Source organism: Caloenas nicobarica, chromosome 3 (assembly GCF_036013445.1).
Source record: "Caloenas nicobarica isolate bCalNic1 chromosome 3, bCalNic1.hap1, whole genome shotgun sequence".
Lineage (NCBI taxonomy): Eukaryota > Metazoa > Chordata > Aves > Columbiformes > Columbidae > Caloenas > Caloenas nicobarica.
The window spans coordinates 71,471,082-71,540,917 of record NC_088247.1 but is presented as its reverse complement, the minus strand read 5'-3'; the positions used below and the strand labels follow the sequence as shown (position 1 = coordinate 71,540,917).

General features: G+C 43.7%; 5 protein-coding genes and 1 non-coding gene across 7 annotated transcripts; 2 read left to right on the top strand and 4 right to left on the bottom strand.

Moving 5' to 3' along the window:
- Positions 1–4,364: 4,364 nt before the first annotated feature.
- On the bottom strand, positions 4,365–5,354 carry MAS1 (MAS1 proto-oncogene, G protein-coupled receptor). Its single transcript, XM_065632697.1, has one exon. It carries the CDS (start codon positions 5,352–5,354, stop codon positions 4,365–4,367), a length of 990 nt encoding a protein of 329 aa, XP_065488769.1.
- Positions 5,355–27,669: 22,315 nt separating this feature from the next.
- Positions 27,670–39,597, bottom strand: PNLDC1 (PARN like ribonuclease domain containing exonuclease 1). Of its 2 annotated transcripts, XM_065631933.1 has the most exons (19): positions 39,522–39,597; positions 38,936–38,993; positions 38,749–38,822; positions 37,765–37,798; positions 37,512–37,635; positions 36,737–36,825; positions 36,351–36,451; positions 34,878–34,957; positions 33,739–33,876; positions 32,770–32,839; positions 32,434–32,519; positions 32,150–32,205; positions 31,023–31,090; positions 30,143–30,196; positions 29,887–29,929; positions 29,215–29,314; positions 28,559–28,734; positions 28,317–28,415; positions 27,670–27,750 (listed from the first exon to the last, which is right to left on the bottom strand). In XM_065631933.1, exons 1-19 carry the CDS (start codon positions 39,595–39,597, stop codon positions 27,678–27,680), a joined length of 1,599 nt encoding a protein of 532 aa, XP_065488005.1. In that variant the 3' UTR covers positions 27,670–27,677. The 2 variants fall into 2 exon arrangements, with proteins under 2 accessions (XP_065488005.1, XP_065488006.1); XM_065631934.1 differs by lacking the exon at positions 39,522–39,597 and having other exon boundaries at positions 31,023–31,087; positions 38,936–38,985.
- A 403-nt stretch (positions 39,598–40,000) lies between these two features.
- MRPL18 (mitochondrial ribosomal protein L18) lies at positions 40,001–42,818 on the bottom strand. The gene is made up of 4 exons (XM_065631991.1): positions 42,669–42,818; positions 41,773–41,953; positions 40,589–40,823; positions 40,001–40,331 (listed from the first exon to the last, which is right to left on the bottom strand). Exons 1-4 carry the CDS (start codon positions 42,724–42,726, stop codon positions 40,260–40,262), a joined length of 546 nt encoding a protein of 181 aa, XP_065488063.1. The 5' UTR covers positions 42,727–42,818; the 3' UTR covers positions 40,001–40,259.
- Positions 42,819–43,602: 784 nt separating this feature from the next.
- TCP1 (t-complex 1) lies at positions 43,603–52,255 on the top strand. The gene is made up of 12 exons (XM_065631430.1): positions 43,603–43,792; positions 44,845–44,930; positions 45,672–45,800; positions 46,391–46,488; positions 46,832–46,942; positions 47,567–47,748; positions 48,365–48,491; positions 48,831–49,006; positions 49,740–49,863; positions 51,028–51,220; positions 51,526–51,689; positions 51,933–52,255. The coding sequence occupies exons 1-12, from the start codon at positions 43,720–43,722 to the stop codon at positions 52,144–52,146; spliced, it is 1,677 nt and encodes a 558-aa protein (XP_065487502.1). The 5' UTR covers positions 43,603–43,719; the 3' UTR covers positions 52,147–52,255.
- On the top strand, positions 44,570–44,704 carry LOC135987842 (small nucleolar RNA SNORA29). The gene has a single exon (XR_010606077.1). It is a non-coding gene; the product is annotated as a small nucleolar RNA SNORA29 (small nucleolar RNA).
- On the bottom strand, positions 52,063–61,230 carry ACAT2 (acetyl-CoA acetyltransferase 2). Its single transcript, XM_065631432.1, has 9 exons — positions 61,061–61,230; positions 60,805–60,939; positions 59,416–59,597; positions 58,423–58,540; positions 57,487–57,630; positions 56,380–56,502; positions 55,537–55,691; positions 53,199–53,309; positions 52,063–52,626 (listed from the first exon to the last, which is right to left on the bottom strand). The coding sequence occupies exons 1-9, from the start codon at positions 61,107–61,109 to the stop codon at positions 52,459–52,461; spliced, it is 1,185 nt and encodes a 394-aa protein (XP_065487504.1). The 5' UTR covers positions 61,110–61,230; the 3' UTR covers positions 52,063–52,458.
- Between the last annotated feature and the right edge of the window lie 8,606 nt (positions 61,231–69,836).

Genomic DNA, 69,836 nt, shown 5'->3' with positions numbered 1-69,836 from the left:
GCCATGTCCACTCCCTCTCCTTTCCTACCCTCCATATTTCTGGAACAACTGAAGCAAGGATTCTAGAAATACTAACTATACCAGCAGCAGGTCCAGTCTGTGTATATAATAAGGCAAGAGTCCAGTTTGGAAAAAAAAAAAAGTTGTAGTCATATAATTAAAAATTGAATGATTACATGCAAAGCAGAAGTATTAGGATCATGCAGGCTACCTCACCTCAGTACCTCTTCTTTGAATTTTGCACCTACAATTCTTTTATTTCCATGTGGTCTCTGGTGTTCATCATTTAGGCTTGTAGGAGCCAACTGGAAAAGCAAAATAACTCTATGTAGACATCACATAAGCACCTGGGCAACCAAATGGAAAGCAAATTGGCCTTCCTGTTGCATAAGTAGCTAGAAGCCCCCAGTACTGGATCTTAACATGATTTCTGCATGCAGTTAGGAAAAGAAGCAGCAAAGTACAGACATGGCAGTCAGCATATTATGGCAGCTACACACAAGCTCACACCCATTTTTCACTTTCTCTTGATCTAGGTACCATCTTAGAATGGTACCTCTGCTGACCAGTATCATCACTACAGCATCAGCAAGCCAGGAATGCCACCGCTTGAACTAAAGGAGTAGCTGCAAGCCACAGGCAGCAGCTGTCCTTTCTGCTGGAAGCTGGGCAGTGCTGGGGAAGGAGAGGTGGGCACACAGCTAGGTTCCACCCTGATACTCACTGGGGCTACCAAAGGGGTGCACATCCCACCACCAGGACCAGAGTACACAGTCCAGGTCTAGCATAACAGGCTGAGGGCTGCGGGTATTTGCAGGTCCAGAAAGCAGTGTGGGGAAAGAACTGCAGAATGTGGAGGATGAAAGTCAGCTAAGGATTCAAACGGCCTCTCTGGGCACCATCTCGTCAGGCATCCATGATACGGGGAACTCAAGGAGTGATACGTGATCCCTGGTACTGAACCTCTCTGCTCACAAAACCCTACATCAGCACCCAGTACAACTGGGAAGTATTTCAGTTTCCCTTAGCGTGTTTCCCAGGCTAAGCTCCAGGCTAGAAGTAAACTGGACAGTATGTTCTTCCTCACTCCTGTGCCCTTGCTGTCGCAAGGATCATTCACAAAGTCTGTGAGTTACAGAAGAAAGCTGCTGCACAAACTGATTGCATCGTTTTGGACCTGAACCTGTACAGCAACCTGCCCCATGTTGTCCTCTCCAGCCAGGGAGTAGCTACCACAGCAAAAAACTGTGCAGTGCCAAGGGAAGTGCATTTCTGCATTTCTCTCTGCATTTCTGATGACACTTTTATATCCCACAACATTCAGTAGTATCAAGTAGAACAGAAGTTTGGTGAAGAGAGTTTTAATAAAGTAAGCACTATACTGGGCATTTCTTCCCTGAATAATTCTTTGTCTTACTGCACAGCAAAATTGAATCCTTATTACTCTGGACATTACAAGAGATAACCAAGAGATAGCTGCTGTTCTGAAGTGTCTATAGTTTAAATGTGAAGGCACAACACTGGAAGCAAAATAATATAATCCTCATTTTACAGGCAGGAAAGGAAAGAACAGAAAAATTATGTGCCAAGACTGCATTGAAACAGAACCCACATCTTTAAACTCCATGGCTAGTACTTTACTTATGAGACAATCTTTCCAGCTCTGCATCACTGCAAAGTGCTTATTAACACCACCTGATCTGCACAGGGTTATTTCACCCTTTCCCACAGACACAAATAATTTTTTTAAATGCAGGCTGCTGGAGAATCACATCCCTGTTGTGCAACAAATGAAGTGTCACATTTTCCCTGTGTTGTTGTTGTGGGTTTTTTTTTTAAATAATGGAATAATGTGCTGATAAGTTCCTCTTGCACTGCAGCCTGTCTGCCTGATGCAGAAGACAAGTCATCAGGTGCTGTGATAAAGGAGAAAGAACATTCCTAAGATATTTTTATCTGTGGACTGGGAAATATTAATCATTTTTCAGTTGTTAACTGTTCATTCTCATTCACCCTTCGAGATGTTCACCTTGTGCTGAATGTTAATTTTTTCTACTCTGTGAACTGATCTATCGGCAGCAGTCCAAATTCTGAAACATTTGAGGGCATGGCCAGGCACGAGTGAAAAGGGGTAAGAAGCTATAAGTCCTAAAGCACCTATTCAGCTCACAAGTACCCAGATTGCCCCGCTGCATATCATTGCCTCTTCAGATCTACTGCCCTGGCTGCATGCATAGTGATCCTCAACCCCAACCTGTTAAAAAAATCTGGGTATGTTTAAGCACTGTAGGTAATATGCCTTGTGTCACTTGAATCACTTTGAGAGAAGTAGGTTACATGCATGGTTACAGCAACTGCAACTCTGCCCCTCTCCATGTGATTATTATAAAGGGACTTGAGGTAAGGGTAGGGAATGGCTTTAGAGAAAAGAGTTGGTTTAGTTTGAGGTTTTTTTTTCTGGGCTAGATCTACCCTAGTATTCAAGTTTATGGCATTTGTCAGTGTTGACATTTTCCTCGACAGTTCCCCAACAGGTGCATGCACACAGATGCCACATGTATGTGGACATCACACACACCCTCTCCCTCTGACCCCCACAGGGTGCCCACAGACCTGCTTGCCATGTCCTGCACTCACCATCGGCAATGGGGAGTTGCTCTGCTCATTTGTCATTCCAGCAGTACAGTAGATCACTGCCCTTAGAGAGGAGCGGACTGCACTCATCTGCCACCATGCAGGTGGTAGATGAGGTGACAAGCCTGGGACTAGAGTTTCAAAGACAAAAACTGGGACAAGCAGAAGGGCTGTCACAGATAAAGGTTTTGATGGAGTGAGGAAATTGGGAAGATGCAAGGGTAACCTCTTCCTTTTCCTGAGTTTTCTGCAGTGACAAACTACAACACTTTAATGTAAGGAGAAAGTGGCACTTGCGTAGAAGGAATATTTCTCCCTCTGAGATCTCTTCTCTATGTGAATTCCCACCCAATCCGCAGTCTTAACCTACTGTCTTCCTTATTCCAGGACTGGCAATCTTTCAGCAAAGGAGGGGTAGGTTGTATTTTTCTTTCCCCAGTTAGCTATTAAGTGTGCCAATGGAAACTTGGCGGGAAGCTGAAGATGCTGCTTCTGCCTGTGGCAGGAGGTCTCAGTTCCTGCTGAATTTGGAGCTCTGTGGGGGCGAGAAGCAAATGCATCTCCCAGACATCTCTTTGAAAGTGCCACAGCTCTCTGCCCAGACCCCCCTCCTTGCTGTTGTCTTCCTCTGTGCTCTGCAGCTTGGCTATAGTTGGGCAAGTGGCCCTGGGAATTAAATGACACAAAATACCAGCCCTGGTACCCTGGCATTCAACAGCTGGAGGCAGTCAGCTGAAATGGTGTGGCTGGGCTGGAACCCCAGACATGCATTGTGTGAAGCACCTTTCTTTTTTTCTATTTATCTAAAACTGACTGTTCTAAAACAAGGAGACCACACAGCGAATATATATTCTCCAGGGAACTGCGAAATACTAGGTGGCTGGGACAGCAAGTGTTGGGACTGACTTTCTCATAGACTCTTTGAATAACTAAACCTAGAGGCACACTGACATTTTGGGGATAAGCCAGCCTCACCCTTCATAATTAGGGCAGAAGCCCTCTGTGGGTTGACAACATCTCTATGTTGCCAGCTGTCAGGTACCGAATTATCCAAGGACCCAGAGAAATGTTGATGTCACTGGAATTTACGCAACACGCACTTCAAAAACAGACTCTTAACAACAGAGGAACTTGACTATTTAATATCTACTTAAATATTTTGCTAGACAAAAACTACATCATATGTTTGTGGGTATGTATGGGGACTTACTCTCATACATGGTATTCTTCCTCTGTTTCCCCCAGGGAGCAACTCTTTTGCGCACTTAAGCAAGCTGGAAACAATTGAAACTAAATCCCAGTATGTAATGTGAATCCTGCATTTAGTGGGTTTGACTTTCAAAAATGCAAATACACACAGGCCCTGATGACTTCAATAGCATTTATGGGTGCTCAGTGCTTGTATAAATGTCACACTATTTATAACATATTTCTGTGTCCTTTTTTATATTCTCTATTGGCCCATTTGTTTTCCACTGTGGTATCTTTGATTGACATAGTCACATCAGGATGTAGCATGTGTTTGAATAATTAAGAAAATACAAATAAAAGTTATTGTTATTCTAGTCCATATTTTTCCATTGCTCAGCCACCAAAGATGACAGTACCATTTCACTACCGCTTTTTGCATTCTATGGGAGAAAAATACTTTTAGTTTTGCAGTGGTTTATTAAACCTTCGAAGTCCAATTATTTGCCCCTAGAGTTCCCCCCCCACACACACCCCAAGCTTTAAAAAATTGTTTCAGCTATATCCAAACTCATGCCAACTTCCTGGCTTCTTGGCCGCAACCCATCAGCGAGTGCTCGACTAAGAACCACTTTGAGACTCTCCTTGAATCTCTTCTTCTTGCTGCTTCCTACGAAGAAGTAAACAAGGGGGTTGATGCTACTATTAACAGTTGAGAGAACAATGGTGACATGGTTCTTCTGGCTGAGCAAAGATGACCAGTGGTGGTAATTCAGAAGATACAGCAGCCTCATAGGCATGGCAAAGATGAGGAAGACAATGACTGTGGCCACAATGATGATGTAGAGCTTTGACGAGTGAGGTCTCAGGGAGTTACGATGAATCCTGATAACCAAGATCAGGCTGGACAAAATCATTAGAGGAATAAAGATCATGAAGGTCAGGATCCATGTGAAGATGAGCAGTGCTTTGCAATGGTTGCCGTCGTCGAATTGTTCCTTTGCTGAATCATCTTTGCATGTTACGTATTCAGCTACCGTCATCAGAAAAGACAGAGTCCACAGAATTGCACACACAATTGCTGATTGGTGCTGTGACCGGTGGCATCGGTACCAGATGGGGTAAACAATAGACAGACACCTCTCAATACTGATGGCTGTCAGGAGATAGAGACCAGTATTATATCCGAGAAGGAAGACAATAGACAGTGTGGTGGTTATATAATAGTAAAAACCATACGCAAATCCAAATCCAGCAATGTACTCAATGGACAGAATAAATGTACAAAGCAGTAAGGAGATGTCAGCAATGGACAGGTGTGTGATGTACGCAGTGAATGGGTTTCTTTTGATCTGGAAGCAGAGGCACCAGAGGACAATTCCATTTTCACAAAAACCCAGGAAGGAGATGACCATAATTACCCAAAGTGGGGTCAATATCTCCCAGACTCTTTCCTGTGTTGAAAAGTTTCTGTGCATTGAGATGTTCTCTGTGCCTTCGCTGGGATGAAACGTTATGTTTGGCTCATCCATGGGGAAAGCTCAAGTTTGGATAGCACAGCTCTTCCTTCTGTAAATATGTATAAAAATATACTGTGAGCATTGCGTGCTCCTCCCCTCCCCCTTTTCTTTCTGTTCTGTGGACCCTCAATTTCTGGTCGTATCTGAAAGCCTTAGAAGAAAGAACATCAGCTTTGATATACTGACATTAGCTGAAACCCAGTTAGAACTACTCTTGGCAATGTTCAAGATCGCCAAGCCCATCATGCTACAAAAATCCTGAGCTTTCATCTCTGTGGGGTTCAGCATATGACTGCTAAACCACAGCTAAAGAGATACCCTCAAGGAGCTCTTGGACAAGCAAAGTCTCCATCACATTGCAAAGTTTAATGATCTACTGGCCACAGATAGCATCGGTGGTTCTTGTTAGAGCCCTAGATTGTTCTCAGACAAGTCTATTCAGCTCCTATTGAAGCTAATGACATTAAATTTAAGTTAAATGTATGTATTTCAAGTTAATTTGAGTCATAAATTTTTACTTTAAAAAAAAAATGATACCAGTGTCACTTTTCAAGGAAAGGCTTTAATTAAGTCAGTGAAAATGATATGTAGTTACTCAGCATTTTATTCTCTCCAAGTACAGAGGTGGAAGAAAGGTGAAATGCCACTATTTTGAGACAGTCATTTTTTTACCAGCTTTAAGAGTCATTTATCATAGCATAACATAATTTAACCATTTTTACACACTCAGAACACTTAGCACAACTGCAAATATGCTGCAAACATTACAAATCCAACCCATCACAAGGACAACTAGTTGTTTGGGTTTCTTGCCATTGTTATAATGGCTTTAACTGTTATTTTGCTGAGTTATAGAACAAGTTATCCTTTTGTATGTCTCTTTTTATCTCATAACAGAGAATTAGCAGCATTGACTTCAGCTGATTTTCAGACAAATACTTCATGCTTTCCTCCCTGTTAACTTCCCAGCTGCCCCTGTGATGATACAGAGTCGCATTCAGGACCTTTGCTAATTTACTGATGTTAACAGGGACTGACTATTGGCAATAAGCTTGCCCAGCTGACTTGTTTCATCCACATAAGCAGCTCTGTTCATTAACATGCCATAGTGAGAATTTACCCATACCCTCAAGCAGCTAAGAACATCAAATGCAAAGTAAAGAAATTTTACTGGGGCAACTTTTGCAATGATTATTTAAACAGAGCCATTGACCCCAGTCATAAATTTTCTCTCATGAGCCCTGTGTTTCTGGGGTTCACAACAGCCTCTTAAGACAGGATATCACAGTCTGAAAAAGAGCATTCAGTAAACAACCTGGGAAGCCTCAGGGCTTGCTGGCATTTAAACCTGCACAAAAATGCTAATGGTGATCCCACCTGCACATTGACCATGCCACCATCAGAGACACAGTCAGAGGGAACAAACAACATAGCTGGAAATGTGGTAGAGAAGAGTGTGAATGCACCAAATGAATGCAGTGACTGGAGTGAGCGGCAAGCTTCCCAAAAGCAGTGTTCTGCAAAAAGTGCAGAGGGAAGGTGCTCAAACACCGTGCTGCTGGATAGTGTAGTAAAGCGTCACAGGAGAAAAGGAGAAGCTATCTACTTCAAGAGTTAAAACAAATAGGAAAGGGAAAAAAATAATTAAAATACTCAAGTATGAAAGAAAGACTCAAAGTATGAAAAGACTCAATAAAGTTCTTGATTCGTATCTCTGTATAAATGGAGTATTTCTCTCTGGAGAGTAACACAAAGAGGAAAACGTTCTGGACTTACCAAGGTCATTCCCAAGTGAGAGCATTCAGAGATGAGAATGGAAAAAATCCTCTCCTTCCAGATACATCCATGGCCTGTTCAGATTTCCCAAAGTTGTTGAAGAACTTCTTGAAGAAGCTGCAGGTTACCTTTCCAACCATTTGCCTTTGGTAAGAGGGCGAACAAACAGTGCCATGGCTCCCTCAAAAAGAAGTGTGCAGTTCTCCCATTGCTCCAAATGTCTGAGGCATGCCAAGCAAAGGGCCCCAGGCTCATCCACTGAGGCTGTGCTTCAAATGGCATCACTCAGTAACTGGCAAGTCATCTCGCTGAGAGCCTGGGAGTTAACTCTTGTGGGAACTGAATGGCAATATATGGAAAGTCCTGAGCTGCTACAATACCAAGAGACATAGTTTAAACAAACAAATGTGAAGTGAGTAGGAAATCTATTTGGGGCTGATAAGATCTGAAGGAAAAATCTCAATTTAGAACTATGCCACCAAATGGCATCTAAAAAAATACAAGTTGATTCGTAAATTTGTCTTATATTTTTTAATATGAGAAAAGAAAGCAAGAAAGACAGGGAGAAAGAGAAAGAAAGAGAAAAAAGATAGAAGGTGAGAAAAAGAAATAGAAGGAAGGAAGGAAGGAAGGAAGGAAGGAAGGAAGGAAGGAAGGATGGATCACAGAATGAAGAAAGTAGAAAAAAAAGAAACCACAGAGCAAAGAAAATAGCCACATCATTGTGTTAGTCTCATACATCCCTTCCTCTTGGTAAAAACTGTATCTTGAGATTATTCTACCAAAAAAACCTTAGACATATGAAGTGAAAATCTGTTCTTGAGATTTAAACTGTCTCCCCTGAAAAGTTCAAACAGGCCTAGGAGCAGATAAACTCTTTGAAAAGTCCCATGAGGATGTCCCCTGCTTTTGCCCTAAGTATTAGGTTGTTTTTATATTCAGATATTAGCAGAACAAACATTCTTAGCCAAAAAAGGAGACAGTTTGCTTGGTCTTCTCCTTTATATGTTTCACTAGAACTATCAAATCCCCAAATGGGAGAAACTACTTACCAATGTGAGAAATAAATGACCTCAAAGGGAGGGTCAGAATAAAGTTAGGAAAGAAACAGAGTGAAATAAAAACAGCTTCTAATTGCTTTTCATTTGCTTAAGCTGTGATCCACCTTAGGTTCAACAGCTATGGGACCACAAATTTCAAGCTACCTTGGAAAAACAAAAAAACCTGTTCCTTTCCCATAAAATGAGGTGTGCATATGAGTAATGACAAGGGTCATTCTAGGAACATGTTAACATTTCAAGATTGACCAGGTACCTGGGTTGGTAGCCCACTCAGTCTGCTGTGCAAGCACAACCCAAAATTGGGGATGCCCTGGCCTCTGTGTCTCCATGGTGCAAGTGGCTTGTGACACCTCTCTCACATGTACACAGCATTTCCTTCATGGCTGCTCCCTGGGGCACCATCAGTCATCATCTACATGGCCTGGGCAGCAGCGTGAAACCTGGTCTTGAGGGGAATAGGTCATGGACACAGCTTGTCCTTGGTGACTTCAGGAATAACGGGAAAGTTGAATAGCACAGGGGGACCCCATGCCTGCTGACCCTTGTAGTGTTTACATCAGATGCTGCCAAGAGATGGAGTGGCTATTTCTGAATCAGTTTAACTATTCACAGATTGAACAAGGGGACTACGATAACAAAGCATAGAACCCCAATAGATCTTGGACTAGAAAACAGTATAGACAGTAAAGACATGACGGACAGTATAGACACTCTGTTAATTTCAATCTAAACTGAAAATGCAGCGAGATGTGACACAAATTACTTTTTATCCTAAAAAATTTCTGTCATACACTAACCTGGTGGGACAGCCTTGTCAATGTACATCCACTGCAAGAGCAACCTTGCAGTGGATGTAAATTGAACGTTCCAACGCTTTCAAGTATCTTGCAGGTATGAAGCTAGAAGTGTTACCTTTTTATCGTTTTGCTTTGAGCCGTTGAATAATAACATTTTCTTATATCTCCAGTTCCCGGAAGCAGAAGGGAACCTGAAAAGGACTCACAATCCATTCATTAAACAAAACTCAACAACCTAGGATTTATAAACCAAATTAGAGGGATTTATGTGGTTCATACAGGTGCCAGTATATAAAGAGTCTTTGTGTACCTGACAGTCAGATTTCGTAATTATACATTTACACGAGCCATGACAAAAATCCCTAAGACACGAGCATTGGCAGCACTTTCAGGCAGTGCAATTTTTCCTGCTGGTCATTCAGTCATTACCACTTTCCAGCTGAAAATAATTCCATAATTATTCAGCTCAAACAAAGGTTAGGAGTTGGGCTTAGGTTGAGGAGTGTGGATGGAGGAGCTGGATTCAAAAAACTGACAGAGGGCTGACGGGCACACTGGAGAACTAAGGAGTTGTAAAATGACCAAAGCCCAGAGTGCTCTGGGGTGCCAGGGAGAGCAAACAGAGGACTCTGGGGAACACTGGGAACAAATAAACAGGTCCTAACTTTCTTAAGATCCATCAAGACTAAGGGATACTAGAAGAGCCAGAATAACTTATGGTTGCTCCTCAACAGGTGATATTGGAATATTGTTAAAGTAGCAGTTAAGCTTAGGGTAAACCTTAGGGTTAAGGTAACTCTAATCCAAAACACACTATAGACCTTGCTAGACATCTTTTATCCCGCTTGTATTAGCCATCAACCTAGCATATGCCCAGTTCCCTGAAAAGGTGGTAGTTGGTGGGTTGTGTTTTATAGGCAACAGGCATGAGAGCTGGATTTATTGTTGGGTTCTGCAAAGCAAGGTGAAAGTAGGTGTCACCAGCTAGTTTTGAGGCCAGCAGGGATCCTCTCTTCATAGTTAAATGTGAGGTTATGGTACAAGTTAAGATTCAAGAAAACAGAAGATAAAAACTGGCAAGACTAAGTACAGAATCAGGGTTAGGACGGAGACTCCTTGGTGGTGCTCAGTTGTTATAATCCTGTTAGTGGTAATCATAGGATTGTGTTTTTAGGAGAATGGTATGGAATAGCAGGCTCCAAAAACAAGGATTACTGCTTAATCCTGAAGCCCTACTGAGAGATTTTGGCAACTGAAGTTGGTAGGGGTGAATTAAGCATATTTTTTTTCTGGGTGGTTAAGACCTGCTGCCTGTTTGTGAAAGTGGATTTAGGGCCTGTGGCAGGGGGCCTGAAAACTAGGTGTGCTCTGAGACCCTGTGAAGAACCTTATCTGAGGCAAGAATAAGGCAGCTAGTGAGAGATGGGCAGTTCATGGTTACAGTTGAGACCACGCAGGTCGCTAAAATAGTTTGGTAAAGCTGTTTACAGGTTACTTTTCTACTCTTTGCCAGAGTTGGTTTTGGATGATTAATGCATTTTAGGTTCTTCTCTGAAATGGCTGATGAGAAGAGAGTAGTTAATAGCAGATAGAAAGCTGGGGGATAGACGGGCCCAAAAATGGCGTGCAGGGCTCTGGAAATCTTTGGAAGCGAAGTGAGGTGTCTGTCCTGTTACTGCGTTGCCCAGACGTGTGGCAGGTTAGAGGAATTTTTCACATGTAACTTCATGGACTGACTGTCGTGCGAGTGTGGGAGGATTTGGAGATGTTCCTGCTCCCGACTTGAGTCGCCCCTTCCTTTTCCTTTCACAGCTCGGGTGGTGTGCCGGGGCCCCCAGCAGCCACGCCGTGCGGCTGGAGGGGCAGAGCTCCAGCTCCCAGGGCCAGCGGGAGGTGTGAGCCATCCCAGAGGGGAGGACAACCCCAGGCTGCCTCCACTCCTGCAGCCCCACAACCAGAGGGGAAATTGGCCAGTTCGGGTACAGAAGCTGTACAGATGCATCCATACCATACCAGGTGGCTGCGTTTACCAGCCTGGATGCAGCACACATGATGTTCTGCATCTGAGCTGGTACCTCTGTGTCCTGTCATGGTGCTGGTGAGGAAGCAGCCAGAGGGAAACTGCAGGGAGTTACCCAAATCGGAGAGGGGTGGAGAGCAGAGCGAGAGTACTGGGAAGCGAGGAGCTCTTAGTGATGCTGTGAGCTTGGGAGAAACAAATATAAAATAACAAGGTTTCCTGTTGCCCATCTTCCTCTGGTTTTTTTGGGAGGGAAATAGAAAAAAATAAATTTTTTTGAGTTATAAAAATAAATGGAAAAGGTATTCTTGGGCAAGGAAAAGAATATATGTATCTTTACTAAAACCCACAGGTGTTCACCTCTCAAAGAATTTCTATAACATATTTCTGTACCTATTGGTTTAGAAGAAGTATCCTTTGCAAGTGGAAATGTGCTCCCGCTCTCTGCCTGCCTCCCACCGTGTCATGCAGAGGGAGAACCTGGGCCTTAATAAAGTGCAGAGCAGCCGTCTCTTTCTTCACAAACCAGCCTCACAGCTTTCTGTACTCTGATCCACTCTTCGTCATGCATTGTCTGAGCCTTTGGTCGTCAGCAGTCAGTCTCCTGCAAAGCCTCACCAACGTTTTGTTCCCTATCTCCCTCTTCATGAAAAATCACAGTGCAACCTTCATAAAACATTGCTTATTGACACAGCTGCTATCTTCAGCCACACTGAATGTGAGGTCTCCTCTATCCTTGGGTTTCAGAGGCTCTTCAACTGTCTGTAGACCTACCCTTTAGTCCTAATGTGTAGCAGGTAGTAGTTGTTACCTTGCAATGGTGGGATTTGTCCCCAGTAGAAATCTACCCTTGCTAAAATCATTCTGTATCTTATTTCTCTCTTGGGCCGATCACTGATGGCACAAACGCTGGCACCAAACCAAGAATTATCACACATCAGAAGAGAAAATACGCGTTGCCTGCCTGCTGGCAGCCCCACCAGCTACCAAGCATCAGGGCCACCACTGCTATGCAGTGTAAGACAATACAGGAAGCAGTATTTTCATTCTACATTTTCATTTTACATGTGTAAGACAATACAAGAATCCCTTGGGTAGAGAATAGGATAAGAATGAAAGTAATAACTTGGCATATATTATTAACCGGTATAGACAGTTTAGACCATTTTACATTCAGTTGTGCAATGCAGAAGTTACAGGATTAGAAAATATGAGACTCGTGACAGCAATGAGTCAGACCTTTCCATCATAAAAGGTTGGAAGGAAAACTTTGAGTGCCAAGTAGGCAGTAAACTTAGCTTTTACTTTGTTTAGGTTGAGATAAGATGGTGTGGTTTTATCCAGTTACCTCATATTGTCTAAGAAATCTTGTATTACTGATAAAGAAAGAAGAGTCTGGTGCTGTGGTGCTCTGTCCTTCAACCTGTGTTGTTTCTGGAGGTTCCAATCAACAGATGTCCAAATCCTTCTCGAAACAGAGCTGCTGGTCAGACTATGTTACATGAAGTGCCTGCCCTAGTAAGAAAGACTGCCCTGAAATAATCTTTACTCCTGATTGCACAAGTCTGTCTGTCTTCTTTCTCTTACACCTCTTTTTATTTTTATTCTGTATCACATATTCATCATTTACATGCATTTCTAACCCATCACAGAAGTTAGCCATTATTCTTTATTTGCTCTCTGCACTGCAGGAATAGGTGGTTAAGTAAAATCTTTGATGTTTGTTACTGTGAAACCTTAGTTTCTTTGGTTGGATTCACTGAACATTCATGATTTTTCAGCTGCAGTTTGGTGGTCCACCTGTCTTTCTGCACTCTGCTACTACACACAAGAGAAGTAGCTACAGTGCTAAGAATGCCTTGTATTGGAAAATTATTTAAAAGGATGATAGCTGTTGTGCTTCAAAAAATCAAGGTAGATGACATTGGAATTGTTGACAGCCTTTTCTGAACACTCTTTGGACTCAGCCAGGTTAGGTCTGTGACTCCTCAGGGCAACACCTATACAAGTTATCCAATGGCATATTTGCAAATGTAATTACTGTGTATAGATGGAATTAGATAATAAGCAATAAACAGAAAGAGTTTTGTAGTGACATGACTGAAAGAGCTGTGTATTGTATGATGCTGGGATTTAAAAAAGGAATTTCCATCTGAACTGTGAAAGTGGTCTAAAACTCCATGGATTAATTCAGTATTTTAAAATCAAAATTTCATTGTGGATATCATGTTGTGGTTCTGCGGGGAAACTGTAGTCCAGTTTTCTCATGTCTCATTTCTCCTTTATTGGATTGAACCTCCCACAATGTACCATGGAATAGGACTTTGTAATACAATCCTCTTTTCTCTTGCCGTCCAGTTTGGGAGCCTGGCTGACAGAGATGAACCAGAGCACAGTGCATCAAAATGTCATTTCAGAAGGAAAATACTTCTTTCTGCTTTAGGATTTTTCCCAAATGTTGAATTTTTAAAATTAAGAATCTCAAGTAGCCAAACATTTTCCTACGAGTAAAGTTTTTCTGTTATTTTAAACTGCTTCTAATACTAGTCTCTTTTCGAAGACAAAATATAGACTCAGAGATAATTTGTATTTTTCAAGGTGATCCAACTTGAAAACAAGTGCAAAACAAACTCACGCAGTAGGTTTACTGCATAAAGCCAGAAGGTCACTGAATGAAAACACTGATCTGTCTCACTCTTCTATCAAGTGTATATGACTGGAGTAGATATAGAACCCTAACATATCAAAAACATGCCATTATATTTTATGCAAAAGGATAAATGTAGCAACAGTACAAACCAATGATTCCGAGGGTAGAACTCATAAGGCCTCTGTTTATTCTGTCTCAGACTTCCTCATCAAAATTCCTCCTCTGCAAAATCGGAGCACTGGGAGGATAACTTCAAATCTGTGAGATGCTTAACTAGCATACTAATATAAATATTAAAAATACAAGGAATTCACCTACTACTTCGACCCCACTAACACAATAAGAACAGAGTTTGATTCTATTACAGTAAAAACAAGTGCCTTGGCTTTTCTTATGTTTCCACCTTTTCTAGCTTTCCCCTTTGTACCTGTGACAGAAATGGGACAAGATGCTCAGCTGTCCTAAGTCTTCACCAAGTCATGGAAATAAGTATCAGTAAACCAGGGAGCAATTCAGCCCCTGCAAATGAAGAAAGGCTGCTCTTGAGGACTCCAGGTTCAGGATTTCTAGCTCCCATGGTGATGTGGTGCTACATCTTGCCAAAGATTCAGCATGAACATCTATATTGGCTATGCCATCACTTTGCTTCCAGAAGCAGTATTGACTTGTCCTCTTCTATTCATAGGTTGGTTTGATAACAGCATTTGCTCTGCAGAGTTGAGATAACATGAAATAAATTAAGTGCACTGAGGTCAGGTTGTGAACAACAAGCAACCAAACTGCAGCTGGAGAGAAAGAAACTGAAGTTCTGCATTTTTTAGGAATTCCACTTCTTCCTGCATGAAAACGTCAAGTTCCTTCTTCATCTGATGTACATAAGTTAAAGACACCACTGCATTCTCCCTCCTCTTAACAGGGACCTCCAACACTTGAAGTCTCAGTCTTTTGTTAATAAAAAATATTTTCCTCAGAATTTAGATGCTTCAGGGACTATTGCTGCCTCTATTTCCTGCTGAACACATTTTCTAGGACTGTACTTTTTCTTCTTTGTAATGCATTCCCTTTATCTTTTGATGTCAAGGACACATGATTTTTCTTGCCCTATTAGCAGCACACCAGCATCTCTGTGTGGCTCTTGGCCATGCAATAGCTGCTGCTGGCCACAGCGTAGGCAGCTGCAGGACGGGCCCCAGGGCATGTCCCAGGTGGGCAGTTGTGCCTGCTTGTGCACCCAGGGTGGGATGGAGTGGGGCTGGGCTGGCTGTGCAGAGGAGAGCCAGGGTAGCACAGAAATGCTGAGGTTACCACCAGCACCCTAGCTAACACACTCTCAGAAAAATCATGGGATATAGCCCTGGCAAGGAAGCGCTTAACTGCACTTTAACTGCTCAGAAGGCACTTAGGTTAAAAAGCTAGAAGGCTGGCAGCTCTGCTTCATCCATCCTGTTTCTCTGCCTCGCTGTCCTATATTTTTTCTCCTAGTTCCTGGCCTAATCTTTTAATACCTTGTTGTGGTTTACGCGCACCCACGTTCCCACTGATGGGAATGTACATTCTCATATAGGAGCAGAGTTTACACGCATGACTCAAGGCATGCTTAATACCCACAAAAGCTTGAGTTTCTCCGCCTACATTGTCATGTGGACCGTTCCACCATAGTACAAAGAAATGGGACTCTGATCTAAGATATATTCTCAGCAAAGCTATTTCCTTAGTAGTCCTCCAAATATGGATTGATGGAAGGAGATAACAGAGTGTCAGTCATAGAGCCAGACAGAGCCTCCTTGTCAGGCTGAATGTAACAATAGTCCTGATGACTGTATAGTATATAATAAGCATAGTATTTATACACATACACACATCTTGCCATAATTAAACTTATTACTCTCCGGGGTGAAGAAAGGCTTAGTTTCTGTTGTTGCTTTTTTGGGGACAGGGATGAGGGAAGGAAGAATCAGTAAGAGACTAGAATACGGTTGACTGTGTAGAAACCATATTGGTCAGAAGAAAAAAAAAGCAAGTAAATAGGTTAGTGAAATAACTAGATGGACTGTATCTCTTTCATGGGAAAGTTTTGGAGGCATTGTGATGGCTGCAGACCGAAACAAGAGCTGTCTTTTCACACTAGGTAGAAATCAAGGGCCATTCTTCAGAGCTGCCAGGTGACTCCAGGGACAGAGCCCTGAAACAGGCACTGGAGGGGTAATAGGCTGCCCTCTCCTTTTCAGATAAATTATATAGTAGAATTAATAGGGGAGGAGCAGAACTGCAAAATCACAGAGCAAGGAAATGGTCTCAAAGCTGCCAGTGGCTGGCAGGTCACCACTGTTCCGGACCAGCAGCAGCCCATGGGCCCTGCAGACAAGGTGCAGAGGTCCATCACCCACATAGAACCTCTGTGGCATCATCCCTGGTGTGCATAGCTGCCCTACTTGCTCCTGTCATGCTTTGCTGTGGTGCCAGAGACCATGCAGATGAATTAATTCCTGAAGCTGGTGCTAAAGGGTCTACCAGCAGTCATACCCCTGCAGAGTGGTGATGAGGGAGGTCATGGCACTCACGCTCTCCTGCCTTCATACACCAGCGACGATCTGTGCGTAAAGGGGATCTCCAGGAGAGCCGTGGAGACAGGAACTGGTTACCCCAAGAGCCACATGCAGCACGAGGTCAGAATGATGAGGCAGTGGGGTTCATCCCTCATGTAGCACACAAGTCACTGGAGTCCGTGTCTCTTGGATCACGACCACTGGTTTGATGACTGCACTGTGAAAAAGGAGGCAAAACAGGAGGATGCTGACCAGGACCTGTAAACATGCATTTTCTGTTCCTACAACCCGTGATAGTCTCCATGTGCATCTACTAATCCTGTTTTGGCAGAGTTAACAGTACAGAATTTGTGAGCCCAACAACAGGGAATGAGCCCCAGGCTATGGAGTGCTTCCCAGTCCCAGCTAACTAGTTTTACAGGGGTTTCTTGCATCTTCTCAGCTACTTAAGCAAGCTGGTATGTGTACCTGAGGATGGGATCAGGGTGGAGCCTCTGAATACAAAGGCTTTGTATGGTATACAAACCACTAACTCCTCTGAAAGGCAAGCTCAATTCAGCATGGTGTGAGCACATTACTTAAATCACATCACCAAAATTCAGGCCTGTGCTCAGGCACTTTTTTCAATCAAGGCTGAAATGCTTCAATCTTCACATTTTCATCAGCTGTGAAGAAACAGCTGAGGGGGTGGCACTGTCTGTCCCATAACTGCAATTGCAAATCTTTCTCATGATGATCATTAAACTGTAGGTGTGGGTTTCCTGAAGGTATGTCGTGCCAGGCAAAACAAGGCCGGGCTTTTTAAGCATCCATCCTCTTGTGTCAGTGGTGAAACAGACTTCCCTGGTGGAAATGCGATTGAGTAAGCCTAATTACACCTTCTGGCTTCCAAGAACAGCCCTTTATGTTAATGCAACAGGAGATACATTCTCTGCCCTAATTCACAGCTGAGAGCACTCCCCGACTGCAGTAACCAGCATGATCTTCCAGAGCAGCAATACTCGTATTTTCACTTGTTCCTCACATGTCTCAAATACACCCTTGTATCACAAGCTGATCAGGCCTTTGTGTCACTCTCAGACATGGCTGTTGTAACACCAAGGTGAACTATGTGTTTGTGCTTTGAAAAGCCTTTCTTTCCTTACAAAACGTTGCATAAGAGTCAAAAATCCTTCTGGAATGGGCACAGGTGGCCCCTCCCTTCTAGGGTCATTTCTTTCTCATACGCCAAAGCCAAGCTGTTTCTCTCAGATGAGGATTTGGAAACGCTACTGGGGAAAAGAGGGGATGCATTTCCTTTTTGGGCCTCTGCCCTGGTCCCTTTTACTCTTGGATAACTTTATAATCTGATAGATGTAGAAGCCAGAGATACCCTCCTGGGGCTAGGCAAAGCCCTGATCTGCCAAATCATCTATTTGACAACTGATCTGAAAACAAACAAACCTTAAAATAGTATTTCTGCCATTGCATTGGTTCCAAACTTTCAGCCCTGAGTTGATTTGGACCAAGCTGAATAAGCAGTGCTAAAATGATTGTTGTGTCCTCCATATCACTCCAATGTCCACAGCTTTTGTTTTTTGATTTCCTCTGTTCTTCCTTTATGCCTGTTTCTTGATTTTTTCTTTTTTGCTCTGCCCTTTCTCTCATCACCTACATGTTCTGCAGCTCTCCCTTGAGATGTTCACTTCCTTCTCGTGACCACTCAAAGTGCAGACAAGGCTTGACAGATTGCAAAAACAAAAGAGAAGAATGATTGAAAGGAAAAAAACTCTAAGGAAAAAAACCATGTGATATTTTACTTCAGTGCTGACAGAGCCCTCAAAGCACAAGTAAAACTAGTATGGAGAGCATGTACCTTCATTATCTCCCTGTGACATCCCATCATTGCATTTCTACCCAGCAGGTCTCATCTCACCCTGCTTCATGCCTTTCTCCTGTCACACCACCAGCAATAAAACCTCCTGTCTCTCTACACACTCATTCCAAAATAACCCCCACTTACAATGTGCTTCTTCTACCTCAGACAGATGGTTTATTTTTGTCCAATTGTTTATATGAAGTCTTTATTTGGTAGAGGTCTTCCAGGACACAGACATACACATGAAACAGGGAATATCAGAAGTTTCTTCGCTTTCCTAATTTAGGCAGAAACCCTTCTCTTTAACCTTAACCTTTGAGATGCACTGAGCACTGAGGAAATGCTACCTGCTTGGAAGCCTTGTGCTGTCCCTCCAGTTACGATGCCAACCCTGGAGCTGGTTCGAGCACACACGGTGACCTGCTTTGGCTTTGCCTTTTGCTTTTCCTCCCACACGGCTCATCTACTGACCATGGGACATCACTAACCACCTTGGCAAAGAAGTCGTGAGCTGCATTAGCTGGGGTCCCCTTTGCCATAAGTGTGGTGGCTGCCACTAAACGTGTGCAGTCCTTCACATGCACAACTACACATTTTCTACAAAAGTTAGAATGCTGGAATTATTCAAGACAAAAGTAATTCTTTTTAAGCATGTATCTTAAACATTTTAATTACCACAGCAACTCCCATCAAAACCTCCAGCAAAGCTCTCCCCTTGCCTTGACTGGGAACAGGCCCCAAGCCTGAAACTTGCTTGAACCCTGATTTATATTTTTGTTCTGAAAAACTGAGGAAAACTGTCTGTGAAGCACATTTTTTTCCCTCCAGTTAGGAAATTACATGGTTACTCATGTCAAACATTATCTAAAAGTGTCAGAGTGCCTTGGCCTGGCTGACAAGATTGTATCACCTCTAGCATGCTAGTGCATCTGGACTGGAAACAGATCTGGTCATCACAGGACTGCAGTTCCTGGCAAGCTGGGAGAAGAACAGGCAGAAAATCCTGAATACTTTTAGGAAGGAGTATGGTCAGCTTAAATATGGATTTTTTTTTCTTTTTTTTTTTTAATGTAATAACAAGAAATTGGGCTTTGGAAAGTAAGAGCTCTGGTCTACTCCGGCCTTCCCACTTACTTCGGCACATTAATTATCTTGCTTCAGTTTAGGGGGAAAAAAAAAAAATCAGTATATTTTCCTTTGCACGTTCTGCTCTTGGGAATTCTGTATTCAAGTGCTGTGTCTGCAGCAGTGGTACTAATAAAGTCTGCTTATTTAGCTTAATCTAGTTCATTGGTATGTCTGGGACTTCCTATTCCTGTATGACCAGTGGAACCTTCAGCATCCCATTTGCTTTGTTTAGCAAGTCTTGCAAGCAAGAGCTTTGTCTGACAAAGAAGGCGGCCATCTCCTACCATTCCCTGGAGACCAGAGTAGCCTTAAACAATTTCAATAGCCAGTGTACACCCTCGCACTCCCAGTTCCTTGTTCAAGGGAGCCAAAAAAGCATGTGAGGCTGCCACAAGGCCCACGTCCTGCCCCAGCAAGGAAGACATGGGGATGGTAGGTGTGGGCACAGCAAGCATAAAACAAGACTCTTATGGCACGTGCCTCCTGGACTACTTCGCTTACGAAAGAAGTAATTTGAATTGTAATACTGGTTGTCTTACTGTTTTAAATCAATGCCATCTAGTACTCAAATTTTTCTGACTCTTTTTAATTAATGGAGTATACAAATAAGTATTTAAACAGCCTGAAGGGGTTTGGCCATTTAATTCGAAACTGAGAGATCAAATGCATTAGAATAAAGATTTCATCCTGAACTTAAAGTCTCTTTTTTTTTTTTTCCCCCAGTTTTCATGGTCTTGGTTTTAAAGAGCGATGGTAGGATTTTATTCTTATTTATATACTTTTAAGATGTCCTGGGCATTCCCTGTTATCTCTCTAAAAGCAGACTGATGTGGTAGTGCTTTGCCTTTGTGGACGGGAGATAACCCAGGACTCTCTGGGGAAGGTCAGTGTGACAGCGCTGAGTACCCAGCCCTTCCTCACAACAGACATATCGAGGCCGTGTCTCAGAGCAAGGAGATGCAGCCTCAGGGAGCACAAGGCTACCAAAAAAAAACCCCCAAGCTCTCCCCTTTTCTATTGGACATAGAGAACAATAGAACTCAGCATACCAGAACTGGAGGGGTCAACATTGCATCCCCAGTTAGACACTGGGAGACAAATTACAATGAAGTTCATGACTCGTGGAAAACGTAGGCCCTGGTCCCACAAAGCACTGAACATCATCAGCTGTTACTAGCATAAATGGAGTAAAAGACGCTTGGTACTTTTACTTGGTACTTTTTTCCCAAGCCTATATAAATATGAGCAAACTACACTAGATAGCAAAAGGCAAATTATACCATGAGTTATGTATATATACTTATGTATATTTATGTATTAACACAATGCATTAATTGCCATTTTAACACAGAGGGACACAAATAATTTTGATCAATGACTTAGTATGCTCTAAAAAGTTACAAACTTTTCAGTTACATAAACAAGACTTGATCAAGCTGTGGTGATTTTTTTTCTTTCATTGTATTTATGATTTTATCAGATTAGTTTCCATGAAAAGGACTTAGTAGCTGATGAAGCGTATTCTAATACAGATAATTTGCTAACATAGTCACATTTGCTGGGTCTTTATCATAAGAGAAGCATCCTTCATTGCTTTGGAGCTCTGGATTCCTAATATCTGAAAAAGATCGATCAGTAGGCTCACGTTTTTTTTTTCCAGTTATTTCTTTGCATGCAGTGCTATTTAAGAGAGAATCTCTGCTGTGCCATCAGCTCAACACTGTCTGCTTAGATGTCTGCATAACTTGCAGAATTTTATTTCTAACCTTTGCAAAAGTCCTCACCAACAGGCAGCTTTGTCTCAGCAAGAAACTATTTTTACCTTCCCTTTTCCTTGCCTGAGCTGGGATCTTTGTAAACCTGCTGTAACAGGGAATTGGGAATCACTCAGTAAAACAGCTGGAGTAGAATATGCAGTACAAAATGTGTATCGGCTTTAACTCGGGGGTGTTTGATAAACCCAAAGTAATTTGTAAAAGTAATTTGTTTATTTAAGTAACATTCAGAGACTATACTGCTCCTAATACATTGGACTCATGACAAATTGAATTGTTTGCAATCTCTTTGAATTATAATACCTTTGAACTTTTCAACTATTTAATAATATGACGATTATATTTTTCAGTCAGCTCCAGTAATGCAAACTGATGGCAGAACATCTCCCACTTGTTGGAAGAGAAAACAGCTCAATTCAAGTGATGCCATGACAGAATCAAACACTGTGTTATCTCTCATTACAGACCCAGCAAAACCAAATGAGACTGAATCCAAGGGCTGAGAAGACAGTGTTTTATTTCTGAAGGCAGCTTTTGTCAGGTGAGTGCTTCGCATTGCCACTTTGGGGCTCAGTGAGAATGGTGTCACCCCCTGGTTTCTGCGCTCCAGGATGAAGAAGAGCAAAGTTACTGTGCGTGTCCTAAATGTGGCCATCGCCGAAGTGACCTCCATGCCAACACTAATGAACCTGCAGTCACCTGCAGTTTCAGAGAGCCTTCTCAGCTATCTCAGCTTGATGCTGAGTGTTGTTTTCTCCACTGAGTACAATGCCGGTCCCTTCTTTTTGACAGCTGCCAGTGCAGCACAGTGCCTGAGGGTCCTGTCCCCCACACATCACCGGCGCAGTCAGCCTGAGCCCCTCTCATCCCGCACGTATGCTCTTCTTCGACGCCTGTCCTGCCTGCTCACTCAGAGGAATGGAGGATTTCACCACATGAGGGACTCACAAGCTCTGCTCACCAAGAGCTCTAGGAACAGCAGAATCGTTTATTACCTTATTTTTACCCCTCTTGTTGTTCTTTCCAGTTTGATCTTGTTCATCACTGTCCAAAACAGCTCTCCACAGCAGGGCCTCCGGATGAGGCTTGAACTTGCCATCATTGTCACCATGATGGCAGTTGTCATCTTTCCTGTGCCTCTCAGACTGGCAAGCACTGTGAAACACAGACTTCTACATCACCGCCCTACATTTCTGTTCAGTAGCAAGCAGGTGTGGAGTCAGAGGTGTCTGCCACACTATCCAAGTATTTGGGAGTCTAAAGATGGTGACAGGTGCCTATGGGATCAGGAAGAGCCCCAGTTGCATTTCTGTCCCCCATCACCATGCTCTTTTCTTGTACTAAGTTACAGTACACATAGGATATTCATCCATGCAAGCTGTGAAAAAAGAGCATCCCCAGGGCCTCCACAGGGATGTCTCTGGCTGCAGACAACCCCCAGACACCCCTTGCTGAGCAGCCGCCCCAGCCCATCCTCTGGAGGCTGCCCAGCTGCTGGAGGCTGCTGGACCGCAGGGGAGGTCCAGGAGCCCAGCACGTCTCCTGTGGCATCGGTTCCCATGACCCAGCGGCCCTATGGAACAATTACATCAGGCTGCTTCAGTCCCACATCCCAGGGGAGGGGGCAAGTTTTGAGCACTGCAAGCAGCTGTGGGAGCCTGTGGGTTTGCAAATCCTTCAGTTTATGCAGGAATGGCAAAGTCTGTTGTATGTGTTACATGCACAGGACAGATGAGTTCTAGTAGGTGAGTGAACAACTGCCTGCTTTGGTTACGCTGGCTGCACTTGTAAGCAAGCAGCTTGTTAAACAAGGAGAAATTATAGACAGAGTGACCTTCAGTAACCAAAAGCCAGAGGCAAGCAGAAATTTCTAGCAGCATCTTTTAGAGCAAACATGCCACAGCTCTGTCCAATCTCTAGTGCCAAGTTTTATGGGACAAATCAAATAGTTTTGTATTACTTCAAAATACAGAATGAGGATTACCAATTACTCTTCCACTGCTTCAAAACCCAGGTGAACTCTAGGGGTGTCAGTGAGTTGGACCAGGTCCAGACTTAGAACTACGTTAGGATTTCCTCAATTTGTGTGTGCCTAGGTGGTGTTGCATAACACATTTTCACATTTTAAAGTGGTTTTTTTTCTTCTTAACTGGATGTGTTTCTGCCAGGACATCATGTGTTTCTCCTGCATCGTAACCATTACCTCTTGCAGATTTCCATCTCACAGGTATTTTAAAAGCAAGCCTAACTTAGCATTTGCATTAGGTTCTCTGCCAACAGATTTCCTGTTGCCATTTTCTTTTAACGCTTGGCTGCAGAAGGTCTCGTAGAGGTCTGTGGGTGAGCATACTTGCTCCAGAAACAGGAGAACCAGTGTCAATCACTCCTGTGACTAGAGGGGGCCCTTGGCTGTCCCACACAGGGAGAAGGGGGCACAGTAGCCCCACGTCCATCTTGCCTTTGGTAAGACGTCTGTTCATCTCTATATGCTCACCTGGCTGGGGAGAAGTTGCAAGAGGATTCGACTACTTGCCTGTGTGTTAGGATACCGAAAGGAAAGGCACATTAGAATCTGCTCATGCCAAGGATCTGGGTCCTGTTCCCCCACCCAAGCTGCAGGGCAGGGGTCTGAATGTCAGGCAGGAGCACTTGTGGCTGCAGTGTCTATGTTAAAAGCGAGCAACCCCAGCCCAGGTACCCCTCAGAGCTGGGACTGCCCTATGTTTTTTCCCTGAAGGTGAGTCCAAAGGTGCTCACACAATAATTAAAGTACTGTTTTTGGTGAAACTGGTTAAAATCACAAACTTGAACAAGGCAGCAAGAGAAAGCAGAGATGAGCTGAGTGAGACACTGGGCATAAACCCTCTCTTGTCTTCCATGCATCCTGGCAGCATGACTCTTCTCCACTTTTCCTGGCCTCCTGCCTTGCAACAAACTCACAGCTCCTTGGGGACATCTGGAAGAAAATCTTCCTTTTCCATCACCTCTGCCTGCATGTGTTCTCCTTCCAGTCTCCATCCTTGCTGAGCCCCCGCTTTCTGCCTGCCCCAGCCTGTGCCCCACAGCCACTCTCAGCCATCTTCTGCCCCATAAGCTCCGTGTCTCTGGGAGCACGAGTAGCGCTTGGAGATGGCTTTCCTCCCTCCCTGCTGCTCAGCCATAGCCTTTATAACAAAACAGGCAGTGCTTATGTGTTCTGACACGGGTGGCTCTCCACCAGCACTCCTGGGGGTGCGTGTGCTAGCCCCTGCAGTGGCTCTGCAAGCCAGCCGTCTCAGTTGTCAACCGTCTCCACCACGAGACATGCCACACCTCCAATGCAGCTCTAATCCGGTGCTTTTGGGCTCCTCCAGCAAACCAAGAGATGGAGAGATTTGTTCTCTGCCCAGCATCGCTGGTCTGTATCTCCTTAACACACCTGCCTTACAGAGGGGGCTGGGCATCTGAGACAGCACTGAGCTCCTCCAAGGCAAGACTTGCACTCTGGGTGTTCAGGAACAGGAGATGCTCTGAGGGGCTTCCCACCCAAGTAGAGATGTTATCTTAAAGACATATTCAATCTTGAACATGTGAAAAAAAAAAGTCAATATATCAAAAATCTAATTGTTCTTTGTGTACACATACGCAGGCACATCACAAGAAGAGCCAGAGGCCACGAATGCATTGCAAAGAGCAAGTTTTATTTTAGTTACCTCTCTACTGGGGGATCTCTGAAGTCACACCTGAGCTCCGAGGCAGAGGTGACACAAGCGGGGACACAGACGCTGGTAAGTTCAGCCCTGCTGGAAGATCACTGGGCCTGCTGAGCTCGCCTGGATTTCAAGGCTTCAGGCAGGCGCAGCCTCCCACTCTTTCTCACAACAAAGCAGGAATCTCAGACATGGTGATAAGGTGCCTAGAGTTTCTCACAGGCCTATGTTATCTAACACAGAGGTTCTACTCATCAAGCACACAAGGTCAGTAAAACAATTAGTGTGATGTATGTGCTTTTTCTACAGACAGCTGCAAGTCACTTTGAGCGTATTTATATTTAACTAACCTCCTTGCCAAATCTTCCGCTACATTCCCATATATTCTTGATATCCTGATCTGCAATGCTCCATTTGCAGGGCTATACTTTTACTGCACACCTTCACAATTTGAATTCTAAGATCTTGTTTCATTGAGGGTTTGAATTATCCTTTCAAGCCTTACAGCTAAAGTACAAGTTTCTCACAGCACTGAGAAGCAGGTGTGCTATAACTGCTGCTAGGGACTTGGCTGTGGTTTTATCACTGTCTTAGGAAGATGGTTTTGATTTTCTGAGCTGCCAGCCCTCAGAGCCACTCAGCAACTTTGACAAGCACCTCTTCAGAGCCAGAGTAATGAGGCAGGTTGCACTGCCTCGGATTGGCTTCACAAGAATCAAAAGTATGCCCTACTTGCAGGAGACCCACAGGAACAGGCATAACCTGAACTACTTTTGATACTTTCAACTCCAATTAATAACAGTTCCCTAGTCTGGAGCAAAAGCAATAGCTGAGGTTGGAATGGCCAGATTGGCATGTTCAGGGAGATTTTTGTCTTGATCTTCAGCCACTCAGGAAAACTTGTAAATCTGTTCCCATAGCTAAAAGTTGCTGCTCTGATTTGTTAGAATAGCCCCCAGCTAACCCATTTCATGGGAACTGACTGCTAGTACATCTGATTGATGTCTTTAAAAGGCTCTGAGCAGTGACCCTGGGTTCTTACAAACAGGCAACTTGTTTCTGTAAGTCCTCCCCTAGGAAAGAGATCAGAATATACTCAACCTGCTCTCATTTCTTCTTCATGTATTTACTCTACATATAAACTTAACTCACTTACAGTAGAAATATCTAGTAGATCTACAGAAATTACTATTCATAAGTTGTCCCATCTCTAATGCAGTCTCTGGATTCACTACACTATGTTGCTCCATGAGGTACATCTGTTCCTTGGAGAGGGAGAAGGAATGGTCAGACCCATGGGTGATTTCTCAGAAAGGGGTGAAAGGATCTCTGCTTTCTTCCACAGGCAAGCGTGTTTCTCGAGAGGGTGAAACGGGAGAGAGAGAATAGTACTGCAGGGAACTAATTCATTATTTGTCTGTGTGCTACTCAGACAAGAAAATGGGAGGAAGGGAGAAAAATTTAAAGACAGAACAAACAATTTATTTGTTCCTTCAAAGAGCATGCTTCCTTAAAAACTGCTGTGCTTCTTAAAGGTAACATTGTCTATATCTTCATGAACCCCAGACTGTAAAGACGAGGCGCAAGTGAGGCTGCATTTCCCCATGTCTAAGCAGCTAGCTGAATCCGGACTCCAGAGAACAAGGGTATTACATTTCCCAGATCATAAACCAAGAAGAGTGATTTTTATGGGAAAAGGCATGCTCCTATGTGCAACACTCAGTGAAAGCTTTCCCAAATCTACATAACGCACAGAGCCTGTGCTCTCCTTGACACAAGGGAGGTGTCTAACGATGCTAAATGACAGAAAAAAAACCCCAAAAAACCAACACATTATGGAATAAATGGGGAGATACTTACACTGGTATTTGGAGGAACACTGTGACAGAGAACCCTGTCACTGAAGAGTTATTAAAAAAAAAAAAAAAAGGGCATCAAGAAGTCAGTTATTTGTCTGGCTAGGAGGTGGCTTATGAAGTAAGAGCTGTAAACCGCAAGCCGTGCATCTCAAGAACCACATCTGAAGAGATGCTGCCCGTCTCTCCTGAAGAGCAGCAAAGCACGAGCCGCTGGCAGCAGAGTGCACATGACCTTCGGGCACACCGCTGTACCCTCCTGCTGCTGCTCCGTCCCCTGCAGCTATGCCCACTCTACGATTCTATGATTTTACAGTCGATTAAAAGGCAGATTCTATGTATTGGATGATCACGGGCCCCATCCAATTAGGATGATCCAATTCTGACTGATGAAATCTAGGGACCATTATATGGAAACCATGAATCCACAGGTTGTTTTTAAGCAGAGAATGAAATTAATAAAGACCACAGTCCCTGGACTGACAAACAATCCAGCTATATCAGAGAAACGCATCAACAAAGCCTGTCTTGTGATAGTTTTGGATAAAGGACTGCTCACATGCTGTGCACTAGAAACAAGCAAAAATGCGTGCCAACTCACACGACCTGTGTATATTCTACAAATTGGAAGCTGATAAATTCCACTTATCTGTGTCTATCCTCAGCTCTTCTGCACAACACTGACAGCACTGCAAATTATTTACCATTCACCAGAATTCTTCATGTGGCCTGAGAATAGTTTCTGCATCAACTCTGCCCATTTTCATTTGGTAAACAATGACATTTCTTCTGTTTTACAAATGAAGCTAAAAATAGCCTCTTTCATTTCATAAATTCGCAAACTTCAACGCAAATGTGTTTTATACAGCAGCACAAGCACTGGGAGAAAACTGGGCTTATGAACAGCTGTGAAGAACCAACAGAGGATCTAAGTAAATTAGGCATCAGGAGAACCCTCTCTCTCTCTTCGGGAGGGAACTGTGCTTTTAACAGATTACAAAATAGCACAAAAATGGAAACCAATACGTCCTCTTTAAAAACACATTTGCAATAAAACGATTAAAACCACTATTCATAGCTTTTTTTTCCCCTCATAGTTTATTGAATGAAATGAAACAAAACAGAGAAACACAAAAAATAAGAACTGTGTTCCTGACATCTCATCTGTAAGGCAATCCTTTAGAAAGAAGAGCAAGGACCTCCTCCGAGTACAAAGGCCAAGAGAGACCACAGCGCCACAATACCAGAGACTCTAAAGGGCAAGAATAATAAAATGCTGTTAGACTTCTAATATTTAGGGCTTAATTTTGTTCTTATTAAGCTCTGAGATTTGATTCCAAAGCATGTCGGGCCAGAAATTCACCCTTCAAGAGCATTTCTGTCACCACCTCACCAGAGGGATGCACTTTGAATCTGGAATTCTCCCCAGAGCTTTTGACTCTGCTGGAGAAAACACACGTCCACCCCATATGTGGAAGACTCTGCCTCTCACTCCTCAAGCTTATTAGAGCTAGCACTACAGCTCATTAAGATAAGCCCCTGTCTGTTACGATAGCACACCTGTAGTCTTGTGCTATCCATGGGGTAACACTCCCTGGTTAATCAGTATCAAGATCAAAGTCCAGTTGCCCAGGGCTGAAAGCTCACAAGTGGCCACCCAGCAGTCGGCGAGTGAACATGCTTCCGAACCCCTTGTTCTTCTGAAGGGCTGGCAGAAGAACATGGCAAAAGAGCACCAGACTGCTGCTGGGACAGGGCCAGACCCCCTTGGAAGCAATGCTTTTCCCCCTACCCATTCCCGTGGTGTCTGTAACTCACTGCAGCAGGCAGTTCACGCTCGGAGAGTGCTTCCAGTGGTGATAGACAGAAACCCGCAGGTGAGGGTGATCCTTATAATCTCTCAGAACATGCCTGATGCTGTAATGAAAGTAGATGTCAGGAGCCACAGCTTGCAGGCTGCCTACAGCATCCCACAGCTCAGGACAGGAATCGCTTTATCCAAGAGTGGTCACAGCAGACTTAGATCAAAGAGGATCAAGGGGCAGGAAATTAAGACTTACTCCTTAAATTTATTGGAGAGCAGAAGGAACTGGTTCTTTGAAAGCCGTCTGACATCAAAGCGACAAAAAGCATTAAACTCTTGGTATATGTGCCTTTCATTCAGCCCTGGCCAGCCTTGGACATGGACAACCAGGAGAGGGGGATGTTGGCAGGAAGCATCTTCTCCAGAAAAATTCTGGAAAACGTGCAATACAGAGACATGGATCTGAGTTTGGAAATACTATAGATGCACTACTGATATAATCAGAAAATATGCAAAACATGACACATAAGACAGGTTGTACAACACAGCCGTTGATGTAAAATTATTTTTCTTTTGTCCCAAGATTCTTCTGAACACAAGTCATAAAAGCAAACTGTCATGATTACCATGGAGAAACCACCAGAGAAACAGCAAGCTCTCTAACAGAGCAGAGAGAATTAGGGCAACATAAACTAATGCCATCTTACAGGATAACAATACAAAAACATTTCACAAAGCAGAAATTCAACTCATTTGCCATTTTGAAACATCAGTTGTGTCATTTATACGATGGCAACTTCTGCCAACGTGGGCCCAGGCACTGGTGGATTTTTCTCCTCTAATGAAGCCATCAAGTAGGCGACTGACCTATGCACCCCACCAACTGGTCACAGACCTGCAATTCATACGCACAATGCTTGAAACACTTCCTCGGATGAAATTCACTTTGTTCAGATAGTCAGCTAACACGGTGAGATACTGAGAGAAAGAAGGATCAGCCTCCACTGCATCACTACATCAGAAAACAAAATGGAACAAAGTGTTGTTTCTCCAGTGCTGCACTGCTGCGCAGTGTCTCTGGAGCACAGAGCTCCTGAAGAAGCTCTTTCACTAGGGAGAAAATAGGTATTTCAGATCTTGGTATCTTCTACAGAAGTCAAAAAGCTGCAAGCAAAGGGAAGGGATTTGAACAGTTGCCTGTTAGCAACTTAACTGAAGGCACTGAATCACACAGATTTCAAAAATGGAAACTAGTGGAAAATGATTTGACCCTTACCCAAGTGAACTGAACTTGAGAGAGCTCGTTTGAGGATAAAGGAGTCACAATGCCATTTCCCAACCTCTGAGCCACTGCATGGCCCCTTAATTCATTTTTTAAATGTCAGCTTTGACATAAAGCTACTACTTTCAGATTTATAAAGTAAAAATCTAATTAGAACAGTGACATTTCCAGTAACACTTTCTCTTATCCAAAAGGAAGGCCAGTCTGCAAAACAAAAAGTCAGCCAGAGTGAACTGACAACTGTTTTCCGTAGGACCCACCCTTGTAATGCAATTTTCAGTAAACATTTAAACATCACTCACTCTGTGGATCTGCACAGTAGCAAATGAGCTGACTTCAGAAGAACTAGAAGGAACAATGAGGTGGCATTAGAACGAAGCTAAAGAAACAGAACTAAACAAATGGAAAGCAAAAACTCACTAAAGTGCAGCTAGGTTACTAAGAGCAACAGACTGTATATAAACAAATATTTCTTAGCATCAAAGAGAGCTACAGAGCAGGAATGGAATTACCAAGTCCCTACACAAACTTTAAAGAAGTGTTTCAGAAGCATTTTACCTGAACCACAGAGAAATGCATCATAGCCTGCCTCATGAGGAGATTTCTTCTCAGCTGTAAGTATCCAACAAAATAAATTAAAAAAAGAAGTAAATACCTTTAGTACACCGTGGAAACCGCTCCACTGCAGAATCCAAACATTCATAAGAACCACTGTTCTGTTTTGGGGTTTTCACCCCCACCTTCAGCTCTGTTTCCTTCCTCACCCTGAAACCTTTACGCCCCATAGAAAGTCGATGCTTCTACCACGGATTTTAAAACAAAACCAACAAAAAGGCTGCAGTTACACGAATCACTGAAAAGCTTAGTGAGATGTACATTACAAAATATTAACTTCCCTGAAGATCTAAACCAAATTGTGCTGTATATGTTACTGACGGTATGGGAACCAGGAACCATTTCAAAATGCAGGAGGCCCTGCGCTGCAGGACACGGCGCTGCCGAGAGAAGCCAGAAAACATCTGCCTCGCAGCCAGGATCACCCCATGTACTGAACACAGCCCCCTGCACACACAGCACCACTAACTCTGCACATGAGCCACCAACTCCTGCTGTTTTCTATGCTAGGACCACTGTTTCCCACCTCCCCTGCCCCTCCCAAGGGCTACCGACTCCTCACAGGCCCATGTTGGGCTCAGTTCAACCTAACTTAGCACGAACAGCATCTGTGCTAGCAGCGTGATGCGCCCTGCACTACCCTCAGCAGCTACTGGGGACATGCAGAACAAAAGACATTTTGGGAGCCCGGGCTTTGGGTCTGGACAAAAATGTGTATCAGCAGACCCACTGGAACTCATTCATGCTTTGCATGTGCACAGCCATAAGGTAAAACAAAAGCCCTTTTAGCTACCTGACTTGGAAGATCTACTGAAGAACGTACCATATCTTGAGCAGTCACTTGCAAGAGTGATCACTGGGGATGCTGGATCTGTTGGATTTAGGTTGCTGCTGAAGACAAGTGGATGTGTAAGATTTTTGTCTTTCCTCATTACACTAAAGTTACTGTTCTCTAGTGACCTGTGGCTTCATTTCAGAAAAAGCTACTGAAGACTTTAAAAGGACTTTTGGTAGAATTCTGTGAAAAGGCTAAGATACTTAGCTCAATAATATCTACCAGTTTTCTTCCTGAAAACTAACTCCTAAATACTTCCTCAGTCTCTTTCCCCAATTAAACCTCCTAAGCAGCAAGTCTACTCTAACTGCATGCAAAACATGTGAACAGAACTAAAAATCCATGGAAAACTCCAAGGGAAGGGGTTGACTAGATGGTTCTATTTGAATGGGGAACTTGGGAGGACAGATTAATAAAGATACCCACGGAATGACTGAAATAAAAGAACAAGCAAGCATGAAAGCTGATGAGAATCTGCAGTCTGAAACTGATAAACAAAAATAACCAGAATCCCAGTACTGTTTTTATAAGCACTAATTTCACATCTCCTTCTTGGGAGTAGGGGGTAAGGGGAAAGTGGCAAAATCTTCCTTTTCTTAGAAAAATTGACGTGAAAACAATGTATCCACAAAATAAATGTATAAAAAAAAAAGAGAACTCTTCTACTGTATCAGGGCTAAGCTCATGAGATGCAATATCTACTTATCTGCTCCATTTGAACATTGTATTTAGTTACTGCTTTGGGCTCAGTGCAGCTCTTTCTTGGGAGCTGGCATTTGACAGTAGGGTGTATTTTCATTGAGAACCGAAACTCGCCCATTTCATAACATGACATAAGCAACATACAACACTAAAGCTGTGTGTAAAGCTGTCTGCAAGCCAAACCTCTGACCAAAGTAGTAATGGTGGTACACTATGAGAACTGACTTAGAACAAATAATTTACTGCATAATTACTTTATACAAAAGATAAGCAAATACCTTGCTCTTAAATTTAGAAAAACAAGAAAGCAGCTGAAAAAACATGTGGGAGGAGGGCATTTATGAACATACAAAATTATTGACTTTGAAAAGAAAACAAAGGGATTGCTGAAGGCTTTATAGCACACCACTTACCTGCACAGAACCTCATACACCTCCAAAAGATTAGATACTCGAGGAAATGGACATTTCTATAAAACAAGAACATTTTTGAAAACCAACCAAGACAGACCTCGTGGTAAGTGAGCTCAGTTAGCGGTCCTGCTGATTCATTAGATGAGGTCTACAAAGCAGAATGTCTCAGGGCAACACTGAGAACTGTTCACAGTTCTGTAACCACAGAGCACTGAGGAAAGATACCCTCTCTTTTGGGTGAAAGACAAGCTTTAACTCTAAATAAAAAGACCTTTGCATCTCACCTTCCAGACGGATTTTGTTACAGTCTTGGTGTCTATGAGGACAGGAAACAGATTGTGAATATTCTTTTTAAACTCTTCATAGCTTTCTGAAAGCAGAACACATGTGAATAAAGACACTGTAAAACTGAGGAAAAGCCAAAGGTATTTCAAGTGAATGAGGAAGAGGTGGAGTCAGAGGAACGATGTGCCTCTCCAGCAGTTACAGCTCAGAAGAGGCATCTAGAACTGCTGCTTGCTAAGCACTGTGGGTGGCTGGGGCAGCAAATGACCACTGTGCTTTCTGTCCTATCCCTGTTGCAAAGGCAGCAGCATGGGGACAGCAAAGTACAGCATTACCTGGAAGGGGCTTGTAGAACTTGTCGTGAAGATGCATAAGGTCCATAAGCATGTTGTGTCCCACCAGGGGCTAAGGGAAGAATATAAACATAACAGCCCATTGGAGCATAATTTTGCAGAGAGCTCAGAGAAAACCAATTTCAGGCATGCTCAACAGCTGTAATGCTTTCCTCCTGCAGACAGCATCCACACATGCTCACCCAAAAGTCATTCAGGCTGCAAAGCTCATAGGAGAACTACTGCTTTCAGGAAATCAGACTTGTGGACTCTCTTAGGAGGATATTTTTTCAGCAGCATTCTAGTTTGAGTGGACCTAAGGAGCTAAGTGGATTCTCAGTTCAGGTGAACACTGGTAAAATCCTCCACTGATCAGATTTATAGGCTCACTCACAAGAAGGAGGACAGCCTTTGCCTGCACATCACCCATAGTGTCCTGAAGCCAAAATTCATTCAATAATCTGCATATAGAACATAAGAATTTCCACATATAAACTGGTCTATCACATGCTGAAAAGCATAACTTGCCCACAGGCAAGAATCTGCTCAGCTTTCTTAGATGGTGACTCGTGCTGTGTAACACAAAGATTTTCAACATTGCAGACTCCTGCATTTTCTCAAGTGACACGAGAAACACATTGCAGAATGGGTTCTGGCTCCCTCTTCCCTGGCTGCACTTGTTTTGCACAAGTAATATAAAAGCAACACAGGGAAACCTAGTGTTTGGATCCATAATTCTGATGATGCTTTGGGAGCAGGACCTGGTCAGCAAGAAGATGTAATGTTTCTTATTTTTTCTAACCATGACTGCAACCTAAGAATTCATCTCAGTTTTACTTACAACTAAACAAGATGATCACACTGAATGAGTTATTTAATACAAATTACTACTTTATCTTTTATTAGCCCTCTACATTCAGTGTAGCAAATCAACGAGAGATGGAAAAAGAAAGTAGGGATGAGGCATTTTACCTTCTTGGCTTTAACAAGTGTCTGGAAGAGGTTGGTGAAGCCCCGGGCAGACAGGAGAATGAGCTCTTTCTGGCAGCAGTCATAAGGAGAGTTCTCCAGAAGCCGGCGATGCTGCAGACTCACTTTTTTCACCATTACCTAAAAAGGAGAGTCATTGAGTATCTCAGCCTCCAATGCTACTTGTATGCACATTGCTTACTGGGGTTCAGTAACGCTGAGGATAAGTTCAGCTTCTAGGCAATGAAGAATGGAGAAACAGTGGGACATCAGAACTGTCTCACTTCTCTTCCATATGGAGATCAGTGCTCCAGTAACAAAAGAGACCTGCTCTAAGGGTGTCTTATTAATGCTTCTCTGGATAAGAGGATGGTTCCTACCACAGGTTTTTTTGGAGCACAATGAACACCATTCAATTTGACACCAATATGGTAAGTTCATGGCACCGAAAAAAAGAATCAAACAGCAATCACACAAACGGAGTCCCCAAAGTCTATGCTTCAGGTGAGAAGCCTGGGTAAATCTGTCACTCTGATGACACTGGTTATCAGACCAAAATAGTACTAATTTAAAAAAAAAAAAAAAAAAAAAGAGACTTCTACTTCTAAATCTACTTCTAAGCAACTGACTGGTATGTTTTCTGATGCATGTTTTGAGAAGTCCACAGCCATAGGTATAATTCACAAAATACTGCATCAAATGTAAAATAGCAAACAGCAAAACAGCAAGCCACACAACAGATTAAAAGTCTTCGAAGCAACTACATGGCAAAACTCAGCAAAGGAAAAAACACAAAAAGAGGCTAATTGTACATTCTTGTGGAGGTATTGAAGGAGAGATCTAACAAAGTTTAGAGACACAGAGAGGGTCCCTCCAGAAGTGCCCCAAGGACAGGCACTTCCACCTCGAGGTATTTTGTGGCTACAGGACAAACAGAAAGCAAGGTTACTCGGTTTTCTGGATCCCTTTTATTGGGATCCCACAGTCAACACTTCCCAGAACATTCCTTTGTAATTTTCTTCTCTTCCTCCAGGACCCTATCATTAAATGTATAAGCAACATTTCAGAGTCTCTGCAAGAACGTCAGTTCTATCTGCCTAGACAGAACCCCCCTTTTCAAAAAGTCCACATTACTATCTCACCTTCTTGTCTCCAAGAGGCTGTGTCCAAACATTTTGGAGAGCCTGTCTCAGAACCAGCTGAACTTCAAACATCTGATAGCCTGAGACAAAAAAAACCCACCACCAGTAAAAACTTCAGAGGTGCAGACAAGCCTATTCAGGAAAATGCATTCTTCTAGACAGAAGGACTGACCAGATGTTTCTTCCCCAGTGTACAGAAAATACTCACGAATGTAAGACCTTGGTACATTACCACACATGATAATAGGAAAAAAAACACCCAACAAAACAAGGACAAAAAAAAAATACACAAACAAAAAACCGCACCAAACCCATCTCCCTACCCCCCCTCCAAAAAAGAAAAAAAGGCCACAGTGAGAATTACAGGCAAATAAGCTTTTGTGGGGACACAAGGGAAAGGAAAAGGCTATCTGAAAACAGGGAGGAAGGCTACTACTCTGAAAAAGACTGTGGTTTTGGAAAGTTTCAGAGCAACACACTCAGAAGCCAAGCACAGATGAAAGGTACCAGTGCATTTTCACCCACAGCTGATAAAGAACTAACCCAATCCTCTTCTGAACAGTATGTAAAAACACACCTTAATCAGTCTTATTGCTTACTTAAATAAATGTCTTTCTTGTCACAGGTGCTCACAATTGCCAGACCCTATTGAAGTATCAGTAACGTATCTACTACAGCTGGCATAGCAGATACAAAACACAGCACACTCCCCACCACTCCCCACCTCCTGTATTTTACACTCTGCAAAAAAGCAACAACAGACAAAGCCTTTAATACTTTCTGTCCTTCTTAACCTTTTCTGTATTTTATTCCCTGACCTAAAGGATTAAGATTTGGTCTCTGTGAGCAAATGTACAAACTATTCTCTGCTACAGTTCCCTGTCCCTCAACTCCTCCAAACCAGCACAGAAATTCCTCAGCTCTGCTGCAGTGCTCCCAAAAGCTAACGCAGGTGGCAAGCAGCATGTTTATCCTCATTGGCACATAGATGTGTCTCCATGGGGCTCCTTGTTGCTCCCCATGAGAAGGAACAAACTCAGAAAGGTGGCCCGCCTTTCCCTTCTCCAAGGGGAAGAAAACAAAAACCAGATCACTCAGGATGTAAAACAAGTCAAAAGTTGTCCTGACCCAGAGCAAATACAATTCTCCAGTTGCTGCTCTGAAGCAGCACAAAATGGAAGCCGGTTACCACCAGGCATGCTCCAAGTGCCTAGACACCCACTTCCACTACAGAAAGACCCATCACCATAACAGAGCAGAAAATCAGAGCCCAGAGATGAATGCCTCACAGGAACTGAGGCGTGGACAGGGGCAAAGAGTTGTGAAGGCAGGATGGGCACAGATGCTTTCACTCTCAACAAAGCAGTTTAACAGAACAGGCAGCGAAGGACAGTAGCTGCCCCAGAGGTTCAGGAGAAGTGATGAAGCCCCTCAGAGCCCACAGGTGCCAGGGGGAGGCACCCTGTTTCTTACCACTCAGATCCTGCAGAACCATAGTATCATCTTCCTCTGCTGCAGCTATCCAACAGGTCACTTCATCAATAGCCTTCTTCAGCACATCCCTGTCTAGGTCACTACAGCAGTATTGGGGAGAAAGAGGCAGAGTGTGAAAAAAAGCTCTTTACAGAGAGAGCCTTGTGCCTTGCTGCACGAATGCAAAAGCATCACTTCCCAACATTCACACAACTCTCCAGATTGTGTCCTGTCATCTCAGTCTTCCTTCAGACAGACCACAGCGTGCTTGAACAGCTGGCAGTGAGGCATTCAGGCCAATAGGCTTTAATATTTCTACAAAACATGATCCGAGTGCAGGTGAGCTGCCAACACAGTACTGAGGATCTACTCTGAATAGTGCTCACCTGCTGACTTTCCAGCTACCCGCTGAGAGATGCTGGCTAAAGATCTTCTCCTGTTCCTCATTCATGTACGGGATTCCATCTTTGAGGAACTGAGGGGAGAAAAAAAAATGTCAGGTTGGTTACTCTCCCCTGGACTTTCTCACAGCAAGTTAGACAATAACAGGTTAGGTAGGTCCAAAACTGGCATATACTTAGAAGATGCTGGTGTTCCTCATTCTCAGAATATCCTCTTTGGAAATACAAACTGCAGGTAATCCAAGATGCATTCTTACATAAAGGCAGATGTGTTTACGTATGGAGGAAAGAAAAGGATTTTTATCACCTGTAAGATTTTTTTTTTGCTCTGCTTTTACTTTTCCTTTAATGAGATACTTAAAATGTCAAGATATCATGATGCTTCCTGTCTAAAATTGCTGAACAGTGCTCTTATGTGATGACATAGTCTGAATGTTATAGGAAATATGGTGATATGCAAGATGCAGGTAAACTGAGACCCCACTGGGGTCTTTTTAGTACCTCCTCAGCTCACCAGAGATAGGTTTTCTTTTTTAGAGGTGAGGAAATCTGTCTTAGGCTGACAAAGATGTGGCTATTGACCCTACAGCAGTTCAGAAAAAACACCACTCACTCTTGATAACGAGCCACATGAAGCATTCATACTCTAGCAGGATGCTATTTACCCCAGAAATGGAGCATTTAGGGATATTAATCCTAATTTCTCCTGTAATTGCACAGACTTCCTTTGTTCTAGATTTCTGGTAGAGAGATTACATACCTTATTATAGTCAAAGCCATAATGAGACAGGAACTGAATGCTAGATGCAGAGAGGGTGAATTCGACATCCGTAACTCCCAATGTTGCGGGAAAGAGATAAAAATTGTATGAATGCACCACATACCTACAATTAAAAGAAAAATAACTCTAGAAGACAGTTGCAGGAAATAACTCCTCCCAAGAGAATTCTGCATAAAATCTCAACTGCACTGTCTTCATTATAATAAACTGCCTTTTTTTTTTTTTTACTTACTTTTTTGAATTTTCATTTGAGAATATCGCCAGCCCTGCAAGAGAGAGAAACTTCCCTTGACATAACAATGTTTAGCTGGATGTCTACAGACACTGAAAATTAGGTCAGGGATGCGGGGACGCCCTGATGGAGTACATTTGCCATTCACTGATGCCACAGTGCAAATCCTAACAGGAACCACCACCACAAGGCTGCTCCCCAGCTCCCTGAGAGCTGAAGAGGGACAAGCTTTCAGTGCTAAGTGGGAAAAGGACTCAAGTCTGATTAAATAGGAAATAAATTTAGCAATGGGTGAGAAGAGTTGAGTGGGTGACAAAAATCTCCAGCTGTGCGTGCGCAGATCCAACTATGCTACAGAAGCATTTGGAAGGAGCTAGGCACCACAGATGACTGAAATGTGTTTTTTACTACTTGTTTGGTGGTTTTTTTTTTTTTTAATTAATCCCTAAAAAGCACATTAAGATTTTACATAGTCTATGGCTTTGAACAATATTTTAAACAGTTTTGGAGCTGTTTCTTGACCTCTACCTAGTTCTTAACTGTAGCCCTTCACCACCACAGGCCCTTCCCTGTTTTTTTTTTTATTATTTTAGGAATATCAGAAATACTAGCCTTCATTTTCCTTTGATAGTCCCCTTACTCATACACTGTATTAAATAACACACCCTTGAATAGGAGCTGCTGCCACCTACTTCTTGCTTGCATCCTGTTTTAAAAGCCCTGTATTTGTACCTGCAATCTTTAAACATGAATGACTTTAGACAGGTAAAAAGTATCTAGTCAGCCTGACTTTACATTATTTAAGAGAGTATTAAACAGCAGAGAGGAAAAAAACCAAACAAGCAAACAAACTAGCACAGCAAGCAAATGTCTCTGTAACGAGTGAATTAAGACCAGAGCTACCTGCAAGGCTCACTGGCTGGCAAAAAGCCAGTTACCACCAAGACCTCAGGAGGTTATTTTCTGTGTCAGAACAGCACTTACCGAGCTGAGTAACCGTGAAGCGCTGAACGCTCTGCCTGGCCTTCAGGTACCGCTCCACGGGGGAATCAAACAGGCTATGAACAAAACCAGAATTGGGGGGAGTGGAAACACGGTTTGCAGCGCACACGTTGTTCTCACAGAGCTATAGGAGCAAGTCTCCCTCATATTTCAAGGCCAACAGCTTTACCTGGGCTCGTTATTTTCTGGGCAACTTGAATGCAAGCCAGTAAACTCCATGTCAAAGGCTGTTGGGATGGAAAGAACACCAAAAAAATCTGAAATATGAAGCATGCATTTCCCCAGCACCAAGTCGAGGGTCTGTGAAGCACCTCTCTTCACCATAACCTCTGTGTCAGACCCAGTGGTACGAGCTCAAGAGAAAAGGCAACTGCCTGCTGTGGAAGCGAGGTCTCCTGCTCCTTCGCCCCTGGGGCAGGACGAGGAACGGAAACCTTCGCGTACACGCACCCCCGGGGGTGGCTGCCTCGCTCTGTGCAGCGCCCTCCCGGCAACTACCCCTGCGCCCCGGCCCACCGAACCGAGGCCAGCACCCCGGAGCGGGCTCCCTTCCCGGCCTCTGCTGCCCGCCCTGAAGCCCGGCGCCTCAGCGCTCGCTGCCCTGGCGCACGGCAGCGCCATTACCGGCTCACACACACACAGCCCGGTGCCCGCGGCGCCACGGCCTCGCCCCGCGCCGGGCCTGCAGGGGCCGGGCCGGCCGCCGGGGCTCAGGGCGCCGGTAGCGGCCGCCGGGCCGGCCCCCCACGGCTCACCCAGGAAGGCGGCGTGGCGGATGCGGCCCCGCAGGAGCGGCAGGTGCCGCTCGAAGCCCGCAGCCCCCACCTCCATCGCCGCCCTCCGCGCTGCCCCCGGCCCGGCGCGCCTGCGTTCCCGGCCATGCGGCGGGGGCGGCTCTTCCCCGCCTTTAATAAAAAAGGCAGAAGCCGGCAGAACCGCCGGCTGGGAAGCTGCCAGCACCGGTGTGCGCACAAGCGGCGGGAAATGGGCTGCTCATCCCTGCGGCTGCACCTGGGCAACTGCCCCCCTGCACCCGCGAGGGGTAAGAAAACAAATCCAAGGGCTGCAACAAAGCTGCAAGGACAAGTTAGGGGAATTTAATCTTTCTACCAAGTTTAGCACATAACTTTATTACAGTTCTGAACATTCACATAAGTGACTGTATTTTGCTGGATCAAGCATTTCAAGGAACAAACACAAAATCAAATACCAAAAAAAACCCGCCGAACCAAAATACCTTTAAAATTATTTAATTCTGAAGTGAATTCTGCTAGTCTGTCAGGTCGAACTATAACAGTTTATTCTAGCCTTAAAATAAAGGCATTGGGGATTTCAAAAATCAAGAATGTGACAAACTTCCAGACCTTCAAGAACATTTTATTATAAGATGCCACGTTCCAAGTTTCTCCAGTGCTGGACTTTCACTGTGCCTCTACACACACACCTGAAGAAGTGTTTGCTGTTCTTTGGAAAGTTTTCCCAACAGTCTCCATTTACCTATAGATTCTTCGTGGCTCACGCAGAACGACACCACCCTCCTGCACAGCTTTTTCAAATGCCTGAATCTTGTACAAAAGAGAGAGAGACACAAGTAAGTACAAAGAAAAGCCGCAGCACCAAAATATCAGTGGGGACATGTTTATGTGGAGGGGCAGAGGTTAACAGCCTCACTGAAGCATAATGCCAGCAACTGAAGCTTGTCAAAGTTACCCTTCTGAGCATTGCAAGGGATTGTCAAGCCACATAAGAAAACTAATGGAGAAAAATTATGTTTAAAAAGGAAAAAAAAAGACCAAATGAGTGTCAGGAGATGGGTACTTGCCGAGTCACAACGATATTCCCAGGGGATAACAGCTTTGAAGTTCACAAAGTTGATTCCTGCTTCCAAGCAGCGCTGTGCCATTACGCGGCCAAGGTTTTGGCACGCCGCTACTCCCTTGGGGCTGTACAGGTGTCTCTTTATGGCCCACTCTCGGGTAGAGGCAGATACCACAACATCCCCATTACAGCGCTCAACAAAGGCTTCTACATAATGCTGTGTCCGCACAAGCCGTAATCTGAGCGAAGGAAAGAAACAACATGGGATGTGATGTCTTTTCCAGATCTAAAGAGAGAACACATTCAAATGCTTAAATGCATTAATGACTCACTGTAAGTAAAACAAAGTACTGAGCTATTACTACAATAATGATTTCTTAATATTGCTTTTATTATCTTATCGACGTTTTTGTTTACTTTATTAGAACATAAAAATAAGACTCATTTTGCCAGTCCAATGTGGTGAAATTCAAGAGCAACTTCTCGGCAGTTACGTGGGTGACAGTCCTATGCTGCCTCATGCCTGCACTTACTCCAAACCAAGCACAGCCTGGTACAGGTGCTAAAAGGCTCGATCAGAGGAATTCCTCCTGCAGAAATGTAGCTCTAGGTTTGCTATGCAGTCTCTTAAAGGCTTCTGCTTACACAGTGGGTAACAACTTGTCAGGATGAGCAAGGGGTCAAGCATGACTTCCTAAGCCATAACACATAACCACGGAGTACTAAGAGCAACTACTTTCTATTGCATTGAGGCAATGTCAGATTTCCAGGTGTGAACAAACTGGACGTAGTTCTCTCCTCAAGAACAAAATAATGATTTTGAATCCCCAGCTTAAAATGAACTTATTTTCCAGAGGACAAGCAATCAGCATTTTCTAGAAACAGAAAACTCAGACTATTATGGTGCCCCAAATAAAACAATGATGCATGGTCAGCACACAACTAGAAGAATCCTAAGTTAAGCAGCAATTGCTTAAGCAATATTACTGGATGGCAAAATCTTCAACATATATGTGATACTAGCCTGCTGTTCTCTGAACACGGACAATACCTGTTGATTAAGAACAACTAAGGGAAGCAACCGATTCAGCAACCCCAAAAGCACATTTTGTAGCATTTCCACCTGCTGGGATTTTGGTTTGTTTTTCTTTTAGAGCTGTAATTTCTGCTGGTGACTTTCTGACTCACCTATGCCAGAATTCACGCTTTGGCCATGTTGTTTTCCAGCCACGCTCCTTCCTAGCTAGGGCCAACTGCTCCAGGTTCCGAGGATTCCTGTTAGTGAACTCTGGGGCAACAATCTCATTTTCGCTTGTGTCCACTTCAGTCTCAGTTTTGATACTGGCTGTAGTTGATGCAAAACGAAGACCTTGAGGTAAAGCAAGAAATAAAAACCCCAGAGTTAAAAAAATGTACTGCAGACAGTAGAACAAATACAATACAGAATGATACACCTTGGAAAAGTTAGCAGGGCAAAATTAGCTTTTTTTTTTTTTTTGAACAGTATATAGATGGATTACCAGAGTTCAACCCGTTTCTCCACCTGCTGAGGTGAGCTGTAGGCTAAAGATGAAAAGTACATTAACGGTGGCTCAAAACACACTCATAAAATATAAATTCATGCATGACTAAAAGATCCCTAGGACTAAGGCTTTACAAAATACTGAAAGTGAAATACACAAAGAACCAATGACAGCACCACCAAATAACAAGGTAAAAATCCTCTCGCTAATTAAACTAACAAACAGGATGTGTAGACAGGCTTGCAAACTCACTCTGCCACACAACTTTTTGATCCAGAGAGGCAGCGGGAACCCCTCACCAAAGTAACTGGCAGGGCCTCCCCGTGCAGACCGCCCGCCTCGGCCGGAGCGCACCAGCAGCGCCCCGTCCCGCAGCGGCCCGAACACCCGTCCCCGGCAGGAGCCCGGCACAGACCGGGCCCGCGCACGGCGGAGCAGCCGCGCCAAGACACCCGGCTGCCGGCTCACCCAGCGAGCGGCCCTCCGCCGGCAGCACGGGGGCCACGGAGCCCCGCTGCCGGGAAAGGAAGGCAGGGCGAGCCGCGGAGGGGCTGCGCTTACCCGCTCCACGTGCCCGGAGGCGGCCGGCCGCCAGCAGCAGGCGGCTGCTCAGCGCCATGGGGAGCCGGTGCCCGCCGCGGCCTCGGGCTGCAGCCCCTCCGCTCAGCCGCACCCGGGCGCCGCCATCTCGGTGAGGCCGGCTTCCGGGGGAACGGGCCGACCTCGGAAGGGCTTCCGCCCGCAGGGCGTGATGTCATACGGAAGCACGGATTTCTTTTTCCCGCTCCGTGTAGCGGCGGCCAGCTACTGTTCCGCTGCATGAGTGAGCCCCTGCGCGAGCTCCTTGGGAAAAGTGCACAGTTCCTCAGTAACTCTTCCCTGACTCGGGGAATCACTTTTTTTTTTTCCTCCATCGGAAAAAGGGCGTGAGGAGGTCCCGGGGCGGCGCTTCCTGGAACGGGGCCCAAGAGGCAGCTGAGCCCAGCAAGCGGACAGGCCGGCTCCCGCCCTCCCAGCGCTTATGGAGGCCACGGGACACAGACCAGAGCCGCTGCAAGGACTGCCTGCCCTTAGTAAAAGCACAACTGTTTCTTCCGGGCTGCAGACCGCGGCTCTATGGCTACAAGCGGCGCTGGCACGGCCACGCGGCAGCCGCCACCCAGCTCCCCCGCCGCTACAGTTATCCTGAGCTCTGCCCAACCCCACACCGCTTGCGGGGACCGGGAGGGCAGCCACACACCCCCGGTACGACGCCGTAGGCCCCCGCCCGCCCCGGGCCGCGCCCCTGACAGGCGGCGGAGCCAGCGCGCATGCGCCGGAGACAGCAGAGCTTCTAGAACCTCCTGGAAGTCCTCCCGCCCCTCCCGCGGCGTGGCGGCTTTGTTCAACGGCACGAACCAATCGCGGCTTGAGCCTGGGCCGTGCCGCACCCCTGGATTGGACAGGCAGGGTGTGGCCCCGCCCCTCGCGCGCGCGGGGCTGGCCGCTGTCCCTCCACCCTCTCCCGAAGGGGAGCGGGGGGAGCACCCAGCATTCCTTGCGGCGCCGTGGCCATTCCGTGGTTCCGCGCGCTGCCTGGTGTGCGAGTGTCGCGCCGCGGCCGGGCGGGAAGATGGCGGCGATGGACGGGCCCCTGGCTGTCTTCGGAGAGCGGACCAGCGGCGACACGATCCGCACGCAGAACGGTAACGGCCGCGTGCTGCCGGCAGGGCACTGATGAGCCGGGGGGGGGGGGCGGGAAGGAGGTAACATGGCGCGGCCGTTGCCGCCGCCATGTGCTTACCCGGGAGCGGCCTCTGCCTGCCGCCGGCTGCTCTCGGCCCCGGGCCCTTGTGGGGGTCGCTGCCGGCGGGAGGGCGGGCGGGTGGCACGGCTCGTGCTCCGCAGCCCCCACGAGGAGGCGGGAGGCTCCCGCGGCCCCTGCTTCGATGGCAGCTCGCACCGGGAGCGGGGGGCTGCTGAGCAGGGACCGGCTGGGTCCCACCCCGAGCTCGTAGCGCGTTAGCCGGCAAGGCCTGCAGGCTGGCCTTGGTGAGGCCGGGGCGGCTGGGGAAGCGTGTTGCTTCCCGGCAGAGGAGAATAACCTGCCTTGTAAAGTGGGGACCCTCCTCTGGATGAGTATCTTTTAACTAGTTCTCGAAAATGTTCCGCATTCTGCAGGCTTTTATATTAAATCTTGGGAGAAGACTGCAAATCCCTAGATTGTTGTTAATTTCTGAGTAGGTAAAACACAAAAGAAGAAGCTTAAGGCCTGCTTCTGATGATCGCGAGAGGCATGCAATTCTGGTGATGCTTTAGGCGGAACAGTTAGAATGAGAATTACCTCAGTCTATGGCTGAGATAGTTTATAATGGCGACTTCGGTGATACAACGGTTATTTCTTTCAGAAGCCCGCCATTACTCCTTCAAAACAAAATGGGTTATATTGTTTGAAGTTCAAAGTGAAGGTCTGGCTTGTCACTACTCCCATTAAACTACCACTTTTTCAATTTCTAGATTAAGTGGCTATGCTTGTGGGATAGAGAATTTTTGCCACGGTCTGAAGGAAAAGGTTGATTGTATCTTTTTCCTATATGAAGTTGGCAGAACATTCTTTAAACAAGCCATTACTAGCTTAGCTAAATCAGGTTACTTTAGCTCACGTTTCTGAATTGCAGGTTCTTGGCACGTTTTCTTGTAAACCTGAATCATCCTGAAGTTGGGAAGATAAAACTTTTTTTCTTTTTTGTTTCTTCAGTTACTGCTGCATCTGCTATTGCCAATATTGTGAAGAGTTCTCTTGGGCCAGTTGGTCTGGATAAGATGTTGGTGGATGATATTGGGGTAAGTAAACTTATTTTAAGAAGTGTCAGGAGAACTTGTATTCCTATGTATAAGCACTTCCACTTGGTATGCTTCAAAGGTCTAACATACACATACCTGTTCTTTTCCGTGGTTCTGAGAGGGGGTAGGAGGAGAAATGTGGTAAAATTGAGCATCAGGTAATGTATGCTACATCATCTTAGTTTAATTCAGTAGTTTATGTGGCACAGTTCTCTTCTTTCTACCTGTAAGTTCTTCTCACCTATTACAAGTGTTGGTCAAATTCACAGGCATGAGTATCACCATCGAAGTTAGGCCTTGCGATAGTGTTGACTTGTATATGCTGCTGAAATAACAAAAAGGGATTCAAATAATCCCATAACAATTTAAAAGCAGTAGTTCATATTTTGAAGTATTTCAAGCAAATGAGGAAAGTTCACTGTTTTACAGGCTGCGGTATAATCTACAGTATTAGAGAGTAGTCATTTCACTGGTGCTAATCCGGTGTGTGCAAAACATTTGATGAGTTTCTGTAACATAAAAACTTGTCCGATAAACAGGAAGTGCAGATTCTTCTCTGGTAACGTTTCTGTTATAAGAGTGGGACTCCTGGTTAAAAAGAAGCTCTGAATACTTGGTATAGTTATTTTATGGAGATTCACGAAGAATAATTGACTTTCACTTGCATAAACATTATGAAACACAGTGGTAAAAACATAATAGAAATACACATCATGTTAATGTTTGATTTCTGAAAATTAGGATGTGACCATTACTAACGATGGTGCAACCATTTTGAAACTGCTAGAAGTGGAACATCCTGCGGCAAAAGTTCTTTGTGAGCTGGCAGACTTGCAAGACAAAGAAGTTGGTGATGGGACAACCTCAGTGGTATGTAGAAAGTTTTACAGGCAGATACACCAAAAGTCAGTGTTCCATTATCACAGTGCTGCTTTTGATTTATCCGTGATGAATCTTGATGCAATGTGGATCAGCTATACAGAATGAAAAGCCTTGTGGTTGACTGAATATAAATGTTTTTTTAAAGTGGGTTACAGAATAAAGCAATTAGACTTGAGAGTTTTTTAGAGATGCTAGTTTCCATATGCAACTGGTGCTCTGGAATGGAATTTGCTTACTTCAGTTGTGTTATTTATTTTTTCATTTCTTGAAGTTGTGAGGACAGATTCTGAATTAAAGTTCCTAATTTTTAACAACCACGAGAAACTGAAGTGTTAGTCCTAAGAAGGATGCTGCATGTTGAAAACTTGCATGAGACTTTTGACATCTTGGGGGAGGGGGGACCAAATGACGTGGCTTTTACCTGATGTTGGAAACTATTAATAATTCCAGGTCGCAAGTACTTGTTCCACTGAATAGACATTGGACAACTATTTATAATTCTACTTTCCACTTAGTAGCAACAGGTAGTTATTTTGCTTGTGCGGAATACATATATTTATTGTTTGTATTTGAAACAGGTAATTATTGCTGCAGAACTTCTGAAAAATGCAGATGAGCTAGTGAAACAGAAAATTCATCCTACCTCCATCATTGGTGGATACCGACTTGCTTGCAAGTAAGAAACTAATACAGTTGAAGTTGCATTTTTTAAGGTACAATAACTGCATGCTTTTTGTTTATTTCTGTATTAGTGACTGTGTTAATACAGACTTCTTGTGCAAAGTGTTTACAGTGTTTTGGTTTTGGCATGTATTCTCAGCTTTCTTGTTAATTCTTTTTATTTTTCCATTTATTTAGAATTTCTGTAGTCTCACATAAAAATATCACTTTGCTGTCTAGAAGGTGAATGGATCTCATCCCTGTGTTCTTTTGAGATAACATTTGAAAGGGCTCACCCTGCAGGATTTTTATCTTTGTGTGTGTGGAATTCTTTACCAGTATTTTTCTCTCTTCTACAGGGAAGCAGTTCGCTACATCAATGAAAATCTTATTATTAACACAGATGAATTGGGCAGAGAGTGCCTAATTAATGCTGCTAAAACATCGATGTCCTCTAAAATTATAGGAATGTATCCTTTAACTTCGTCAAGTTATTTAAGTGAGAGTGATTAGCTGGAGAACTGAGTAGCTAGCCTAGTTCCCTTTGCAGCGGTTCTTAGGAATGGGGTATAGTATTCAAGCTGTCATTTTTATAACACAGGTGTGAAAATCTTTTCACAGATACTACTATTTATCTAAACTTGGTTAGGCACATTGCAGTAGCTTTAACAGTGCATTGTTTCCTTAGCGAGACTAGATAAGGCATTCTGGGAATGGAAGAGTGCATTGCAGAAGTTAAGTACCTGGGGAGTGAAACTAGAGGAAAGAAGGTTGCATTTTACTTTGTAGTCATAGAAAAACCTGCATTTTTAGCCTTTGTGCTATCAAGGGAATGGAGACTGCCCACAAGAAGAGTTGTTAAGGAACAAAAGGTGTGTAAAATGCAGATATCACACTAGCCTGTCAAATTTTCTTACCAGAATTAACTCGTGCCTGTAAGGGAATGGTGAAAAAAGCTAGCATTTCCATACCTTTCTGGAGCTCTTTTTTGGAAACAGTATTTGACTCTTAGTTTGGGCACTGTCAGTGACTTCTTTTTTTCTTAAGCATAGTACTAGTTTTCTTCTTCAGGTTTAACCTTAACAGCATTGCAGTGATGGTGATTTCTTTGCTAACATGGTGGTGGATGCTGCACTGGCAGTTAAATACACAGACCAGAAGGGTCAGGCTCGGTATCCAATCAACTCGGTTAATGTTTTGAAGGCACATGGCCGCAGCCAAAAAGAGAGCATACTCGTGAATGGTTATGCTCTGAACTGCGTGGTGGGCTCGCAGGGTAAGAACATGCAGTGTTTCATAAAACTTTTGTGTGAACTCAGTCCTCTCAGTCTTTCTGCATAAATCTTCTTACTGATTGCATTAGTTGCAGATCACATGGGTTTTCAGTTTGGAACAATTGAACATGAATGTAAAAAACCTTACACTTCACCATAGTTTCTAGGCTAGGGTCTGCCAGCTAGTAGTGATCCGCAAAGTGTTGTTAAGTTACTGTAGTTTCTATAACCCAGTATCTGCATGGTAACACTGATCTTGTGGAACATAAGCACCTCCCTTACCAGGTTGGTAGGAAACTATTACATTTAGCAGAGCCGTGTTGATTAGCTAACCTAAAGAATGCAAGACTGATGGGTCAGCTTTTCATGGCCCTTCACATTTTGATGATGGGGTTTGTAAAATGTAACAGAGGTTATAGCTGAGATTTTTTTAGGAAAAAATCCTCTTTGAAAGTCCTTGCTAAGGATTTTTCTGTACTGGGGCAGAACTGGAGGCAGAAAAGCAAACTGAATACAAATCTGAAATGTGAAAATAGCATTAGTTTTAATCTCTGCTGCTACCTTGATTTTCTCTTAATTACATTTGACAAAATCCTTTTTCTTGTTCTCTCTCACCAGGTATGACGAAGAGAATAGTCAATGCAAAGATTGCATGCCTTGACTTCAGCCTGCAGAAAGCGAAAATGAAGCTTGGTGTTCAGATTGTTATCTCAGACCCTGAGAAGCTGGACCAGATAAGGCAGAGGTGTGTGGAAGCTTTGAGTAACTGAGACAGGGGAGTTTCACAGGCTTGTTTTGATCTCTTCAGTTGAGGTGGCTCGATGTAATTTTGGCTGAGCACAAGAGGTAAAAATGTTGTAAATCATGTAAATAATTTCCCAGTGATACCAAATATTAATTGTAAAAGCCTTCGCTTCTCGAGGCAGAACTAGTATTAGGACAGGTTTTGAGGAATCCAGGTATGTTTGTGCAATGGTTCCTTCTCTGTCTGGAGCTCTGCATGAAGATTTTGAGACATGGGGTGGTAGAATGTGATTGAAGACTTTTTAAATACATTTTTATAACTTTGGCTTAATCCTTGCAGAGAATCAGATATTACCAAAGAAAGGATCCAGAAGATTTTGGCCACTGGTGCCAATGTTATTCTTACCACTGGAGGCATTGATGATATGTGTCTGAAATACTTTGTTGATGCTGGTGCTATGGCAGTTCGAAGAGTTGTGAAAAAGGACCTTAAGCGGATTGCTAAGGCATCCGGAGGTATGTCTCTTTCTGTCTGTTTTGGTTTTTAAGTAAAAGATGTTGTTACGAGTATTAGTAACGAATTTCAAAATATGGCTTCTTAATCTGCAAGCCATGCAAGGAGAGGATAAGTACAGCTGAGCCATTCTTGTTAGGTTTTAACTTGGCTGTTGCGTTTAAGTGACCATTTTGTCACAGTAGGTGAGTACTGAGAGTGTTGACTGCTGAAGATTCACAGAGGGGAAAACAAATGACGCCTTGCCCTGGGAAGATGGTCTTCTTGTAGAAATAGGAGCCAGAATCTGCATTTATTTAGAAGTCTTTGTTAAGCACACCTTCATAAGCCTCTGGAGGGTTGTGTTACGTACTTTGTTTAGGTAGTTCAAGACAAATGAAGCATTCCTAAATCATTAAACACATAGTGAAAAAAATTATGGTCCTACACAGATTTTATTTGTCAATTCTTAAATTTGCATGAAAACATTGTCATGTGGTAAAGGACAGGAACTTGTACTAGCTGTGGAGAAGTAAGCGCTGTAAAAGTTGAGCAAAAAAAGAGTAGTATCGATTATATACTGTGGAGTATTGAATTGTTACCTGAGAATTAGAAGTGCTGTCGAATTTAAGAAAAATCTGCTTATACTGCTTTTATTTCTGTTTCCAATTTCTGGTTTTCTTTATGACTGTTCTGGGAAGTTGGCAAAGGATGTGCTGGAATGGAACGCTAATCGTACTTTTTTGTTTGTTAAAGCAACCATATGTTCAACCCTTGCAAACCTTGAAGGTGAGGAGAGTTTTGAAGCATTAATGCTGGGACAGGCAGAAGAGGTGATTCAAGAGAGAATCTGTGATGATGAGCTCATTTTAATCAAGAAGTAAGGATCATTTTTAAAACACTGTTTTCTGTACACTTTCTACTAAGTGGGAGATAAAATTCCATTTTTTTACTTCCACGCTATCTCAGCGGTATGAGTAGTTATATGTGTGGGAAGAGTATACAAGTCCACCAAGAATTAGAAGTGGAAGCGTTTAATCTCTTTTGCTGGGACTGGACACCTGCCATAATGTATGAGACAATCAGATTGCTAGGTAGACTTTACTTAAGGTTTTGCTTATTAACAACTTTTTCTAAAATTTACAATAAAATTCTATTAAATTGGTAGAGACATTGTAAGAGCATTCATATCATGTTCCTTTACCTGCCTTTTAGCAGTATAGTCATACTGGCTTCCCTTACAGACAGGAAAGGGAAATGGGTACCATCTGAGTAATTTAATCTGAATAAGGAGGTGCAAGCTAAATCTTATGATTTATAGTGGAAGACAGGGTTTACTTGTGCTAGTTTCATTGAATCAGTCATTTGCTTGGCAGCATGAAATGGACCACATTGTCAAAAGGGTATTTTTTTAGGGTGGTGGTTTTTTTTTTTCTTTAATGGGTAAGAGGAGCAATGGTTAACTGTCCACACATGGTATTTTCCCTTGAAGTTTTTAGTATGTCACTCCTGTCTGGTACATGAAAACTCCAGTATCAGTTTGTTTGACAAGAACATACCTTAGATATTGGCTTTTGCCCTGCTTCAGTATCCCTCCTCGGTGTTCAACTTCTCTAGTCTCATTTGTGTGTGAATTAAATATTCTGACCATGGCACTTGTGTGGCAGTTATGTGACTGCTTATACTGTAATGCTGGCAGTCATGAGCTCACTTGATGGCTGTACAAAACAGAACTTTCTTAATATCCAATTACATTTTCCACATATTTGATGGGAAAACATCTTGTCTGTCACACTTCTGTCAGGTAGCTTTCTCTAAAAGACTAAACTCAAACTAGTTTATTGCGTATTAGAACTTTAGTATTGACTTAATAGGTACAATGGACATACACTGCGAATGTGCATAACAATGTTAAGATTTTCTTTTAAATGTTGCAAGAATCTGACCCAACTGAACTTGGCTTTAGAAGAAAAATTTCTGCAATAATAGTTTTAATTTGTATTCTGTTCAGCAAGACTGACTTGTGATTCCTTTTTTCCCATAGTACAAAGGCTCGTACTTCAGCATCAATTATCTTACGAGGAGCTAATGACTTCATGTGTGATGAAATGGAACGATCTATACATGATGCACTCTGTGTTGTTAAAAGGGTCTTGGAATCCAAGTCTGTCGTCCCAGGTGGCGGTGCTGTAGAAGCAGCGCTCTCAATATATCTTGAAAATTATGCAACCAGCATGGTGAGTCTCACATGAAGACGTAAGAGTGTGTATGTGTTAGGCTTGGACAGCGTGAATTTTAAAGCATTTATTTTCTAGTAGAAGTTGGTTCGTGAAAACGTAATCATCTTACAGAATGTAAGATGCTTCTTTAAAATGGAGTATATTAGTTACTCTTTCTCTGATAATTTGACTATATGGTTCTTTGGCCTAAAAATAGGTTTTGCATGTGAAAACCCCTCTCTACTATTGACAGTCTTGGTCATGGTTGTATTTTTTCCTCTTTCGTTGCAGCAATTGGTTTAAAAACTTTTTCCTCTCTCTAGGGATCACGTGAACAACTTGCAATAGCAGAATTTGCAAGATCGCTCTTAATAATTCCAAATACATTGGCAGTAAATGCCGCTCAAGATGCAACAGATCTCGTTGCGAAGTTGAGAGCATTCCATAATGAGGCCCAAGTTAACCCAGATCGCAAAAATCTGAAATGGCAAGTATCTATCTGTAGGAAGGCTACTCAAAATTAAGTGGGGGGGTGACTTAGATGAAAAACATTCTGCCAGTTTACTAAACTGTGATTTGCATGTAAAAGGGGTATGTTATCGCTGACTTTTCTTTCTGTGTCCTGCAGTCCTATATGTGTGTCACTGGGACCTAGTAGTAGTTAAACAGCATGCTCCCAACTGTATTTCTGCTTTTTCTACCTCTCCATCTGACTGTTTATTCTTTTCAGGATTGGTCTTGACTTGATCAATGGAAAACCTCGTGATAACAAGCAAGCTGGTGTCTTTGAACCAACCATGGTCAAAACTAAGAGCCTGAAGTTTGCAACAGAAGCTGCAATTACTATTCTTCGAATTGATGATCTTATTAAACTGCACCCTGAAACTAAAGAAGAGAGAGGGTGCTATGAGGACGCAGTTCACTCTGGAGCACTTGAAGAATAACTTAGGTTTTATTTATGTTTGTTTAACTTACACTTCCCACTCTTATAACTAAAATGTTAATAAAACAAGTGATTGAATGCTGCTGCTATTTTCTTGTAGACAATTTTTGAAAAAGGTTGGTCCTTGTGTTGAGCATGTAGACAAGGAGAGTGCAGCAGCCACTAATCTTGTTGTCAGGGCAATGACTGAGTGGCAAGAGGTAATAAAGTAAGCTTATTTAATTTTAGGCAAAACAAAACAAGCTCCATGATTAGAAGTTTATTAGTAAACTGTTCCAAAGCTAGTTAGCACTAGACACTCGTTCATTCACATTCATCTCTCAACACACATGGCTATTCCCATTCCTCCTCCTATACAGAGAGCAGCAACACCACGTTTTCCACCTGTTCGTTCCAGTGCATGCAGAAGAGTAACAAGGATGCGGCAACCAGAGGCACCAAGAGGGTGGCCAAGAGCAATAGCTCCACCTTGGATGTTAATCTAAAAAAAAAAGCCAATGAAGAAGAAGGTCAAATTAAGGAATCATTGAACTAGCTAAGCTGAGGTTCAATGTGAATGACCTCACTGGATATAGTCCGTGATTGTGAGTAAGGCCAAAACTGCTACCACCATTTCAAGGAGGAATTGAATGTGCATGCAACAGCTGCTGAAAAAGGCCCAACTTGCTGAAGGCAATAAAGGTGACAACTGAGGTGCATTTAGGGGAGAGTAATACCCTGCACTTTTTGCCATTGCTGGAAGAATACAGTGACAAATCCAGCAGCAAGTTCAAATTCTGAAGTTAACTATGCTCAAGCAGTTATCTATATTTGCATACAAATCCACTATAATAAAGCTGCAGCTTGTTTAGCTAGGAGCCACTGCACCTGCTAGCAAAGCAAGGCTACAGCTGAGTAGCGTAAGGAAACGCCTACTGTGGTTCCCATCCTTTCTGCTCATGGCAAGGCAATTGCAGGACGACTGATCTTGCCTCTTTGGAATACAATCCAGTTGCACAGAATGGAAAAACTCGAGTACAGGAGGCAAATTCTGACCTGAAATATATTCATTACCTTTTCTGGATTTACTTTCAGTTCTTTCGCTATTGCAATAGATAGTGATGCAAAGGCTTCATTAATTTCAAACAGGTCAACTTGTTCCAGAGTCCAGCTGGCTTTGTCAATCTGAGAAAACAAAATAAACAGGCTTTACTATCTTTCAGGTTTTTGTCAGCACTGGAGAAAGCTTTTCATAACAATTAAATTGGGTGATATGAAGCCACCACTTCTAAAAAAATCAAAGGAAACTGATTTTATAGCCAGGGTTGATGGCAGAATCCTTGAAGACACAAAATTTCGGCATCAGCAGAAGTCAGTACAATGTGCTATAACATGCTGGCTGCTCTTAAAAAATCTTGACTAATTTTACACATGTAGTGGTGGTGGTGCAATTGTAGGACTCAAACAGTATGTGGTGCCAGTAACAGAACAAGCAAGGTTTTCAAAAGTAGGTTTTAACAGATTTAAAGCAGGTTTTTCAGGACCTAAGTCTGACTGTTAGAGATTCTCTGCTTAATACAGATTTTTATACAGGAAATAGTGAAATGACCATTAGTGATGGGTGTCATTTCTCCAGCCTCTCCTTCCTTTAAGTTCAAAGTTGCCTCTTGAAGCTTTTCACAGAGGGGCTATTTTAGATGACTTGGCTAATATTTTCACTTGAGAAACTTCTTGTGTGATTGCCTACTTGGGTACAGGCTTAGGCGTGTTTCACAGATCTACGTTTTTACTTGAGCTCACTTTGTTTCTAACAGCAATTATGTTTCACAACCAGCCAGCCAGGCTGGTGCAGCTCCAAGAAAGACTATAGTCAAAGAGGAGGGCCTCTTTCTACTAGATATTGTAGAGACAGTAGCAAGGAAGGTGTTGGTCTCTTCTCCCAAGTAGCAAGCAACAGGATGAGAGGAAATGGCCTCAAGTTGCACCAGGGGAGGTTTAGATTGGATATTGGGAAAAATTTCTTCACCAAAAGAGTTGTCGGGCATTGGAACAGGCTGCCCAGGGAAGCGGTAGAGTCACCATCCCTGGAGGTGTAGGGACATGGCTTAGGGGTGGATTTGGCAGCATTAGGTTAATGGTCAGACTCTTACGATCTTAAAGGTCTTTTGTAACCTAAACAATTCTATGATTCTATGAAACCATTCACCTTCTGGGAAAAGTCTTATCTTTTAAAGATTTACTATGTTGTTGAAACACTAAAATGCATGGCTTAGTCATTATCTCACTATAAAGTGCTACTAAAAATTCTGGAGAGAAACTGATAATATATGGAGGCTGTGAAGTGTCTGACAACATAGATTACGAAGCTTACATTAAGAAGTAATGTGCCCTTTTTCAGAGTACCTATTAAGATTATAGGTACTGTTAAACACAGCTTGTCTGTTCTACAACTAAAAATATGTATTGGCTATACATTTGTAGCATTCTTCATTTAAAACAACAGTTTGAGATCTGGTGAGAAAAAGCTTCAGCATTACAGTTCTGATTTTCCCGCTACAAGCCACAGAGCTCGGGTGAGTTCAAGTTAGGCTTCTACACTGCTATGACATTTCAGAGATGAACAAAGTAAGGCCTTTGCACAGTATAAATAAAGCTAAGAAAGAATACTAAAGCAAATCTATCCTTATCAGCTGTACGAGAACTCTCTTTATGCTTGGTTTCATAGCTCAGTTTTAGCACATCCTCAGCTGGGGTTGCCACAGGCTGAGTCTGTACTAACAAGCAGCGTGGTACCATAGGGGCTGCTCACTCAGGGCACTTCAGCTGAGAGTCTCATCCTGTGGACCGAACACAGAGCACATCAGTGGGTGCAATAACAGTCCAAGCACGTTAGATGTGGTTCTGGAGTGCACCTTCTTGTTTAGTTTCACCTGAAAGGGATCCAGCTGGCATGCTCCAACTCTTTTTGCAGCACAAACTAAATCACTAAGGGAACCGTCACACTGGCTAATGCAGATGCACCCACTGACCCTTCTCTCAGTGCCCTACTATTGCAAATACAATCAGACAGCAATGTGAAAATTAACTTGGCCAGACACAGCAACAGAACCATATAATGGCAAGAACCAAATCATCCCTAAATTAGGTTAGTATACACATCCAAACCCAACTAGTTTATGTTCTGAACTCCATTCATATGCCTATGCATTTAATTTTTTTCCCAATGAATAGGCACTAGCCTGGTAGCACTAGAAATGTTAATCTTATATACTCTCCACTATTTTAAGTGTTGTTTTAACTTAGTTTATTTTTTCTAGTAAGTTTTTCTTAGAATATAGAAAAACCATGGCCAGAAAATGATAAGCAATTACAAGCAAGTGTTTTTAAATAAGATACATAGATAACTACTTACAGCTTTCCTTATTGCTGAAATGGGCGCTACTCCCATTACAGATGGATCTACACCTGTCTGAGCCCAAGATACAATCCGAGCCAAAGGCATAAGACCTCTCCTAGCAGCTTCCGATTTCTTCATTAGAATTACAGCTGCAGCTCCATCATTTATACCTGTGTAATGACAAACAACTTGTATGTATCTGTTGGGTTTTATGGGTTTTACTGTACCACCTTTTCCAGCTTGTAAAGTTCAATCTAGACAAAACAAAAAAAAAAAAAATCACAGATCTTTTCTTGGTTTAGCTCAGTATTTTTTTTTCTTATCAGCCAAGCCTGACCTCTGGCATCAACACTTACAATGGGTAACATCTATACTGCTGTAAATGTGACACATTTGTGATTTCTATTCAGAAAGCAGCAGGCGGAAGAGTTGAGGCACAGTCTGAAAAAGGAGCACATCAGCGTTATTAGCCAGACTTTGGAAGATGCAGTGTAAGGACCAAGGAAGAAGTTTCAAGGCTGCCTATAGCAGGAAAGTTAGGCCCACAGGAGTAGCAATTTCAAACTCGAATTGCTAAGTGTTCCTTTGTCCAGACCCACAGTATTAGAAACCACTGTTACTGTCCAAACACTTGTATTGCTTCATAGAAAGCAAGCAAACAAAAGGCAATTAATCTGTACAGAAATCCTCCCCCACAGTTATATTCGAGTTCTACCCATGTTGTCAAACACATTGCAGTTTCCTGCAAAACATATTCAGCAGTAACCACCCGGCAGCTTAACCCCTCGCAGAGACCCTGCCTTGAGCCATAAGCAGCTACCGTTCTTTTCCATTTTGTTTTTAGCCAGACGGACCAACCTGAGGCATTAGCTGCTGTTACTGTCCCAGTTCCGTCTGTCAGGAAACAGGGCTTTAACTTTGCCACTGTTTCCAAGTTGCTCCCATGTCGAGGGTGTTCATCTGTTTTAACTTCTACAGGACCTGAAAAATAGAGCGTTATACTCACGGGAGGGTCTACTTGCATGCACTTGACTCAAACAGAAATCTGGCACAAACAACAGGCTGATCGGGGATAGATGCCACATTCCTTCTAAGCAACAAGCCACTCTGTTGGAGACAGCTTCCAACTCAGTGTGAATTATTAAACCCTCCTCCAGCTCCTTCTAGGAGGACAAACAGCTGGGTTTTCTGACACAAACACTAACAACTAAAATACGGTCTACCTGTATAAAAGCAGATCTTGTTCTTGCTATTCCTTGCAAAGAGTAGTCAAGTGTCATTAAATATTATTATCTAAACTGGTAACAGGAAGGCCCATCATTAGTTTGTAACCAGCCTAACACCAGAACTTTTCCCACAAGGTCTATTCCATGCAAATGTTGAACATCTAACTCTTGATTTCTGTTTGGAAAATTCAGTTGTTGCATCCACCTCACAAGGAGCTGGGCAAATTCCCCTGCTCTAGAAACAGATCTTTGGATCAAGCACCATAATATATCCCCAAGAGGCCTAAAGAGAAACATACCTAATATATGCAACCTGACCTAGCTAATTAACAAGTAACCCTAATTATTGTTACTGTGTATTTTACTAGGTGGGCAAGGTTTTCCAAATCAACATGACTGTTTGAAGTTTGGTGAAGCCAGGAGTCTAATGAAACAAAAATACTGATTTTGGTACCATACCCGAGCCAATGTTAAGTCAGTGGTTTGCCTGGGTAGTGATTACATCTCCAATAAAACAGAGAGTATTTGCAGAGAACTACATTTAGGTATTCCACATTTGCATCGTTTCTCTTTCAAAAAAATAACTACTTTAAGTTGAAAAAGAGAGCAACAGCTACATGCTTACAGAACAGCTTACTGAAAAGGCTGTATAACTGGGAAGTCATCCACCAATCATAGCAGACACAGCAGAAAACAGATTTTTCATCAAAATCAGCTCTCATTATCCATTCACACCTACCTTTTTTAGAAGGTACAAGAACAGGAACAATTTCTTTTGTAAAATAGCCTGCTTTCTGGGCTGCCTCTGCCCTGTTTTGTGACTGTACCGCAAGTTGGTCTTGTTCCCCTCTGCTGACTTGCCACTGATTGGCCACATTTTCAGCTGAAATAGGAACGAAATGTAAATTGCCATCAGGAAATGCTAAAATTCCAGGTTGTAAAATTGTAAGCACAAACATAGTCATTAATGTTTGCTGTAGCAAGCATCTAAGCTTGTCAGTTTTCATTCTGATTTCTTCATTTTGTTTGCTTACGATTCTCTATTTTCTTCTGAGCATGAAAATTCCTACGCAGGATTTCCTCTCAGATGGCATATCAAGTTAAATACAAATGCAACCAAGCTTTTCTAGTTTACTGCTTCTCTGGATTGTTATGCTCAGATCTCTCTACAGCTATAACACTTCAGACAGAGGAGGGAACAGTTCTGAAGTTACTCTGTTTTGTAAGCAGGGACTGAAAAAGCAGTTGGCTGACTATGCCATCCAGGGTGCAGAACCATGTGTATCCACAGTACACTTTACGTAATTCCGCCCCTGTGCTGCTGAATACTCCAGTAACATACAGGGATTATTTTGTTTATTTTTCCTGACGTTTAATTAAATTGCTCAAATGCAAAAGACATGCAGTGGGATAAGATGCCAAGAGGCACAAGCCAGGAAGTCCAAAAAATGTACTCTTACAGAGGGAAGAATTTATTAGCTCAGACAGAAAAAAAAAAGGTACTTTTACAAAGCAAGCAGAAAATGCCTTCAATGCCTTTCAATATTAGGGATTTCTTTCTTTTTCATGACTACAACTTAAGAACAGCGTGAAACACTTTATTTTGAAATTTCCTGTCCGTGAATTCTTCCCTTTCCCGGTTAGCCGTTCCATTTTCTGTATCGTCACTGCTTACCTGTTATACCCATATGGTACTGATAAAAAGCATCTGTAAGGCCATCAAGGATTATAGTGTCTTGCAAAGAAGCCTCTCCCATTTTCACCCCAGCTCGCATGTGAATGACATGAGGAGCCTGCAAGAAGGTATTTCGAAAGGCGTTAAAAGTTTCACATCTCTGGTGCACAATACAGCCAGACAGCTGGAGAGACAGACCCCTGCCTTGTGGCTGCAGGTAGATACCCCAAATCCCAGCAGTCCTCCCGGCAGTCTGCTCCATCTCTCCCCCGCAGCGTCTCCCAGCTGGCCTGTGCATTTCCCAAGCAGCAGATCACCAAGCAGCAAGTGTTTTCTCTCCACAGATCAAATCAATCATCCCTGAGGCCATATGGCCACAGGTCCCCCGTCCTACCAGGCTGCTCCAGGTGGTTCCCAATTGCACTTCGCTGCCAGCAAACGTCAGCATCACTCCCAGCATAGGAAGCCAGTGAGCCCCAGCAGAAGACGCCACCCCCTTCTTAGGCATCAGATCGCCATCCCAGCACCATTCCTCAATACAGCCCTGGGCTGAGCACCTTGAAATGAAAGTGCTTTGCTTCCTTTCCAAGCTCAAAGTGCTTGGTGAACAACAACATTTCTAGTTATTCCTTCTTTGGGCTTCTTGCAACACAAAAAAACCTGTCTATTGCCAGCTGTCACAAGCAAATCATTCAACGTGACAGGGCTAGATGGAAATTAAAATGGAATTTTAAATGTAGCGTGTGTTTGCATAGCACCTTTTCAGTAGCTATAGTATCAGGTCTTTAAAAAAAAACCAAAAACAAAGCAAAACAAACAAACAAAAAACTACTGAAGTCAATTGTTGCATGCGCAAATCCATTCTCAAGCGTAGAAACTGAAGCTACTCTTTCAACCTGCCTCCAGAGCGTTAGCCTAGAAACACAGGGTTTCCACATAATGCTGTTTGCTCCCAGTAAGCCGGCGCAATGCGAGTGCAATCGTTTGCTTTACCTTGCTCATACTTTCCATGCCTCCTGCGACCACGATGCTGGAGTCTCCGGTCAGGATGGACTGAGCAGCCAGACACACCGCCTTCAAGCCCGACCCGCAGATCATCTGGCAGCTCCAGGCGGGCACAGAGTAAGGGATCCCCGCGGCAACGCTCGCCTGCCGGACGGGGTTCTGGCCAGCACCTGCAGGAACAGGCTGTATTTTTCTTTTGTCTGTTCTTAAGAAACAAATGTCGGCCTTGTCGCTTTTCACAACAGGTACCCTGATTCCACCAAAAGTTTGGGTCTCGCTCCTATGTTCAGCTGGTAGATAGAGAAGTTCCCAGCAGCAATCTGTAAGCAGGAGCTCAGTGACCTCTCTCATTTATGATGATCAATAAAATACCTGCGAGATCAGGGACTTGCTACTGGTAGTTTTATATGTGCCACTCTGCTTTTGATGGCAGGTCAGATAAAACACCAACTTCAAATTAGCATTAGCTTGTTGCACATGTGTAAGATGAAAGCTCCTTTCAATTTCTACTCGCTGAAGGGTTTCTTTTTGACATCTGTACATCACAGACAACTTTCCCTAAAAGTTCCTATGGAAAGCAAAAGCACAATTATGCGAGGACAGTCCTGAAAGCTTCTATTCTTTGTTATAATCCTGATGGAAAGAATAGGAGCACTATTTTCAAAGAAAACATTCTTTATCTGCATCTCCCCAGGCTAAAGTGATGCCAGTTCCTTGTGCACAAAGAAATGGATAAGGAGAACACATCATTCCGTGAGCTAAAAATATATAAGAATCTGAATCAGCTTTAAGTAAGAAAAAAATATTTATTTCCTTTATGTCTTCATCTTTAAAACACAAACCTGCTCTATGACTCTGCCGATTAAACTTTGCCCTGGAAAAAGGAGAGGACCGTTCAAAACAAACAATTCCCTAACAGGCACATTTTCAAAATATTTGTCTCCAAGCGAGTGGCATCACAGATCTTGCAGGCTGGTCTTGCAGGTAAATGCAAATACAGGCCTCACTATTAAAAATCTCAGAGTTACCGTTTTTTATGACGTTAAAGTTATGAGAGCTGACCAAGGCAGGGAGAGAAGGGATGCTGCAACAAAGAAAAGACACTGACTGTCACAAGTACGCTGTTAGCTAGTTTGGGGATAAAAACCAGCCAACCAAATAAACAAACGAAAAACTGTTAAACAAGCTATCCCCCCAGCACACCCTTTCCAAAGCCCCGGCAACGGGTGCGGAGCGGAGCGGCGCCCAGGATGCCGCTCCAGCCTTTGTTGGGGAACCACGTTCCCACCGGCAAGGAATAACGCTCTGAAACGCGAAACCTGGGCTGTTCCAATGCGGCTGCTGGGGGCTGTGTCCGCGGGGAGGCAGCGCCCGTACCTGCGGTGAGGACCTGCCCCAGGATCACCTCCGACACCTCCTCGGGGCGCAGCCCGGCCCGCCGCAGCACCTCCCGGATGGCGGCCGCCCCCAGCTCGTGCGCCGGCAGCGCCGACAGGCCGCCGTTGAAGGAGCCTGGGCGGAGAGAGAGGGAGAGGGCTCAGCACCGGCCCGGGGGACACCTGGCAAGGGCGGGGGAGCGCCCGCCGCCCGGCCCGGCCCGGCCCCGGGGGGAACCCGCCGCTCCGCCCCTCACCGACGGCGGTCCTGGCGGCGGAGACGAAGACGACGGGGTCCGCGCTCATGGCGGCGGTGAGAGGAGCGGCGGCGGGAGCGGCGGCGGTGAGAGGAGCGGCGGTCAGAGGGGCGGCCGCGCCCGCAGCGAGAGCGGGGCCGGCGGCGGGGCCGCCCCTCGCGTGTTGCCGGTCCCGCCCCTCGCCTGCCGCCGGGCGGGCGGGCCGCTGCGGCAGCGGGGCCGGGCGGGGGAGCCGGCGCCGCTGGTTCGCGGGCGGGCGCACCCGTCCCCCGGCTGACGGTGGGGTGGGGGCGGCCCCTCAGCTTCCTGCCGGGGGCGGTGAGGGAGCAGCGGCAACGCCTCCGCCCGCCCGGGGCCGCGCGCCCGCCTCGGGGCAGCGCTCGCCGACGCTCGGTGCGCTTTTCCGTAGAATTAAAGATGCAGGTCAAATGCCCTATTATTATATTGTTGCTTATAGGCACCTCGTTTATCACATGGTGGAATTTTATAAGATCTATGTGAGCAGAAAAAACAAAACCAACGCAATAAACAAACCGCAATAGCCATCTAAAGCAGGGTGCTGCTCCCGAGCTGCCCCCGGGGAGGCGGATGCTGCGAGGGGAAGCCGGGGTGGCCGAGAGGGACCCGGTGCTGGGAGCAGGAGAGGAGGCGGCAGCAGGGATGTGCCCAACCCTTGGCCGGGCGGGCAGGCAGGAACGCCTCTCTGGGGGAAATGCGGCTAGGAAGCCTAGAGATGCGGGCTGGGATGCAAAAACATGAAGACATCCGGAGGAACAAGGGACAGCGTAAAGGGAGGAACCAATAGCGTAAGCCAAAGAAAGTAACGGCAGTTAAAAAAAAAAAAAAAAAAAAAGGGCTGAAAACACTCATCTGTCTCACAGCCCAGATCCTCAGTCCTCATTCATTCCTGTGCTGACTTGTTTGCAGAACTGATGCTCAGCCTAATGGACATGCCTGCCAAAGCACCATATTGAAGCTGCAACTGAGGACCAAGAAGATGTTAGAAAATGCGCTGTTGCTCCTACCTTAGCTAGAGGATCAAGAGTTGGGAGTTTTTTTTTTTTTTTAATCCATGTAGTAAAATTCAGCAGGATTTCAGGGAGCGGGGGGAAGAGAAAGACAAATAAAGTCCTAGAAAAGCACATAGTATGTGATGAAAAATGTATGTGACAGGGGATGCACTAATACACCTGTGATCACATTCTGCATGTTGGCTAACCTGAACTTTGTGGTATTAAATCGGCACACATAAAATGTATCTGAACCCTCTGTGTGGTAACACTGAGTAACAGGAGCAATGCAATACCTGAGTTGGATTCCTCTGGCTCCTATCAGTCACTGTTTTTGCTTTACAATGTAAAAAGCTACGGCATCCCTAGATAGGAAAAAACCAAAATAAACCCACTTCAGCTATGGAAAGCAAGACTACCTTGGATTTCAGCAATAACTCTGTTAAACCATGCTGGTCAGAGTAACTCCAACTCTCAAAATAGGTTTCTCCTTTTAGATATTTCAGTCTGGCTGAAGGATAAGGCAAAAGGATGGAACCATGTGTAATAAGGTTTCTTCAGTCACTTTGGGTTTCCAGCTTTTGTCAAGAGAAGAATCCCCTCAGATATCTTAAGGAAAGGAAATCTCTGGAAAATTACATGGGCAGCCAAACGCTTAGGTGGACCCATCCACCAGTCTCCCTAAGGATGCGTTAAAGGCAACACGCATGTGCTACAGCTTTTCTTTAATGATGCTGTGCACTCGGGGCAGCTGATAACACTAACAAAGCTCTCAGATTAAATCTGGATGGGAAAAACATGTTTGGTGTCTTTTCCACACACAAGCAATACAGAGTATTTTAGAAAAATATTGTACAGTTCCTGAACAACCCTATACAACTGAATGTAGTCTCTGCACCTTTCCAAAATTCAGTAGAGAATGAGTAATATAGATGTACCAGGGCAGCACCAAGTAACCTAGTTTATGAACTGTACCATATACCAATACGTCATTCTTGATGTAATATTTGACTGATTACAACTTAAGGTCATCAATGCAAACACAAAATCAATAATGTAAGATGAGCTCAGATTAACACTAAATGTTATCAGGCATGCAAAGTCCAAAAACGACAGTACACCTGAAATAAGGCTTACAGACAGGATTTCCTTGTATTTAAAACTTTACAAATATCACTATAAATACTTAATAGAACACGAACTGAGGCTTCAGCCCCTTCCCTTCTGCACTTCACCTTTACTCCAGCAGCAGATAGAAAGAGTTTGAATCTTTATCAGGCTTGCAGTTCCCTATTTAACGCTGCTTGGATGGTGTCCAGGAGTGAGATCCAAATGCATAAAGGGACATGTAGAGGAAAAAAATAATGTAGCAATTGCACAAAGGCAAATAATTATGAAACATGTATGGTACAGATCAAAGCTAAGTTATTTAGATGTAGAAAAAAAGAAACAATTGAACATGATTAGGCAGCTGTGTTTTTAAATTCAGTGTAGTTAATGAGCAGCATAATACTCAATAGTAAACTACTGCCCAATGCTGGTACATTTTACCACTTCTTAGAAATCTAAGCTCTGTGAATTAAGTAAGTCAGTAAAAATGAGGTCATCAATTCAGAACAGAGAGCTTACTTGCTATCAGTAAAAGAGTAAAGCTACGTTGCGCAAAGTTTGTTTACTACCTTTCTCTGAACGCAATGAAATGGACTTGTGCCGTATGTGAAACACTCAAAAGTGCAAAGATTTTAGAATTTTCTTTTGGTAATGGTGGCTCAGCTTTATTAGAAATAGGCTAAAATGCAGAGCATTTCGGTGTTCACTAATTTACTCTTCTGCTAAAAAAATGTTTTCTAAATTTAACCTTTACAGAGATCAGTGTTGTTACCAAAATGTGAAACCCTTGCTTTTTACCATAAATCTGACACTTTGTCAGTGAATATTTACAGAAAATACTACTTCTGTTGGGGATGTGAGTTTGATAAAAACTAAGCTGCACCTTTTACAATTAAAAAAATGCAAAGAACAATTACTTTAAATTTGTAAATCTTGATAAAAGATCATTCTATGATTTAAAAAAAAAGTTAATTTTACAACTTTCCTGTAACAGGAAATTCTCTAGTCTTTAAAATCTTATACCTAAATAATGGTGCTAGGATCTGCTTTGTTGCAATCCTTACGAAAAAAAAAAACATGTGGGATTCCTCAGGGAAGGAGATGTGGCTCCTCTCCTTCCCTGCTGATGTTCCCTTGCATCATTCCATATCATAAAACCAGAAGAAAGTGGTGTGCTCCTGTCGTCACTCGCAGAAATATGACATTATTCATGTCCCCATCAGTGTTCAGTTCATCTGCAGCTGTGTGGGAACACTCAGGGCAATTAAATAAGCAAATGCGTTGCCTTGATCAAGATGCAAGTTTGAAGCAGAACTGATCCATCTCCATATGTTATAGAACTGGCCCTTTGCTGTAGGATATGATATTTAAGTTCAATGTCAAATAATTGGCCAACATTTGGGGCTTCTGTTACTATAGTGATAAGAGTTTTCTGCTTTTCCTTATTTCGTTTTTTTTATTCTTTGCTGGCAGCATGGAACACACTTGACTACTTTTGCAGCAGAGTACATGAAAACCAGCATCTTCAAAGACAAACCTTGCCCCGTAATTACGTAAGACACTTCATAATCCTTGATACTTTTGGGGTCCTTAGTTCTCATCTAAAAGCATTTAAGAGGCATTCACCCTTTAGATACAGTTTTTCTGTCCTTCATCTGTGTTTGCAATTACTTCTATTCCTGATAGGGAATAGGAATTGTTCTTTGGTTGGTCTAAGCAAAAAAACAGCTTGACAAAGGGACAGCAAAGGCATAATTTTTTTCTCCTTCAAAAAATTAAATCAGCTGCCAAAACAAGTCAGCTCAACAACAAGCATGATTTCATGAAAACCAGAGCCTTCTTCAATTGGGAAGGAGCTGAGGAAATATTTCACTTTCTGCACAAACAGTGGCATCGTGTCAGGATATGCAGGGCACTCAGGCTTGCTGAGCACCTTCAGTACTTTAGAAGGCTCTTTCTCAGGTCTGGAAAGACAATTCATCCTTTTTCCAGGTCTTCTTACAGCAGCCTGACACTCAGTTGTCTCTGGGTAGGTTCAGCACCTAAGGTATGCCTCAAAGAACAAACTGTTTTCCCAGTGAGGATGAGATTTACATTCTCTAAAATTCCTCAACCTCAAACTGCAACCTGATTGACTTGGTCCTTGGAAATCAAGTTATTGATAGGCAAAAAATGTTCTTGGCTGTGTTACAAGCAATCTGTGCTTTCCTTGAATCTATTTTTGCCAGAGAAAGCTCATAATCTAATCAGTGTTTAGTAAAAAATGCTGTCTTCCTCTCATACAGAAAAACCTTTGCATTATTAAAACCATCATGGCCTTTCTATGGCTTAAAAAATGGATATAGTAAATACCTGGTTTTATATCCTTAGCAACAATATGCCCACTGGTACTTCAAATGCAAGCTTGCTGTATTTATCGAGCATCCACAAACTGAATTCAACTCGAGGCACCATTTGGCTGTAATTTTATCTTGACTGATTATCATTCAGGAGAGGCGCTGGAATTCACTCACCGCTGTGTTCAGCCCCCAACAGGAACAAAATTCCTGACCACCCTGTTGCGCGCACCAATTCACAGGTGTGCGGTAGCATCGCAAGTGTTGCCATCTTGGAGCCCTGAGTGGCAAGTCCAGTTGGTTCTGTGGAGCCGTATATTATCATACTGATGATTTTATATGCTCTCATGGTGTCTTGTAGATATATATAACCGCAAAAAATACTGGTAATTAAAAGAGGAGTCCTTGTAAGAGCTTTCCGAAGAAGTTTGATTACTTCTTGCTTTAAAAATGGAAGAAAAGTAGGCAATAATTCCAGTAAGACTTTTTAAAAGTCTTAACAGGGGATATAAAGAAAGCATTAAGCCTTCAGCCTAGTATTCAGAAAACTTCTGTAAGAGAGGGAGAGTTCCTGGAACTCAAATTTGGGCTTTTTGCTGTGCAATCTTTACCCAGTAGTTACCTGAAGGACCCCTCTGGATCCCAGCACAGCAAACCACACCTGTTCTCTTTCCCCACACCTGCAGGCTGCAGCAGCCCTTTCCAGTGCCCCCCGGGAGCCCACTCTCTGCTCCAGCAGCAGGTGTACCGCAGTCTTGCGTTCCTCCATCCCATGTCCTGGCCAGTCAAGGACGACCCCTGCAAGAGCTGATGAGCCTTCCTTTAGTTCCTGATTTTTAAGGTACTTTTCAGCGCTAAGAAATGTACGTAGCAGTGCTCCAAACGTTTTTTTTTTTTTTTCTTTCTTCTGAACAACGCTTTATCTCACTTTTTTCCGCCTGTTTCCTAGCTCTCCGCACCTGCAGGCTGTTATTTCGGGCCTTTTTTTCGCGCAAGCAGCGCAGCCCCAAGCCCGCGTTCCCCGCGCCAGGGGTGCAGACCCACGTGCCTCAGCAGCCGCCGCTGGGCGTCCCGCCACGCGAAGGCGTGACAGGCTGCCAGCAGAAAAACGAGCCAAAAAAAGGGAGCAAACAGCACCCCTCTAAGTTTAGGGTCATCTTGGCGCTCGCGTTGTTCCCACTGGCTTCTGTCCCAAACCGGGGCGGGAAGGAAACCCAGAAGTAGGCAGGCCTGAACAGTCACAAACCTTCCAGTTAATGGATGATTAGGTTAATGAATGACACGCTGCCATTCAAGGAACCTAAAGCAAAAATGAGAACCGTTTCCATCAATACCCCTGTGCAGGCCCTGGGCGTGAAAGCAGCGCCAGGACGAGGGCAGGCAGGGGCGCGGGGGGACACCCCAACGCCAAATGTCCCTCCTGTCCGGACATTCACCTGCTTTCTTCCATCTACTTCTGCATCAAAGCCAAACACAGAAGAGAGAGAGTCTGCGACAACTTTACCATACAATTCACAGGGCCTCTCAAACAGAGATACAAACACAATATACATACTTAATGAAAGGGCAGCGGTTATTTTCACCTTAAACATTTTCTTATGTTAATTACGGCAAGCTGTCTTGCCTATACATTCATCATCTGGCTCCTATTTCATCTTATTGTTATAGCTGAACAAATATATTACTTTTATTTTTTCACGGGTGCTTGGACAGATTCTTACATGTCCTCTCAACCCAAGGACAAACAGTGCTGCTGAGGATTCTGTGAGCACCTTTTGTTTGAAAAGCAAATTTACTCCCGTTATCACGCTGTAAACACAACCCAATGCAGGTGTCAATGCTTTTATTCCAGTAGCAATAAAAAATCCCAGGTTAGTTCTCACTGTGTTAGCTGATGTGCAAACAGAATTAAAGACTACTTCAGTTAAATGACCTCTTCCTAAAAGTACGAAAGGACCAGTTAACAATTTGCTACTTTTATTTTCTCAAGCAAAAAGTGTAGCCTGATAGCACAGGTGTTAATTTGAAGGGACAGCAGGAAGGCAGGCAGGCCAAATAACAAAGCTCTGCAGACCGATTTCCCTTCCCTCTACATGTCTCTGGCTGGCTGCCTCTTGCTCAGATAGCATGTTTCCCACAAATGGAATCTGCACTTGTAAAGATATATTCTAAATAACTAAGTGCTCACAAAGGGTTAAAAAAAAAGCAGACATATTTTCTGTATGGTCACAAATAACAGGCACTGGTAAAAGGTTCAAGGTCCTGCACGTTATGGTGTTATCTGCATTAGACTTTTACCGTGTCACTAAAAAGACACAAGGAAGGTCTGGTTTCTGAACATAATAAAGAATGGCCAAACTCCAGTCAAATATTGGGAGGTCATGTGTTTAAATCGCCACTGATATACTGAAAATGTTTGGTGATTTACATTGAGAATAGAAATACACAGAACAGAAATGGCCTTAAGTACAGCTCTACATCCCTTTTATATGGGAAAATGTTTCCATTCCTTGTCCTACTTGGCTTATGAGGTATTTTTAGTATTGTAATGTTTATGCATGAGGAAATCAAGTCAATTTGCTACATTAATGTTCATATTAAGGACTATCGTGGTATTTCAGTGCCTCATCAATGCTACCATATGTAGTGGCTTCACCTGTTAATTAGCATCTTGAATGCTTAAAAGAAGTACCTGCAAGGTATTTTTGGAGAAAACCAGAGGCGGGAGCAAGCAACTCAGAACAGTAATTATGCAAATTTTTTTTCAGTTTAAAAATAAGAGTTCAAAGGAATTAATTCAAGACCTCTGTCCTCATGGTCACCAATTACATGATGGTCACCAATTACATGATCCTCACCCTTTTTTGGGTAACCATGTCAAATCACTTCTAGCGTGGCTTGGTCTTCAAAATACTTCAAGTTCTCACTGAAAAAAAATCTGTGTTTATATATATATATACGCACACGCACACACAGATTGGGGGACATGTACCTTGGCATCTATTCTGTAGCAAATACTGATAAGAGGAATAAAAATCTTTTAGAAAGACTAGGCCTAATGTAACACAAACCTGACAGAGAAACAATAGCTCTATAGAGACTGGCCATGAGGCAAAGTGGGATGTCCTTGGCTTGCAAGCTGGGAAAGTGGAATGTTCCACTCAATGAAGAAAAAGCTACGTGACTTTTGCTGAGTAGCAGCACAAAATTACAATATGCTTGTTCAAGAAATTAGGTCAAAAAGCCAACAGCGAGGGCTGCAAAGGCCATCAGGGACCACTACAGACCCTAGATGAAGACTCTCCAATACCAAAGATGGACTGCTGGCAAAGGGCAGGGTTATGTAAATATTTTTATTATATGTGTGTGTATATATATATATATACACATACATACTATGTAAATATGTTTAATGCATTAATTAAGCGGTAGAAATAAATGAATAGGCATACGTAATAAATACCAAGAAGCACAAATCACATGCACGCTTGATTAGAGGAACAATCCTCTCAGCGTCCAGTGCACTGTAATAAAAGTTCCAAAAGTGTTAGAGAGTCTTTTTGGTGACTTTTCAGTATGATTTTCTACAGAAAGCACATTTCTGGAGCATCTTCAACAGCAACAGTGAGTGACAGTCAATCAGTTACACCTGTGCAACCCAGCTGGGACTGATTCAGCCTACAGAAACTTAATGAGTTTGCTGGCAAGAAGAGAATGTATTTACTTGTCCTAACAGCATTGCTTCAGAAATCACAATAATAAGAACGGTAAGTTCAACTCCAAAGTAGCAGCTTGGTGCTAGACTGCAATTAAGAGCAAACTGAATGCTTTGTTTTTCCTATATGCTGAAAATGAAGTTTAATTTATTTGGAAGCAACAGAAATGTAACTCCCTTTTCTTTTTCTCGATTGAGGACACCGACTTGCATCGATTACCGCCGAAACCGTTTCAAACGAGTGAACACAACCATTCCCCAGCCTTGGAGACCGAAAGGCAGCCCCAGAGGTCAGTCAGGCTGGGAAGCCCGGCGCCCATCTCGTCATTAACGGCTACGCGCCTTTTTCCCTCCTAGAGATGCCAGCTCTCCCGACAGCCTTCCCCGAGAGCTCCGCGCAGCCTTCCCAGACGGTCCCCCGGGCCCCCCACCGCCGCTCCCCGCCAGCCGGCTCCAGTGGCGAGGCCGTGAGGCGTTAACCACAGCGAGGGGCGGCCCGACCGGCCGGCCCGCCCGCTCCCCCAGCCCTCACGGCCGCGGCTGCGCCCCCCGCCGGCAAGTGCCGGCGCAGCGCCCGTATCCTTCCGCCCGCCCCAGGATGCCCC

Bases quoted from the DNA above. Each gene is read 5' to 3' on its own strand.
- MAS1 (XM_065632697.1), bottom strand. From the start codon at position 5,354: ATGGATGAGCCAAACATAACGTTTCATCCCAGCGAAGGCACAGAGAAC.
- PNLDC1 (XM_065631933.1), bottom strand. From the start codon at position 39,597: ATGGAGGTGGGGGCTGCGGGCTTCGAGCGGCACCTGCCGCTCCTGCGG. The intron at 38,823-38,935 runs GTAAAGCTGTTG...TTTTGTTCATAG, and splicing joins CCAGAAAATAACGAGCCCAG to CCTGTTTGATTCCCCCGTGG. The intron at 34,958-36,350 runs GTAAGAAACAGG...TTTTTGTCTCAG, and splicing joins GGTTCTGCAGGATCTGAGTG to GCTATCAGATGTTTGAAGTT.
- MRPL18 (XM_065631991.1), bottom strand. From the start codon at position 42,726: ATGGCGCTGAGCAGCCGCCTGCTGCTGGCGGCCGGCCGCCTCCGGGCA. The intron at 41,954-42,668 runs GTAAGCGCAGCC...CTTTACCTCAAG, and splicing joins CCTCCGGGCACGTGGAGCGG to GTCTTCGTTTTGCATCAACT. The intron at 40,824-41,772 runs GTGAGTCAGAAA...TCCTTCGCTCAG, and splicing joins AAGCGTGAATTCTGGCATAG to ATTACGGCTTGTGCGGACAC.
- TCP1 (XM_065631430.1), top strand. From the start codon at position 43,720: ATGGCGGCGATGGACGGGCCCCTGGCTGTCTTCGGAGAGCGGACCAGC. The intron at 44,931-45,671 runs GTAAGTAAACTT...TCTGAAAATTAG, and splicing joins TGTTGGTGGATGATATTGGG to GATGTGACCATTACTAACGA. The intron at 49,864-51,027 runs GTAAGGATCATT...TTTTTCCCATAG, and splicing joins GAGCTCATTTTAATCAAGAA to TACAAAGGCTCGTACTTCAG.
- ACAT2 (XM_065631432.1), bottom strand. From the start codon at position 61,109: ATGAGCGCGGACCCCGTCGTCTTCGTCTCCGCCGCCAGGACCGCCGTC. The intron at 60,940-61,060 runs GTGAGGGGCGGA...CTCTCCGCCCAG, and splicing joins CGCCGCCAGGACCGCCGTCG to GCTCCTTCAACGGCGGCCTG. The intron at 55,692-56,379 runs GTTGGTCCGTCT...GTCATTACACAG, and splicing joins AACAGCAGCTAATGCCTCAG to GTATAAATGATGGAGCTGCA.